The following is a 71,744-nucleotide window of genomic DNA, read 5'->3' as shown; positions in this document are numbered from 1 at the left end:
CAAACGGTCCCCACTGAACATTCTAATTCTAATGGTAACGCCGTCTCTAGCGTTGAACATTCAGAACATAATTGTAATACCAGTCCCGATAATATGACTGTTCAAAATAAAGAAAAGATAGATAATCCACCTCGCTCTTCAAGTTCTGATGAAGAAACGCAGAACATCACTGAAAATAACGATGATTTTTCAAATACGAAAGACACATTAAAAGAAGATAATCAAATTGACAATACTTTAGAGCAGCACACAGAACCAAATGTGCAAATAGAAGAACTTGAAAAAATTTATGAAGCTTGGGAATCAAACGAAAAGTGGGAAGACGACCCGGCTGGAGATCAAAAAACTGGTAATAGAAAGGAAGTTATGTGTGAGAATGAGGTTTTGGAAAATTCAAAGCCACCACGAAGTAAATTGAACAAATTTAAGAGAAGCTTAGAAGATACCAAACCAGACACAGATAATTTGTTAGCCAAATGCCATGATTGGAGTAAAATCGACATGTTTATGCAACCATGGGATGATAACAGTAAGGTAGACGAAGAAATACCCTTAATTGTAGTCGAAAAAGTTAGTAGCGGCACTTCCACAGACCTTGGTGGTATGAATGTTTCTGATGTAAACAAAGCTTCTAAAGTTTTAAGCGCAGTACCGAGAAATATAAATCTTTATTACATGCCTCTCGATAAAGAAAAAATTCCCGAAAAGAGAATGTTAGATATGAGTACCATGACTGATGAAGAAACACTAGCAGAAGTGTTTGAGGATCGCGAAAAAAAAATGAAATTTGCAATATTCAGGGATACATTTAAGAATATTCGCAAAAAAGATTTGAAGAATGTATTAGACATTTGCCAAGGTAATGTTCAATGGGCTTCGGAACTTATGCTTGATAACGTGGCTAATAGTGTATTTCCACAAGTAAAAAGTGATGATTCGTCTGATAGTGAGGACTCGTCTGATAGTGACGAAGAAAACTCTTGCGCTGTTAAGATAACTTCAAAACATGGTGATGCTGATGTTGATTCTAAAAGTAGCCAATGCGCTGAAGCTGATCAGATCTCAGACAAAACAATAAATAAGATTCCATGTGATAATTCGCAACCGAGCACAAGCATGAACACAGATCAATTATTAGTAAACTCGACCGATGTTACTTTAACATCTAGAAAAGGTAAAAAGGCAAACACATCTGAATATCATGTTAATTTAAAGAGACAAATAGAGAAAAACGTTGTTATATCTGAAAACCACTATTCGAAACATTGCTTAAAGATAAGAAATCAGCGTCAAGGAATTCGGCCGGATGTTACAGTAAATCAAGAAGATATTAAGGTGGATAACGCAGAAGTTCCTAGCAGTACACAAAGTCCTGACTATGCAGTACCAAGTACTTCCAATGCGCTCATGGAAATTCAAACAAATGAAATTGCTTTGGTAAATGGAAGCAATAGTGACGAAAGCGAAAACAATTTCCCTAAATCTGAAAATACTGTAAATGTCAATTTGAGTTGGGATTTTATTTCGAAATTAGATGAGCATTTTGGGAGAGATGATATGAATTATCCTGAATATGTATCACCTATAGTTAACATGCCGGAGTCCTTGCTAAATGAAATTAATGCTTTTTGGATGGAATCCTATATTAACCAATCAGAGGCGAAATATAAGGAAACTGAATTAATGATACAACAAGATGAAGAAATAGCTAGGTTAGTATTCAGATTACAAGTTTTTTTATTGATTCATTAATTAATTAATATAAGAAATAAACTAGCTGGCATGTGTTTATTTATACTAGTTTTGGTATATTTTAGTAATGACTACTGGTATTGGTGAAAATCATTAATATTGTTTCAGGGAGTTAGAGAGGCAGGAATTCGAATTAAACACGCCAACGGAGCCGACAACATCTGATTTAGAAGATTTAATGGACACTGAATTATCACTATCTTGGCAAAACAAAGTCATCTCTGATTGGAATAAGGATAAGACATTGGATTTGGCGGCTAGAATTACACGAGAAAATTTGAACAACTTATTTCCAGATATGCATCCACAATATTTGTCCGAAGTACTAATTGCTCATGATAACAATTTTAATAATACTGTAGAGGTGTGTTATTTGATGAATTTTCTTCGTACTAATATTATAAATGCGAATGTTTAAATGGATGGATGGATGGATGTTTGTTTGAAGGTGTCTTCAGAACGATTGAACGGATCACGCAAAAATTTTCCATACAACACAGGCTACTCATTTAGGTTTTTTTAAATGCGCGTATGTAGTCGCGGGCGACAACTAGTTTTTCATATTATTAACATCATCTACATTGTGTTAAATTTTCTAGGGACTTTTATTATCGACTGGAAAATCGGAGATACTGGAAAGGGAAAACGGATTAAGAGATTTCATAATGGCTAGAGGAACGGAACACCGGGAGAAACTACGCAATGAATGTAAAAAAGTGAGTTCGATTGTAGAAGTCAGTAGCTGTTAGGCGTATTTTTCAGTGCAGGCCTCTTTTAGAATGAAAATTACTCAAACAATTCAATATTAACTGCTGTCCCTATGTTTCCAAAGCAGTTATAATTATAATTCGCAAAGGTTTGTCATACGAGATTTTTTTATGGACTTCTTGATTTGTAACAATAGTCTCATAATGGAAAGTTATTAGTAATTTTTTTTTACAATTAAAGTCATGAAAACACCGTGTTTTATATATTATATTTTTTTTATTAACAGCAATTATCACAGACTGAACCGCCGTTTATAGCAAGCGGAAAAAAAGTTGATATGAAATTGTTCGAACGTTTTCGCAATCAAGCTGAGATGCATTTAACAAGAAGGAATCAGTAAGTAATTTTACTTCATTTTTAATCTAGCGCAGAAATTAGATAAACTACGCCAAATTTTGCATATTAATTTTGACAAATTACTAAATAAAATATTTATTAGCTGTGATTACTTCCTTAAGGTGCATTTTCTCTGGGCATTAACTCGGTCGTTCAGTATAGGGGGAGTCCCCGAAATAATACAAACGTCATGAAAATGAAACTCAGTCTTAGTACTTAATACTTTAGTACTGAATACTTTACCTTCATAATGTACCATATTTGTTTCTCTTTTTTCTTTAGAATTTTGATTTTCATCGTATATTTCAGGGTATACCAGAAAATTCGTGAGAATATGTCAAACGGTAACATGCAAGTCGCCAGATACTATTCAGACATCGCGGCGATGCATACACAGGGATATGATCATGCAAACTCTTTGGCTGTAGCAGCTCTCATACAGGTAAATATATAACTACAACTAGCTATTGCCAGCGACTCCGTTCGCAGGTTTAAAATTAATAAGTAGCCTATTTGTTCTTTTAGACTACGTTTTACAATGTTTTATACCTATGCCAATTTTTATCGAGATTTGTTGAGCCAGAGTTGCCTATTAACATACATCTATCCATCTTTCCCATTTATTATATTAATGAGATTAAGGTTTTCTTTTTATTTATTTTGATAAAAATATCTTTCACTTCTTTACCACATAACCTGTGTCAAATTTCACATTCATCCGTTTGTGCAATTTCCTTCAAAACATGTACAAATTTGTTGCTTCACGTATTAATATGTTTAGCAGGAAAAGAGGTAACGAGGTAGAAATTAATTAAGTAATTGATATTTAAATGTTATATTCAAGGTTATATACAAAACTATGTACATTAAAACAGCATTGATAAATAAATGTTTTTACATTCTTCGTTGTCTTTTAAAGAATCTTGTTTAAACGTAACGAATAGATAAACATATAACAAGTTTTGAGATGTCATTGTGTTATGTCATTTTTTTTTTCTTTTAAAATGAAATATAGTAAATAAAATCTGAAATCCAGCCAAGTTTCGACGCGTTGGATGACACAACTAAAAATTATAAAACATGTTAAATTTATATACTATTATATATTTAAAAGAATTCATCTATGCGAAATATGATCGATAAATTTTGTGTTATATAAAAGTAGAAATGATAAGATTAAAAATATTTTATATTTCTTATCTATTATCTGATTAACCTCTTCGGCGCAGAATAAAAAGTAGTATTATAATATTATATTTCCGCATACGCAACAGCTACATTACAGTTAAAGTCCCGTCAAAAACCGGAACAAACGCGGTTTCGCGGACACACACTTCCATTATTGCCTCAAATTTATCTATGTACACACAATAAATAAAATTGCAAAGTGTGTATGTATTATAAAAAAAGTATTTATATTTTATTTGCGATACTTATTACAAAAAAAAAATTTGGCTGTGTTCGGGTTCTTCGCTGACCTTTTTACGCAAAGTGACTGGCAACCGCTACTTTTACAATAAACTCCTTCATTGATAAGCTTTTGGGTATTAAATTGTTTAAACTTTCGTAATAAAAAAGTAACGGTTTTCGAATACCTAATCTGTAAATGAATACCTATTTTGTGTAATATTTTAGGTGGGAACGTCAGAAAATGATTACACGGCGACAATGGATTTGCACCATTTACGGGTTAGAGAAGCAATGGAAGGCCTCGATCTGTTCCTTGACTCTAATATACATAGACTACGGGAGATAAAAGGAAAAAAGAGTGTCAAATATATGACATTGTATTTCATAACGGGCCGTGGTTTGCACAGCCCTGGTCTGCCAAGAATAAAACCCGCCGTACAGAAAAGGCTTGCACAAAGGGGTATAGTGTAAGTATTTTAGCTTGCTGCTTTTAAATTCTTATTAATTTATCGATTTAAACTTTCATTTTATTAATTCATAAAACAAATAATTAAACAATTATAATATTTAAATAGATAATAGAGAGCTAAATCACATATTTGCTTGCTAATATTAAACTAATGCTTATTTATGTAGCGCGTTTTATTTCAGCTTTAAAGAGCGAAATCCTGGCTTGCTGATGGCTAAAGTTTATGCCGGTCATAGAATGACCTATGAAGTAGCCTAGCATCAGGCGATGGTACAAAGATTTAGAGCACAACCCCATCCACTAGCATATCAAGTTACCAACTTTTCTTGGTATACTTCTGTTGGGATGGTGCAACCGGTTGTACACCCTTTTATGCAACCTCAACCTATTATAGTGCCCGCTAATGCATACTATTATCATTACCAATATTATCAATATTACCAACAGCACCAATATTACCAAAATTACCAATATTACCAACATTATCAATATTACCAGTACTATCCGTATGTACAACATAGTGGTTTCTTCAAATAAACTATGTAAACTTCATACATTTATAACATGATATAAAAAATCACAATTTTACCGAATGAATTGATTTAAACCTATGCAGTTGTCTAAGATGTTTGGAAAAGACTGTGGTGTGTGTTACCTGATCGGCTTTAAATTCATTTTATATAAAAAAATATGAAAAAATAAATAAAAAAGTGGTGTGATACTTGTCGAATTTACGCGCGATCGCGCTATTTTTTGTTATTTTCTTTTAATAACGAAGACTTGGTCTTCTTTCACACGGCAGAGTGATATATCAGAATTCTTTTGTAACAAATTATCAATCGTTTAAACATAATGTCAATTTCTGTTCAATTTTTAATGGTATAGTCGTTACGGAAACTAACCATAGACTTACCAAAGTAGTAGAAAAACCAAAGATCTTAAACGATGATAAATTTTTGAAATTATATCCAAAACTAACTTTGTAGATATTTTGGTATAAAAGCATTCTGATAGTAAAGTGTATGTGAGACTGACTGGCATAGGTGATAACATATACATACATTGTAATGTATACTTGATAAAATATACCAAAACAGTAAACTTACCAGATTGGTAAATAAGTTGGAGGGAAATATCAAATATTGTTTAGTATTATACTCGCTATGAATTTACAAGCAAGCACTTAAAGTGAATTTCTGGTATGAATTAGACTCATTTGACGCTTTGTTTAGTTTGAGCGCAAGCTATTAGCGATTCGTGATTTTTGTATACATTTACTAGAATATGCTGGTCCAATCACGCTTAGCTGCTGCGCTTTGTGATTCACTCTATAGACAATGCAAACCCACATGCCAACTTCACATATTAGAGCTAGTTGTGAGCTTCTAAACATTTACAAAAATCACGAATCGCTAACGACTTTGGCTAGAACTAAATAAATGTTAATGGGCATTTAGCTACAGTGTGAACTTACTACTAGAAAAAAAATTAGAATTATTAAAACTATATTCACGATGGTTAGAACAAACTTCTCTGTTCCATTAAATCAGTAATTTATAATATTATATTATATTATAATTTAATATATAGCGAGTATTATACTGAAGAAGTTTTATACTGTAATTTGGCGGGATGTTTTTAAAAAATAACCTGGCAACTTTTGCTCAAATTTGATAAGACGTTTGTTTTTCTCAAAACTTTGTTTATATTATTTAGATTTATTTATTATGTAGGTTGTTTTAGTTAAGATTGACTACATATTCACTAGGTAACTCTGACAATAACCTTTTATGTAAATAGTTTGATTTTTAATATTTTCCTACTTATATGTAAAGATAACAGGGTGCCGTGTTTTTAAACGCGAACAATTAGTACGCACACTTTTAGACATATGTTACATTAACTTATTTTTTTTATTTTGTTTAAATAGTGAAACTTGGATTGAATAAAAAACCTTATAATCGCACAAAGGAGACATTTTTTGTATGGGAATTAAGCCCACAGATACCAGTGATAAACAGAAGCACATAAATTCTAGATTAAAAAAGGGTTTAAAGAGGACAACACTGAAATGACTAAATTATCATTTATTTTGAGGTTATCAACCATATCTAAATATATTGCACCGCAATGTTAATAAAAAAAATCATGATTGAATTTAGACTTTACAAAAAATAAATTATATTTTTTTTTCAATTACAAGTATTATTTGAAAATTATACGTTACAATATTGTGTGGGCACAAAAAAGCTATCTCCTTTGTCTGTTTAACCTTTCCAACAATATCTCGATTTAACTTTGAGGTTGCTGCTGTGCTTGCCATAATATTTAAATAATTAATCAAAAAAACTTCGGAGTATTATATGTCACCAGGTTTCACTATTTAAAATATTGTTTTAGTTTAAAGATTTTGTTAAGACATTTATAAATTTTTGTGTTGATAAAACCCTATTGGTTATTATATTTGTTATTATTTCTGTTACATATTAGGTTACCGTGTAAATAATTCTACCTAAGGATAACGTTTGTATGCAATACAACGTGTGAATAACAGTTCCGTCTTTTTGTTATAATTAATTATTTTAATTATTAGGATTCAGAACCGAGTGAATATGTTTTAAAAAATATATTTTTGTACTAAACTCTGGATAACCTATTTTTTTTTTACTTTAAGAATGTTTATAAAAATATATTAAAAATGCCTATTTTATAGATTTGACAGTTCTAAAACTTGTGTCAGCTGTAGTGCATGAAATAAATGGAATAATAATAGCGAACTGCATGAATATTCTAACGTAGACAAAAGTACCTACCAGAAATACAGAAAGCAACAAGTATTAGAAAATATCGATAATTCTTCAAATACGTATGCGCAAAGCATGCGTAGTGTTGTTGATTTGACTTTTTATAGAGTTGCCAGTCATTGGAATAAAAAAAGACAACTGCACGCTTCATATGCTAACTTAAAGACATAATTTATGTGCAGCATATGTATTTGACACCTTATACTTGTGGTAAAAAAAAAAACTAGCAAATTATCTCAATTTCTCACATCGAATGAGATTATAACACTGAGAAGGAATCAAGATTAGAAATGTCTTTACGTAATTTGTGCCGGTAATTGAGCCAGGCTATTGGTATTCCAAGAATTGAATCGAGTGCTATGTACGAGACACTGTTCGTGTCTTACGTAGGTTTTACTTCAAGTTAAAACTCATTGGCACTTGATATTTGTAGTAGTAGCTGTAGTGGTTTTTAATGTTATATCGTTGTGTAGAAAAGTAGATTGATGTGCCATAGAATTAGAATTAAATACATTCATCCTTTTTTTGGTTCTTTCTGATAAGTTTTGGTTATGGTTAAAATATATTTTTAATAATTTTTCTTATCGTAGTTATATGTTAAGATACAATTTTTGTAAATATATCAGAACACGAGCACGATCCATTTCAAAGGGTACAGTACAAATAGTAATTGAAATTTAGCTGAATTTATATTAAAAATAAAACAATCAACTCTATATCTCTGACAGTTCTCTATACTTTAGGAAAAATGTTCAAAACGTATACAGAAGTACATTTAAAATTTACACTTTTTAGATAAATATTATTTTATTTTACAGTGAACGAAAATATTAAGTACAATTATTTTGTTACATTTATTTTAAACAAGTAGAATAGGAAAAAATATTAATACGTCGTAGGATAGGATACTGCTTAAATATATGTCGTATTATCGGTGTTAAATATCCTCTTTGTTAGAAACATTTAAATGTTATCCTGAACAAAATATCTACGGGATTTAAAGTCATTGTGTATTCACACTAACTTGTATGACATTTATATCCCACTCATTGTCGTCGAAAAGACAAGGATAACGATAAAATCCAGTGCTGCCGTTAGGGTAGGTAGTGACTTGGTAACCGCCCAGGGCGCTGGTTCTGTGAATTACACAGGCATGGTGATCTTGCCTAGGCCTCTAGTAGACCGATAATGAATGCGTCAATAGAAGTCTTACTGCACTCTGAAATTTCACGCAAATACGACAGCTGTGACTGCGCAAACGCATGTCCCATTTATGTAGTATTTATAAGATATTCTTGATGTTTTGATGTTAGTAGGAAACTCGTATTAATGTTACTGTAGCGTTAGAACAAACTTGGTGTTGTGTAACTTTTTTCGCTAATATACACATATTTCTTCTTAGGTTAAACTCAATTCCATATAAGCCCTCCGCTGTTATTTAATCCCAAACGTGATTTCAAAGCCCCGGAAAGCCAAGGATGGTTTATGGGTCCAGTAGATTTGAAATTAGTATAAAAACTGATACTATAAATTCATTTGTGTTTTATATACTTTGAACTAAACTTGACTCGCGATTTTGTTGCATTTCAATGATTTAGAAGTGAGTATAGTGAAAAACGCATGTTCCTTTTTAATTCTCTCTTACCTTCTCACACTTATTTATGTAAGCCAATATAATGTATGTCTTGGACACCTAATCTTAGTTACATTTTTCGACTTTAAGTCAACTTCTAAAGTTAAATTCAATATATGTTCTTTTGATACAAAAGTACGTTGTAACTAAATTATAATATATTATTTTACGCTGCAATTTCCTTTCTGCTTTCTCCGTCCGACAATGCATAGCATTACGATACAACGCCGTCAATGAAGCATATTCTATTTTACTGTTTTTCTGTAATATTGACATTGGTATTTCATATTTAGGCCTAATTTATAATCATACTTAATCTTTGACCATGTTTTCCATTTTGAAAGCGGGAAAAAAAGACCGCAGAAGACTGAAAAAGGCTTTTGTTATTTTTGAAAATTCTCAAATTGAGACAGTTCGGAATTAACCTTCCTTCATCCTTACTGTAAGGATGATTTTTTTTTTGATAAATATAAAAACAAAAACCGCCTCTGTAAATAATTACTTCTAATGTTTAACAATTCACTAAATAAGGTTCTTTGAATATTATTATGCATAAATTATATTCGAGAATATTAATATTTTTGAAAGTTTTAATTCATATTTTAGAACGATGCTCATGGATTAAAGAAACTTTCCCCTTTTTTTTTCTTAAAATATTGTCCGCCTAAAATTAACTTAAACTAAAATTAACTAGCTCCTGTCACTTTGTATAAAATTTTTGACCAATTTTTAAATCGACATAAATCTTTCATAAGATTTTGGGAGCTTTAAACACAAGGTAAATTCGTAATAATTATGAATAGAATAAAAAAAAAACCGTCATATTTTTTATGATTACTTGAAATGAAACGGATTTTTGAAATTATATTGGAATATGAAATTTTGGTCTATCTTTTTTATGTCATTCAAATTAATACTTAATTATAAAATGATCAATTATGTTTCTACCTCTTATATTATCCTAAATCTATGTAATAAGTCAATTAAATAATTCCATAATTTATTCATTGCATTTTTTAATCAAAAATTATTACTTCAGATTATTTACATTTTACAATGCTGAACTAAGTAACCTATTTATTCTAAACTATAATTAAAATTAATTGGCCAGTTATATCTTCGCTTGCGTCAAGTAATTTTGTTTTAAAATATCATTGTTTCTTTTTTATATAAAAGAAGAACAAAAAATATAGTAGATGTAGATTTTTTTCATTCCCCATTAATTAATATGAAGCCTAATCTGAAGTTTTTAGATGATACGTACGCTTTAAATGTGTAGTTTACTGTTAAATGATTCCGCTTCTGATACAACATGAAATGGTCTTTTTCAATTAAAGACGCATTTAGAGTGGCACTCTTTCATCGTCTTTCCACTGCCTTTATGGCATTTTCTTAAAAGAAATAGTTGGTGTATCACGATCTTCATATATAGATGTTCTTGCACCGTTAGTTCGTAAGATTGGATGTGAATGGCTTAAGTAGTTAGTGCTTTCTGTGTCAACGCTTCAATAATAATTATAAATTCGACAAGACGTCACTTGGTAGCTTCTAGTCTTAAACTACTCAGAATATGTATTGATAATTATTTTACCATTTAAATTTTCTTGTGTACCTGTACGGTTTTCTTTTGTTAAACTTTTTGTCGTTATTTTAAGAAATTAGTCGTTTAAGTTGTATGGATTTCAAAGCTTATATTAGGATCTGTAGGTTCTATATGTTTAATTGGTTCTTACTTTATTGAATTGTCTACATATTATTTTACAGGTTATATTTGCAATCAGTTGACAGGCATAAAATAAAAGGAGGTTTTAATTTTGTTATTAACCTCAGTATTATGTTGTTACGGGTATTTTGTAACTTTCGTTTTCTATGAATTTTATTCCATGCAGTTTATGTTTACCTTACACAGGGTCTTTGTTTAAAACCTATCAATCTTTACGTATACACTTTTTCTAATAAACAATATTGATGTTTAGAGTTAGCAGTAGAGTCAATTTAAAGACAAATAAAGTATAGACGTGATATGTATATTTTTCTCCAACAATCCCCATCTCTTCGATAAAGTGACAGCTTCGCTGCATCGTAAGTATCTATTTCTTAATTATTTTTTGTACCTTTATTTACAGTTTAATTTTTAAATTTGGAAATTATATGCCTAAATTAAAAAAAAATACTTATGGGGAAAAATAATTTTAAATTAGATTAATATAAAGAAATTAACAGAAAAGCAAAGGCAACCTTGTCATTTTGGTCAGTTATCTTGAACCTAATTAGCGATAATTTTTAGTAAATGCTCTTCAAATTACTGAAAAGAAAGAAGCGCTGTGAAAGTTCTACAAAACGTCATTGATTTTCGTGATTGACAATTTTTACATTAGAACCTCATTAGAGATTTACTGCGGCGCCTATTTTTTGTTATTAGCAAAATTTTGTTTAGTAATTATTGCATTTCGACAATCAGAAAGCTGTTGGAAAATTACTACTGCAGCTGCTAAAGGAAGGTTGTTAAGTGACCGTGTTAGCCAATTACAATTTAAGCTTTTAAAGTCTGTTGCTTTTGATAATTCAGCGACGAATCGTGTTACTTATTACCTATCTAATATTCACTTAAATTTAGGTGATCTACCAATCTTTTCAATACTATTTAACATACGTCTATAGCGATCTGTAAAAAAAATAAAGCTTCTTTATTTTTTATTATAACCTCTAAATTTATTTAACTCAAGGACGGTATGGAAGAAACGAGGGCTGCAAAAGAATCATCTATGAAAATAGGTATCAAAGGGTTTGCAGGTTGTTGAAATCATCGCCAGACTATCGATATCAAGATTGTCATCATGAATTTACACCATTATCTACTTTGAAAGTGCAATCCGATTTTGATCTATCGATATAATTATATAACACGATACTTAAGTAACTATACACTATGCAATTGCAATATAAGTATGCAATGGTACGAGCTTTTCTGTATTATTGCTTTTGTATAATTTTATTTTAATTGCAAGAATATAGTTTATCGCAGCCACGGAGCGTTTCTCCAAGTTTGCTTTTGAGGAGGTGAATCTACGTCACTACCCCTAAATAAAGAACTCACGAGGACGTATGACATATTTTTTTTAATTTCTTCTTTGACAAATGCAATTGCACTCTTGCAAATCAACTGCTGTCGACGTCTGTTATCGAAACCTAATTACTGTAAAAGTTCGACATAAAATATATTACAGTACCAACTTACATCATAATTCTCGGTTACTTTGTAAAGGAAAGTTGTTGGTCGAAGGTAAGTGAGTACTTAGTACTTTTATTTGTAATTTAAAGCTAAGATTGTTTTTGTTTCAGATTCGACAGCTGTTATTTTAAACTGACCGGTTCCAGTATCTTTGAAATATTATCTCCGTTTGTTACAAACGGGGTCCGTATTATACTTAAAGATGTTATGTTTGAATTCGCATATCATATACTTACTTCTTTATTTCAATAGTAATACTTAATAAAAATGTTTTAAATGAAAATCCTATATTCATAGAGATGATTTTTTTACAAGTATCTACTTATAATAATAGGTTAGGTAATACCAACATGGATATATTATGTTGATAGGAATTTAATATCCATTGACTTGAATGTGTTTCAGACACTGTTTTTAAAAAAAAATGATTAATTTTCCTTTTCACCATTTTTTATGTGGCGGAGTAAGATATAGGCTGAAGAATGTAACCTGCGACTTCTTACGCTATGGAGCTGTGTATATTATATTTCTATTATACTAACATGAAAATTTATAGTATTTGTTATTTGATATAACCACAAGTTAAAATATGTTTGTTTTTTTTTTAAAGTATGACTACCACAATGAATAACTGTCTGAGAATTCAAATTGCCTATTTAATGGTATGATTTTAGTTTAAACTGAAGTCAGGATCATAATAAAAGTACGAACGTATTACACAATTGGGTTTTGTATCAGAAATAATATAATTGGAACCCAAAAAACAAGTTTGCATTAAACGTTCAAACACTTAAAACCTGTTTTAAATTCGTTATTTGTTATGATTTGTGCTTACACGAATAAACGATTTATTATATTTTTATATTTATTAACTATATTTTAAATAAATTTCCGGTAAATCATAACCTTTCCAAACATTACCAAGGTTAATTACAGTTGACATTACACATTTTAACATCAAATATGAAATGGCTAATTCTTGGCTAAGTTCTATCTTCTTTCTATACCTATTTTGTAATAAACTCACATCATTTGACTGTCAAGGCTAAAGTCTTATCGACTATAAATGTCCTTTTATTAATTAGATAATGTACCTGTTCGTCATTTCATCTTTTCCTGCCTTGCCTGCCCTGCGTTTCATGCGTCCTGTACGACTCCACTATACTCGAAACTAGGTTAGTTGAAACATTGTTGGCCAATTTGATGATAGACAATAGTTTTACTAACTTGACCTAAACTAAAATAGAGAAGTAGCCTTTGAAATCACAAGCCATCTTACTTATCACCCATTGAGGAGCCTGGAGCGTGGCGGGGTTCGAACCTGGACGTGTAGATTACAGTCTGCGATGGTCGAGAGCTTGACAACTGCGCCGCCGACGCTTCGTGTCCGATAATAAATCTACGAAAACCTTGTGTGCTAGCAAAAATATTTCTGTTCCTTCGTATATCATTTCTAATCATATTTGTCTTCGTAAATTGCGTCTTTTTATTTACTCGTATGACCTTTCTTTTAGATTACATGAAGTAGATTATTTAGTGTAACAAAGTATTCTGACCTGGAATTTAGTTTTGAAATTCAAACGTCACGCTCTACAACACATCATATATTTTAAAACAGTTTAAATTATTTTTCTAACACAAAATAGACTAATTAACTAATCTGGTTATTAATTAGGTGTTGAAAGATACGAATTAATTTTTTGACGGCTGAACTCAACAATTGATCTCTGAGTATATTCAATATCCTAAAGATATTTTTTTAAATTCAATTTCTTTAAATTTAACCGATCTGAGGATTGTGTAATATTAATCGTATCAGTTGCTTGGTCGATTGATCTATTTGTTCCTGGCAAACTCATTTTAGGTAATTGTCCAAGGTGCAAATATTCTGTAGAATTATCTAAAATTTGTTGTTTTTCATTAAAAAGACATTCTTTGAATTAATGTACATTGTATAGCATCCTTTTCCTTCAAGAAATTATCTCATTAACCGTGGGTTTCTGATACCAAAAAACCCAGTTTAAAACAACTTGTTACCTTAGTTTTGTCAAAGATAACAAGGATGACGATATGTTTTATACAGAGATTTTGATTTCAGGAACCAATGGTAAGAAATGTAAAGGCCATGTTGCGTTTCAGTTAGGTATTTTTGTTTTTGCAGGTTGAATGCTACTTCCTTAAAGGGTATAAGAGATAAGATATAGTTCACGTGCATTGTATTCTGTGCATTTCTTGTACTATAGTCTTTGTTGTTCATATTTGAGTATATGATGAACTTGACATGGTTATGAAGATTTTGTGTAGAAATATTGTATGGAAGTCACGATTTTAAAAGTTTCTATGTATGTTCAAATATGTCATGGTGATCGTTTTTGCCACACAAAAGCATACTGTTTTTGGTGACTATGTCATCACTGTTGCAAGGTCCATTACGTGAAAGTAATAAAAATAAACAAGTTCAGATATTTTATCATTTGAATTATATAATTCGTCAATTGTCTTTAATGATTTGAAGTTGGTGGCAAGATTATTTATGTAAAAGTGAATCTTTATCATGTACTAGCTGACGCCCGCGACTCCGTCCGCGCGAAATAAAAATAAAAATTGTAGCCTATGTGTTATGGATTATTTTCTATGTGCATGCCAAATTTCATCAAGATCCGTTTGGCAGTTCTGGAGATACATTCAAACAAACATCCATCCATCCATCCATCTAAACATTCGCATTTATGATATTAGATAATAAATAAGATTATGGCAATTTCTTTTTTAGCCGACTTCAAAAAGAAGGAGGTTATGTATTATTACTTTCTCGCTATTTGACGTTGACCAGGAATTATATTGAAACGTAGGCGTGAAATATTCAATTTGGGAACATTATTCTAAACCCAACCTTGCGAAACTGCGCGGCCTTATGTAGTGAGTAATTTTGCACGGTCTAGTCTACACAATTATTTATCTGTTATACGAAATTTCACATTTTCATACTTGATAAATTAATTTAAACACATTTAATAATGAAATCGTGAATGTTTTGGTGTTTGCGTTTGCTAGTTGTCTTGCGTTCTTTAGTTGTTATTAATGTCGCTGGTGTTTGTCGGGTCGTCCAAATTTCTGACATAGTTGCGTAGGACAGGAGCCAAACAGTAATAATTAAAAGGAAACATTATAAGTAACAACTTCTAGTGTCCTTGATATGACCAGTTATATTTTGTGACATTAATCGTTGTTATTACACACTTATGTGAATTAACAGGATATATTACATCAAAATATAACATTTTTAAAATGTAATAATTATATTTAAATACTAGCTGTTGACCGCGATTACTAGTATTTCGTCTGCGTGGAATTAGAATTAAAGCTTAAATAGTACCATATATGTTCTTCCAGACTATGCTCTACATCTGTGCCAAATTTCAACGAGATCCATCCAGCTGTTCTGGAGATATCTTCCAACATCTAAACATTCTCATTTATAATATTAGTAAGATATAGTTGTGTACATTGAGTGACAATAAACTAAATTATTATTGGCTTGTTCTATGTTTACTTCAGTATCCGAATTTCTGTGAATTTAACTTCTAACTAAGAGTATGTATGCGAGTCTGGATGGATAGATATTTGTTACTACGTATCTCTAGAACAGATCTATTATGATAAATGTAAACTTTATTTGCATATATCTTATCTCTCAACTGAGTCATATTCATGGTTACACTGAGTTATTTATGAATGGACCCTACTACGAAAATGCTAAGGTAATGGACCGACAGCCAAATGTCGTGTAATTCTGTTAGTACGGAAGTTCAATGCTTAAAGCTATAAACATGAGTACTCGTTTTTAAAGACATTTCCTTTTTAATAATATGACGGACGTATGTCAAACCGGTACAGTCTCGGGTCGAATTATAGGCAAAATCACAGTTAAAATAATTTATACCAGTTTGACCTTTAACATTTTAAATGATATTTATTTAAACCTATACGGGAAAGAATTAATTAAACTTCTTGTTGCCTAATTTTAAGGGATGTTCGGACATCAACAGCCTCCCTATCACATCCTGTTCATCAAAGTACATATTGCCTAGAAATAGTGTACGTACTTAAATGTATATTGTATTATTTTATTATGTTTCCATTATTTACATTTTATTTTGATAATTTACCAATACACTACGAAGTTACATCATATTATTTCATATCAAATAAAAAGCAGAGTGTAATAATCGTCGTGTTTTATTACCTAGACTATATTAAGCACTCCACTTTTACTTGTTGAATAACAGCACTGACATTTTAACCACCCTGTTGACTTTAATGGCAAAGAAATAAGTCTTTAACCGGACAATCTCAAGGTCCGTGCGCTCGACACTAACTCTTCGTACTAACAAACGGAACAATATGAAATCGAAAGGCTATCACTGACTCACGAACGTATGCTTTGTGGGCAAAGCTCGCTCGCCTTGGCAATGAAAGTGAAGCGGACTCCGTGGTCTGCAGACGTATAAAAACCGGAGCACACGTTTTCAAATTATTCAGTTGCCACCATCAAACACCACCAACATGTTCGCTAAGGTGTGAATTATTTTTATTACAACCAATCAACAACATGCGTTAAACTGATTAGTCAAAGTTATATTTGAATGAATTATAATAAATCTGTAATTGTAGGTGAAATTATTAAAAAAAATCTTTATTCCCAGGTTATCGTCGCTCTGTGCGCTATAAGCGCGGTTCGCGCTAGCGGACTGTTGGGAGTCGCCCCCGTGGCGTATAGCAGCCACTCGATTGCTGCTCCCGCCATCTCTTCTGTGTCTTCGTACTCCACCCAGACAGCACACGCCGCGCCCATCGCCACCTACGCCGCCGCTCCGGCAATCGCCACCTCATACGCGGCTCCCGTCGTGAGCAGGACCATCACTCCTGCTGTCTCCTCCGTCTCTTCCTACTCTACTCAGACCTCGCACGGCGGTCCCATCGCCACCTACGCCGCTGCCCCAGCCATCGCTGCTGCGCCCGCCATCGCCACCTCCTACGCGGCTGCGCCCGCCATCGCCACCTCCTACGCGGCTGCTCCCGCTATCGCCACCTCTTACGCGGCTCCCGTCGTTAGCAGGACCATCACTCCTGCCGTCTCTTCCGTGTCTTCGTACTCCACTCAGACCTCGCACGGAGCCCCCATCGCCACCTACGCCGCTGCCCCCGCCGTAGCGACCTACGCCGCCCGCACCATCGCCGCTCCAGCTGTGGCCGCCTACACCACCCGCACCATCGCCGCCCCAGCTGTCGCCGCGTACGCCGCCCGCGCGTACGCCGCTCCCGCCGTCGCCGCTTACGCCGCGCCAGCCGTGGCGGCTTATGCCACCCGCACCATCGCCGCGCCCGCTGCCACCTCCTACTCCTCCTACAGCACCCAGACCGCGCACGGATCTCCCGTCGTCGCTAGGGCCTACGCTCCCGCTATCTCTGCGTACGCGTCTCCCGCGTACTCCACCTACGCCGCCGGCCCTGCCTACTCCTCCTACGCCGCCGGCCCTGCCTACTCTACCTACGCCGCGGCCGCCCCGGTGCTCCGCTCCTCCATCGCGTACTCTGCCGCTCCCGCCCTCTCCCACGTCTCCTACGGCGCTCACGGTGCTAACTATGGTTGGTAAACTGAATCCAATGCTCTAATCTGTAAATAGCAAAAAAAAACAAAATATATGAAATGCCATATTAAATATATTATTTTCATTACATCCTTTTTTCATTAATATCCTACTGATCGGATTACAACACAAAAACTTCTTGTTTCTATTTAATTCTTGATAAGAAATTGCACAAAAATATTTAATTGCATTATAACTACATAAATACAGAAAGCAATAAAACATATAAACTAAAGTACTTACACGAAATGACCTATGCATCTACTCATAAAAATCGCATGAATCAATTCATCTAAAATCATTGAGTACAGGTGCCGTAATAAATGAAAAGAAAATATAGTAATCGACTGCTTTGTTCTGTATGTCACAAATATCTCTTTTTTAAAACATATTAGTACGTATTCATATGACTTCGTGTTAGAGTGTATAACTAGTCGCTAAGACATTAAAAGCTAGTGTGTCATTGATTTACCAAGTGTGCAGCAAGATTATTGACTTAACAAAGGCCTTTTTCAATATCTTCAAAAGACACCCTGCCTTTTGATGGAAAGTCAGGGTTATGTAAAATTCCTAATCACTAAAACCCACTGCTTTTTCATCCTTAATTGCGACTGCGAGGGTCCCTCATTTTGAGTCTAGTATAATTACCAAATAAGCTGATTTAATTTCTAATCATAAAATTAAAATTAACATGCAATTTGGTTTGACTGAGTATTCAATTGTATTCCACTTATATACGAGCAAAGGAGTATGTAGACTAATAAATAAGCCCGACTGGCCACTAAAAATGTTGCACATAAAATTTGGAAAAAAAAATTAAACAAAATGTTGTAAATCGCGGAAGACAATAAATACATTGTCACAAAACGGATTGTAAAAGAAGTCGTACATTAAAAGTAATAGAAGGAATGTAAAAATTATAAAACTTATTTAATTTTAACAATCATGACATCTTTAAATGCCGAGTTGTTTATAACATAATCATTTACTTATATACGAGATGGACCTACAATGCCGCCAATTTTTTCGAGAGTATGTTAGAAGAGGGAGGATTAAGCGATTTGAAGCGGCATTAAATTAACAAAAGAACTTTGGTAAAGAGATTATGGCTATGAAGAAATATGTCTGTTATTGGCAGCCTGATTTTTTTGTTCGGATTTTAAAACATAATCAGCAATTGTGAGATTTGGGCTTTGCAAGCCCAGATACTCTGCTACCATGCGATGATGGATAAAGATTGAAGCAGCAAAAGATACCGCTTCAGAGCCTCCGTGTACCTGGACCTGCAACATCTGCAAACAATTGACTGGCAGGAGACAGTGCAGGGCAGGCGATGTTGACGTTCTCTGCTGCCAAGATCCACTATAGGTCGCTGTACCAACAGATTAGTAGCAGTGTAGAATGATGAACTTTATTTTGAGAATTACAGAAATGTAACTTTGTGTTTTGTATTAGGTGAGGATGATGTAGACTTTCAAGTAAATATGTCTGTAGGTTTCGATGCTCGAAGCACGCGTGTAAATTAACATTTTCATCCCTCTCATTCTCTACAAAAAAATTGAGACAACAATAAATCTTACTATTATTATTAATGCGAATGTTTAGATGGATAGATGGATGCATGGATGTTTGTTTGAAGGTATCTCCAAGACGGCTAAACGGATCTCAATGAAATTTGGCATACATATAGAACATAGTCTGGAAGAACAAATAGGCTACTACTTATTATTATTATTTTTAATTTCGCGCGACCGGAGTTGCTTGCGATCGCTCGTATCAATGTCACGGCAGTGGAATTTCATTACAAAATAAAAAAGAGTAAAAATGTTTTCATCTCATTATAATGTTCAATAGGTGTGGGGAGAAGCATAGAAGTAAGAAGGAGGTCTTTTTTTAATAAGTATGGGGAATATGATACATATTATCGTGACAATTACAATAAAAAGGAATTCAGCATACAATTATTTTGACTGACGACTATTTTTATATTAAGTTCATTATATTCTATTGTATACATTTTCGGTTCTATAGATAAAAATAGAATTTATTTAAATAACCGTTATTTTAATAAACCTATAATCTTTTTAGATGATCCCCCCAACGCCTTGTACTATAAAAATAAAATAATAAAACATTTAAATGTTATCTAGAAGTAATTGATATTAAACATTTTAATGTCGTCGAATTGGCACGAAGTGAGCGTATGATATTTTGCGCAATTCCTTAATAATAATTAATCAAGGTAAACCTTTTATTGACTAAAACTATGCACATGCACTGACGTGTAGAGAAACAATTTATCATCCCGGATAAATGTTTAAAAGAATTGTTACTACTATACATTACCTTTGATAGAGAAACTATTCATATTTAGCTAATGTGTTCAAATATTACTTACCATCGAATAGTTGAATCGAATTGACATGGGATAGCGTCAACAAAGGTTGCTTATGATTGTCGACTTGTGGTTTAAATCACAAGGTCATCATTTCTTTGTCCTCATACCCTATAGTAGTGTTTAATAATAAAATAAAAAAAATAGTTATAGTCATTATTTATTGTAAAGTCTAAATGCAAATGAAATTATAAACTTTGCACATATTTAGATATGGCTTGTCCAATTTTTAGAAAACATTAATTTAGATTATCAACGTAATCTAGAGATTCTAAGGAGCACATCGATGTTTATTTTTTGCCTGGTTATCCTATGTACATTCCATAGAAAAAATTGTCCCTTTTTTAATTTAAACTATTTAATTTTTTTTTTTATAAAAGAAAAGTAATTTTTAATTATTTCATAATAAAGAACCTTTTCGATCTTGTTTTGACCCTCTTTGTAAAATGTAAGTTCGTTGACAATGAAAGTGAAATGAACATATTGGAGCAGTATAAAAACCGGAGCACGCCTTGCTAAATTATTCAGTTGCCACCATCAAACAGCATCAACATGTTCGCTAAGGTGCGTTCATTTAAGAGATTTGTTAAGTTTAATATATGAAGTGCATTAATTGTTAACTGAAATACCGTGGATTATTACAAATATACAAAGTTAAAAAAATGTCCTAAAAAAATAATTTTCTTGAAAATGTTACCGTTATACATGTAGAATTCTGACAAACTTGTTTTAAATAAACATTTTTCATATTTTTAGATTGTCGTCGCTCTGTGCGCTATAAGTGCGGTTCGCGCTAGCGGACTTTTGGGAGTCGCCCCCGTGGCGTATAGCAGCCACTCGATTGCTGCTCCCGCCATCTCTTCTGTGTCTTCGTACTCCACCCAGACCGCACACGCCGCGCCCATCGCCACCTACGCCGCCGCTCCAGCCATCGCCACCTCGTACGCAGCTCCTGTCGTGAGCAGGACCATCACTCCTGCTGTCTCCGCCGTCTCCTCCTACTCTACTCAAACCTCGCACGGCGCTCCCATCGCCACATATGCCGCCGCCCCGGCCATCGCTACCTCCTATGCGGCTGCTCCCGCCATCGCCACCTCGTATGCTGCTCCCGTCGTGAGCAGGACCATCACTCCTGCTGTCTCCTCTGTTTCTTCTTACTCTACTCAGACCTCGCACGGCGCTCCCATAGCCACCTATGCCGCCGCCCCGGCCATCGCAACCTCCTACGCGGCTGCTCCCGCTATCGCCACATCCTACGCGGCTCCCGTCGTTAGCAGGACCATCACTCCTGCCGTCGCCTCCGTGTCATCGTACTCCACTCAGACGTCGCACGGAGCTCCCATCGCGAGCTACGCCGCTGCCCCCGCCGTAGCGACTTACGCCACCCGCACCATCGCCGCTCCAGCTGTGGCCACCTACGCCACCCGCACCATCGCCGCTCCAGCTGTGGCCACCTACGCCGCGCGCACCATTGCCGCCCCAGCTGTGGCCGCATACGCCGCCCGCGCCTACACTGCTCCCGCAGTGGCCGCTTACGCCGCGCCAGCTGTGGCGGCTTATGCCACCCGCACCATCGCCGCACCCGCCGCCACCTCCTACTCCTCCTACAGCACCCAGACCGCGCACGGCACCCCCGTCGTCGCTAGGGCCTACGCTCCCGCTATCTCTGCGTACGCGTCTCCCGCGTACTCCACCTACGCCGCAGGCCCTGCCTACTCCTCCTACGCCGCCGGCCCTGCCTACTCCACCTACGCCGCGGCCGCCCCGGTGCTCCGCTCCTCCATCGCGTACTCTGCCGCTCCCGCCCTCTCCCACGTCTCCTACAGCGCTCACGGTGCTAACTATGGTTGGTAAACTGAATCCATTCCTCTAATCTGTAAATAGACTGATTGTATTAAATGAAAATAGACAATGAGAAATAAACCAAAATAATGATACCTCAACTCTTTTATTTGTATCTTTTTACCTGTTTCTTTAGTATATTACACATTTGATAACATGATCCTTCTAGGCAATAAAGTCTCGTAAGTTCAAATAATTAGGTATAGATTTGCAACCAATTAAAACAAAATTGAAGGAGCAAGGAAGTTGCAAAAATGATACACAATAAAATACGCGTGATAAACATTAAAGTGCCGCGATAAAGAAAAACAAGAATGTGTAATAGTATTATAATTTATATATGAAACTGTATATATGAAATTAAATATATTCATAATTAGCTGATAGTCAGTTACCAGGTTTTTATATTATACCAGGTTTCATTATGCTTAATAAATAGCAACTAAAAAAAGGTTGCTATTATTAAAGAGCACAACTACTATATTTAGAAATTGGCAAAAGCCAACTGTTGTAAAAGTCACCTCAACACGTACAAGCAGTAAATAGTAGAAGCCATAATAATTTAGAAAGAATATGCTGTCAGAAACCGCCAATAGCCAAATATGTTGCCGTTAAAGCGGGAATTGGTCACAATTTTCAGATGCGCGAATTTGAAAACTGCTTGTAATGGAATGCCAAATAAGGACACTTCACTGTACAGTGTACATACTTCACTGTATATATAATAACATATTTTTAACTTTCATGTCAGCATGGGTATCAAATGAAAGGGTTTGACTAGCAGAATATTACTATCATCAAATTCTAACAGAAATTAAATAGGAAATAATTAATAAGGAAGGAATTGATTTAAAAAGATTTATTTTATATATTTATATATGTCCTTAAAAAATCTAAACCTATTAAGGATACAAACAATGCAACTCCTAAATTTTGCGTGATTTTAATGTTGGTAACATTTTTTTATTACTCATCTATTAAAGATACGAGTCATTGATAAATTGTTTTTCGCGTCGGTTTTCTTTTGTTCTACTACTACTGTATTGTGCCTGTTCAACTATATTTCCATATTCGTGGGCGTAAAGGGACGATCAATAGAGAAATATAATGCCAATTTCCGCACTAGAATAGCTTTAATTGGCTCAGTCATTTGCTTTATGAATTGAGCAATTATTTGACATGGGTAGCATCTGTCGCGGCCCGATTCCGTCGCTTCGGGCCTACGCCTTTTGCTCTCTACAATCGTGCCTTTGTTGTAGATCAAGAAGGAAGTGCAATTACACAAATGATCTTAAAATTGCTTTCAATATTATAACTTCAGAATTTATGAAACCAGATCATGAATTCTAAACAAGACACAATAATATTGGTCCTTCATTCTACTTTATCAAATAAGAAGTTGGCTTTTACATGAAAAAAAATATACTAGTGTAAATGAATAAAAGAATGTAAATAATCTTAATAACATTATAAATGCGAATGTTTAGTTGGATGGATGGGTGGATCTATTGTTTGAAGGAATCTTTAGAACGGCTGAACGGATCTCGATGAAATTTGATAAAATATTCTGGAAAAACACATGGGCTACCCAATCATGTTTTTATTAGTTCCGCGCGGTTTCGCAGTCATCTACTAGTACGTTATAAATGTTCATTTTGATATAATTATTATATATATGATATAATTAACCTAAGGAGCATTTTTTTAATAATCATCATCAATCATTGTAATATGTGTTTATTGTAATATTAAATCAATATTTTTCGTCAAAGAACTCTATGTCGGTGTATAAATCGTGCTCTACTTAATAGCAATTTTATACGAAACATTGTTAGTGTTATTCTTAATACTTCATTCGTCCAGGTCTCGAATGTGTCTGAGACAGTTTTAAACTAAGAAATTTACACATGTGGCCTCATATATATGCGTTCAGTTCATGAGTTGTTTTTAAACGATTCAGTTGCAATATATTTACGGGCTGCGGTTGCAGTCGGCGCCCTTTCATAAAGGTATTTAGTTCGCAATGCTATGATGCAATTATGTAACAAACGTAGTAATTCCAAAAAGATGGAAATAAAACAGTAAGAAATGTATAAATTGTCTTCAAGTAAATCAAATCACTCCAGTCACTCTTAACTTAGGGTAGGCTCCGAGCCCCTCGGTGGGGACCTATAGTGAGCTGATGATGATGATGAAATCAAATCAATTTGTTAAAGGACGGTCATACACTATGTATTGAAGATGCAATTAGAATGATGGTCTGTTTTGATGGTATTATAGTATTTCCGTAGCGTTCTAACACTTCAATATCGTTCAAAAAAGAGTAGTAAGCCGTTAGGGAATTTAGCCTTAGTTGTATTCTCAAATATAGTTTGTAGTCAAAACAATTGGCTGATTATGACTTTGACTGTGTATAGCCCATCGCTTATTTATAATAATTTGATATAGTCTACCTGGCCTGGCCTATAAATCTAAAAATATGTATGCTTTGCTGCTAGTTCGATTAATTATTATCATAATGTATGATACTATACGGCTACACAGTCCATGTATAGAAGTGGACTATTGCCGCTTGACATTTATTAATTCGGGCGCATAAACTGGGTGGAGTGCCACCATGACATTGTTACAGTTGCAAATGCAGGAGCTGCTGAATAGAAACGACGGATTAGATAAAATAATCTCTCAATTAATATCATAAACACCATTTTGCAATGAACCAATCTGTTGCAGTATATTGCGTCAGGTAACTTTGAGGATTCGATACCAGTTTTCTGGCGTTGTATAAAAGTGAATGCAATTGCTCTAGTAGGCATTCTGTTATCAAAACACAGTCTAAACATGTACACTACGGTACGGATTTCATCATGTGTGAATTGTGGTTTCAAATAAGTGATCAATTTTTTAATTGGTTAAATATCTCTTTCAGGTAGCGTTGCTTCTGTGCGTAGCGGGCATCGCATCCGCCGGGAACCTCCTGCATGGAGGCGCCCCCCTTTCGGTAGCTGCGTACAGCGCCGGGCCCGCGCTGGCATCGTACGCCGCACCAGCTGTCGCTACCTACGCCGCAGCTCCCGTGGTCACAAAGACGATCGCTGCCGCTCCAGCTTACGCGACATACGCAGCCGCGCCTTCGGTCTCTTACCAAACACTATCCGCTCCTGTTGCCACTTACGCCGCGGCTGCCCCCGTCGTTTCCAGCACTTACGCGGCTGCCGCACCTATAGTCACTAAGGCGTACGCTGCACCCGCATACTCCACCTATACCGGAGGCTCGGCGGTGTCCTACCAAACCGTCACTAGACAGTCATCCCCGGTGGCGTACGCCGCCTCCACATACGCCGCCGCAGCGCCAGTTGTTGCTCGCACGTACGCCGCCCCAGCTGTTTCATATGCAGCCCCAGCTATCTCTGCGTACCACGCCGCTCCCGTGGCCTCTTATGCTGCCGCTCCTCTGGTCACTAAAGCGGTCGCGGCTCCCGCCCTCGCTGCCTATGCTGCACCGGCTCCCGCCGTTTCTTACACGTCTATCGCGTCACACGCCGCTCCCGTAGCGTATGCTTCCGCTCCATTAGTAACTAAGGCATACGCTTCCCCGGTTGCCACATACGCTAGTGCACCATTGATTTCCAAGACTATCGCACCAGCTGTAACCTATTCGTCGATTGCCGCTCCCGTGGCCTATAGTGCTGCGCCTGCGTATACCGCCGTCAAGTCATACTACACCGCTGCCGCACCGGTTGCCTACAACCACGGATGGTAAACAACCAAAGCGATCGTTAATTTTTTAATTAACATATGAAAAATTGTTTTTGTTATTTTAAATTATTATTAAGGAAAAATTAAATCAATTGACTTATCAGAAATATAACATGTGTTTTTTTATTCATATAAAGGTTGCCTTTGAAGCTGTTTGTAAAGGGATTTAATGTTCATACATATGTTGCAACCCAGTTCGCCAAACAGAAACTATAACTATGAATTTTAATATCTAACATATTGATTTTTGTTGCGACAAATTGGATTAATGCTACTGAAAATACAATATTGATATTCGAAAAGGATTGAAAAGTATGAATGGAATGACATATTTAATCATTTCACCTTTAGAATAAACACAAATGCAGTTTGAATTTATTAACAAAGTTACATCAGTAAAAATTGCTATATTTTTGGACAGGGGCAAATTTTTTTTATCAGTAACACTCGTAGTAACTTCTTTCACAAAGTTTTACTTGTGTGAAAGTGTCAATTATTAGGCAGGTTAATGAGTTATATCTTAAATGAATAACTGTTATGTTTTACTTTTATGTAGGTACAGCAAGACATTTTTAAAAAACTTTTAAAAATACGTAAATATCAAATTTAATTTAATATCACTTAGTTCCATATTATAAATAAAATAAAAAAACTGTACTTCTTTCACATGAAGGCTAATCTAAAAACTGTAAAGCTTTTCTGATCTAGTTTTAAAGCTTCCTTACAAACTGAAAAGCTTTGCGCCGCGTAAATCGTTTCTAGGAAATGTAGTTCAAAAGTTTCTTTTTGACATTCATTAAGATACCTCCAAAATGTACGGCTAGAATTGTCTACGAATCTCTTTAAACATGAGTATTTTAGAGTGTTCACAATGATCGAGGACTGTAAGGAAAAGATGTGGGACTGAACAAAGAGCTTTTTTAGAAATATGCCGAAAAGACTACTAAAAAATGATATATTTTAAATGAACAGTTATATATATTGAAATAAAAGTAAATACCTATGCTTAAAATGCAAAAATCAAAAGGAATGTGAAACGTTATATGCATATATTCTTTAGTACACATATGAATGTTTGAAAGAACAGTGAAGTGACGACAGAGGGCGCTGGGATCATTATAAATATTGTCATACGTTGTTAATGATATATCGGGATGAGTCATTAGTGGATATTGCGTGATAATGCAAGTTTTTGATTAATGGCAAAATAATGTTTCTAAAATATATTTAATGCAAAAAGTGTAATAATTTTAAAGTGTAAAACAAATGTTTTAAGTAATCTGAACAAAAGTGGATATTAAAATGTAAATGTTTTTAATTTTAATGTTTACGTATACTGGTTAGTTATGTATTTATAAAGTTATTATCACAATCTTGAAGTATAATATACTATGATTTAATATGAAAATACTTTTGCAAAAACATTTACTCCTTTAATTCCAAAAAACGTTATAAAGCATAGCTCTCATGATTGCTACTCGTATAAAAGCGTATGAAAACTTTTAGTTGTGGCACAGGGCATTTAAGTTAAAGTTATATGAACAAGAAGTTGTCGGAATTTAATCTATGACCAGAATGAATTAGGAACAATGAATTTACCGTAGGTTTTCACTGCTGAAGTACTGAAGTACTGGGAAGTTTATAGAAGAGCGATGATAAAATTTGTTTACAGTAGTTTAAAAACATGACAGGCAACAAACCACTCTGTGTAATAATGTCGAGCCAAAACTAAATAACAAGTATCAAGCCTCAAGGCATATTGTTTTTAGGATAAAGATTTTGTCAATTGACATTTATTAATTGTTGTGATATGTGTAGCATTTAATGTCGAAATGAAAACAGATACAAGCGTAAACAATCCTTAACACAAGTGAATACAGTCGAATTTCCAATGTTTAGTAAAATTATTGCTCAAAAGAAGTTCAATGTGCCGCCAGTTTGTCTGAGACGAGATCTCTTGCATATTGTGTATAATCATTAATGTCACTAATTTATTAGGATTAAGGCTATTTAAGTTGAAAGGTTGTCTAACAGTGATGGGATTAGTTTATAAATTAGGTAACTTTTAAGTATTATATCACAATAATACACAAATGAATCAATTATATTTTCTGTACAATAAAATCCAATCTTTTGACTGAGTAAAAATTAGAAATAAGAATTCTCCAGAATTAACTATAACGTACAATTATACGGTTACTATGGTACTCCGGTACATACTTCAATTTTGATACACATTAAAATAAAAATTGTTATTATATTAATGTATTATTTTTATTATATTAAGATACGACATATTTATGGGTTAATTAAGAAAATATTTTTCCACAACCAAACTGATGAAAGGACGTTTGTATGACAGCTTGTTTTAGCAATGCGTAAACAAAATTTTAAGAAACAGTTCATGCCTTCTGGCAATAATTAGCATTGCAGTTGGGTGTAGTCTCACCATGACATTGTTACATTTGGCCCGACCTGTATGACTAACACAAATTGGTACGGCATAATAGCTCTTATGTCTTTGCAATAATTATCTTTTTGCAAAAACTGTTCTACGTAGGATGTATTGCACAAATTCGCTTCGAAGATTCGGTACCAGTTTGTACATGATGGTATAAAAGTGGATGCGAGAACTTTTGTAGTCATACTGTCATCATAACACGAACAAACATGTATACCAAGGTATTATTATCCTCAAAAATATTTTAGACGATATCTTAAAAATTTCGTTAGTTAATTTTGTAGGCAAAGATACCGATCTTGTGAAAAATTCTATTATTAGTTTACTTACATCAGTGTTTCGTTTCAATATTATGTGAAAAAATAATTGTGCCCGCGCATAAAAAACATAAGAATTTTGGTTTTCAATCTTCAATTCAAACATCTGATAAAACATGTTTACTAGAATTTAAATTAAGTTTTTCTTTGTTTTACAGGTAGTAGTACTTATGTGCGCTGCGGGCATCGCCTCCGCCGGCAACTTACTTCACGCTGCTGCTCCCGTGGCGTACAGCGCAGCACCCGCCGTGTCTCACGTGTCGTACTCGACAAGCCCGGTTGCCACCTACGCTGCCCCCGGATTGACGACCTACAGCGCACCCGTGGTTACCAAGACGCTCGCTCCATCCGTCTCTTACCAATCTTACTCCACCCACTCTTCTCCGATCGCTACCTACGCCGCACCAGTTGTAACTAAATCTATTTCTCCGATTTACTCTTCAGGCCCAGCGGTTTATCAGACGGTGTCACACGCCTCCCCTCTGTCTTACGCTTCTCCTGCATACTCAACTTACGCGTCGCCGGCGATCTCAACTTACCATTCTCCTATTGTAGCTAAAACTCTATCTCCTGCTCTATCATACTCTTCAGTAGCTAGTCACTCTGCTCCTTTGAGCTATGCTGCTGGACCCGCCTACTCCACATATTCTGCTGTTCCTGCCATCAAGGGTGCTGTTACATACTCTGCTGCGCCTGCTGTATCTCACGTCTCTTACTCTGGTTTGGGCGCCACCTATGGTTGGTAAAAATGTAGTGCTTAAGTTTTGTACATTGAAAAAATTGTTTTTATTTTTGTATATAATGTTAAGAAACAAAATTGAAAATAAACAATTTAAACAATATATTGAATTTTTTATTGTAAGCATAATATATACATAAAAAGATCTTTGGGGAGTTTTAATATTCCTTAAGAAAAATACAAAACATAAATATCGAAGTTTTTACACTTCGAATCCTGGTGTTGTGTAATTTCCATATCTTAGCTTAGCACTTTTAAAATTTATAGACACAGAGAGTAGCAGCAAATTTGAGACTTTAAAATTGTGAACTGTAAAAGCGACTTGGCCGGAACTTTAGTCGTATACAATTTGGTCCGAAATCTTTGAATCTGTAGACGACATCTGAGTTTATGAACTAGTGTATACAGGGAAGGACATGGCAAAGGCGTTTCTTAAAAATACATTTTATAAAACTTATTTTTAGCAACGCCTATATTATATTTTAAAAAAAAATTCTAGTTTTCACACATATGTTGATTTCATTATAATCAGCCTTAAGGATTCATTATCAGCAAAAGAAATTTACAAAAGCGAACATACAAATTCTTCTTTCACTACTAAGGATTTCCATTTTATAAGATTGTAAAAATCTTAATTCTAAAATACCAACAGTACCAACCCTTACTTTCATCAAATCATTAATCTGACGATAAAATAATAACTAAACTAATTTAAATGTAGATTTTAGTGCCAAAGTAGATGTATGCCAAAAATATGTCATGATCTCCCTGGCCTTATCCCACACTCACGAGGTTCTGCGCATAGTTTCAAAATGTTGGTGACGTTTTCGCCACTCAACAACAGATGGCGCTGTTGATTAATTAGATCACGATATTGATATGTTTTTCTTGCTACACATATACTCCTTGCATGTTGTGATTTTTTCGGTTTCTTTTTCGGAGATTATGTGCGCTTTTGAGGTTGTTCGTTTCGTTTCGGTTGTGTGATTGGGTCGTCTAAATACCGGACAAAGTTTCGTAGGAGTGTAAATAAGAAATATTGAAATTTATGGCTTGATTTTTACGGCCGCCTGACAATTGTTGTCAACCCCCTCGGGAATTATACAAATTAAGAAAATACTTTTTATACACAAAATAATTATATCTAAGTACTTAGTCAAATGTATGACGTATTAATTAATAAATATTAGATGTATAAGGTATCGGTGGAAATGTATGAGTATGTATATCAAATATAAATTTCTTGTTCTTATCCCTTGGGGTGTGAATGATTTATTTATATTGTTATCGCTTGATTGACTCATAGAATAATTATATTTGCACTTTGTTCAGGATTGGTCAAACTACAGGCATGAAAATTCAATAGATAGGATACAATTAAAATGTACAGAAAATGTAAGATTTATTGACATTTTTCAATAGTTTTCCCTACTATAACTTCAAGATCACTACTTTCGTGCGTGTCTTTTTTCAGTTTCTACTATTAGCTTGCTACTCGACTATTTTTGTTTATTTGAAAAGATTTGACTAACGTGCTAAAATCCAATTGAAATCACCAAAAAGTTGAATTGCTTAAAGAAAGAATTAACTTTAAAATACTTTTAACTTTATAGTGTTAAAATGTTCAACGAAATGTTATTTACATCATCACTCAATATGAAAAAAAGTTTTTTTCTTTCCTGTATATTTGCAAAAAAAAAAGAAAGATAATTGCTATATGGACATTCATGGCTTTAATGTATAAGCGCACTTTCAGGGAGGTTGACGCATCCCACGAGATGGGTCTCTATCAAACCCTAGGCGGCACCAGCGGGGGAGGGCGGTGAATCCCGAACCTGCATTGCACGGTGTCGTCTTTGAGGAGCGGCTACGGGTGCAGCGCCCCATTGGGGGAGCACTGAGGAGCCCTATGCCCTCGCTGGTCAGTGGGGCGTTACGGTGGCAAGTTAACACGATCCAGTGCCGTCCCACATTATGGCTATGAGGGAACAGGGGGGTTTAGTGGGTATGCTCCCATACGGGGAGAGAATCCCACATAACTACCGTGCCTTCCCCGAGGCACTGAGTATGCCTAAAGCATTCCCCTACGAAAGAAAAAACAAGGTTGACGCATTGCTTTAACTCATTCGAGGTCCTAGTACGTTACTTGTTTCCTATTAAATATTTCATTATTTTGACATTGAGTTATCAGTATGAAAAATTAATGGCGATATGTTCTGACATTTAATAATTGTGTTACACGGAGTAGGGGGTCGCCGTGACATTGTTACATTTGGACAGACGACAGTTGATGTGAGAAATGAGATAATTATCTCACCCATGTAGTCTTATGTCATCGGAATACGGACCATTTTGCAACTTCACTCACCAATGGAAAAATGCTATTCGATGATTTGATACCAGTTTGGGTATGGAGTATAAAAGTGCTTGTCAGTTTATTTGTATACATTCAAACATTGAAACACACAGCATCAACATGTACACCAAGGTATAGTAATATGTTAATCGACAATAAGACAAAAAAATCATAATATGATAGTACGTTCTCCGCCCTTCTCGCTGATTGTAATATCCAAGGGCTATTTCTTTATTATCAACATTTCTTTTCGGCTATACCATTTACAAAAGACAGTTATTTAAAGCAGGTTATTGTTGGAAAGAAACTTCTCATTGACGGATGGTGTTAAATTCATTTTACATTTTGGAATCAGTTTCACTTTCTTTTGTTTAGGATGTAATATGATACGTAACAAGCAAATGGTGATTGAGTAAGGAATACTTTGTATCTTCAAGAAATCTGTGACTTAATTTAGTTTTTGTTTCTAGGTTTTACTTTTCCTGTGCGCCGCTGGCATCGCGTCTGCTGGAAACCTTCTGCATGCCGCACCTGTGGCTTACAGCGCGGCGCCATCCGTATCCCACGTGTCTTACACATCACACGCGGCTCCGGTTGCATACGCCAGCCCAGCTGTCGCATACTCTGCGCCAATCGCAAAGACGGTAGCATACTCTGCTCCATCAGTCTCCTACCAGTCTATCGCTTCCCATTCCACTCCTCTTACATACTCTTACGCATCTCCGGCTATCTCCACTTACAACGCTCCTATTGTAAGTAAGACAAACTCTCCTGTCTCCTATTCTTCTGTGGCTGCACACTCCGCTCCCTTGTCCTATGCTGCTGCACCAGCATACTCTGCATATTCTTCCGTTCCGGTCAAGACAGCAGTGACTTATTCTGCTGCGCCCGCGGTCTCCCACGTCACTTACTCGGGTCTTGGTGTAAACTACGGTTGGTGAAAACGAAATTCCACGGCAAATTATTTTTTATGTGGGGAATTTTAATATGATGAAAATGTAAATAATGTTTGTAATTTATTATTGAAATAAAATATTTGCTCATATATATTTTTTTTATTTCCTACGGTTTACTGTGTAACAATTAACTTACATTTTAAATTATTAAAAGTTATAAAAAAATTCAATAAAAGCAAAAATTTCCAGGGAAAAAGGGGTAGTGGAAGCAATTCCGCGTTTCGTCTGAAGAGTGTGCGTCCCGGAGGCCTAATTTAGTCCTCTTTCCCTTCCCATCCTTTTTCTTATAAAGAAAGGATGGGAAGTGGAAGTGGACTTTCTGGGTGAGAGGATGCATGGGAAAGGAAAATACATTCTTTCTGTGCATACCCTTTTCAGTCGATTAAATGTAGGCAACGCATATGCAATTGTGTATATCTGTGGGCAACGGTCACTTCGCTATTTCAGCGATTTCAGGTGGCCGCTGGCTCGTTTGCCACTATATGATATTAAAAAAAAAATCCATGGTAGCTACTTTCTTCCAGACCTATTTACATCTTCTATTGACATTCAGTAATAAAGCTTTTGGTAGATTACATTTAGGTTCAATTTCTATATTATATAATAGCATCTTATTAAAGATAAGAGTTGATGGTTATCGGATGTCTATGGCAAGGTCACTTCACTACTTGGCTACATTAGCAAGTTCAAATTACTGCTTGCTCATTTCCCTGCTTAAATTATCAAAATAGTTAAAAGCTCGTTACCTAAAAGGAAGAAAGTCAATATTGTAGAGGAATAATTGTAATATTCTTATTAAGCATTTTATCATTTATTTAATATTTTTATTTTATTTTGTTTTTTTTTTGACGGCGATATTTAAAAAAAAATATAAAATTAGTCTTACGTACTACTATTCAACAGTAGCGTTATCAAATACAAAACCATTGAATCAAGTGAAAAATAGCTTTAGGATGCATTTGCCAAACGATGAAATATTAATTTAAAACAAAAAACGTTATATCATAGAATTAGTTTTAAAAATAAATGAAATAAGCCATATTAAAATATTTTTAAACAATACCACTAAGAATGACACAGTAGAACTAACCAGTAAGAATGTCATGTCGATGGGGGAGGCCTACGTTCAGCAGTGTGCGAATCCAGGCTGACAATGATGATGGAGACCATGTCATTGTATAGCAGTAAAATTTTGAACCGATTCATGCATTGTCCATTTACATGTATACACATTTTATTGGAAATCATTTTTTCTTAGAAAATTTAAGTTATGAATTTAATTGTAAATTCCATCAACTATTTTATTTGTAACTGAATTGTTTAAACTTTTGTGAAGTAATTAACCGTTTTTAATTAGTTTGTTTTAGTAACTTGTAACATTAAACATCTCATCGCTCATGTGCTATAGTATATACACAAAGAGCAAATTACCTCGTATATGACACTGCATTCACAATCGATGTCTTCATATCAAATATTTTAATCGCACCCGGAGGCGAACAAAACAGTATGCATTACGAAACATAAATATGTATAAGATATTGAGTCTTTAACAATAGGCCAACTTGTTTTCACCACTCTTTAAGAACGAGTACCAGACATGAAGTGCTCTATGTTTCTGTTTACGAGTCTGTTCTTGTAACAACAATATCTATAATGTGTATGTTATTTAATCGTAGTGTTTTATACAATTGATTGGAAAAAAGGGATAAGAGATAAATGGGGTTTCCCGTTGGGCCTTTTAAGTTTATAGACTAATAAACTTATTGGTCCAATAGATTTAGATTCTATGCATTCAATGAGCCAAGTGGTCAAAAATCCCATCAGCCCAACCGGAAAGACACGGTATAAAAAGGTAAAAACTAAATTGATTTTAATACTTTTATTGCAGTACATAAAAACAATATTCGCTATAAAACATCATTTTCGGATTTGTTCAATAAATAAGTAACATATTTTTTGGTAGTTTACCAGCCGTAGCTAGCGCCGAGACCTGTGTAGGTGACGTGCGAGACGGCGGGCGCAGCAGAGTAAGTGACGGCGGTCTTCAGAGCGGGAACCGTAGAGTATGCAGAGTAGGCAGGGGCGGCAGCGTAAGTTGCAACAGCTGGGGCCGCAATCGTCTTGGTCAACAAAGGAGCGGAGTACGCGACTGGAGAAGAGTGAGAGGACACCGAGGAGTAAGATACGGCAGGCGAGTAGGATTTAGCGATAACAGGTGCAGCGTAAGTTTTGGCAACCAATGGGCTGGTAGCGTACACAGGGCTGTGTGCCACTGATGAGTAGGATACCGCTGGAGAGATGGTCTTTGAAAGGACAGGAGCGGCGTAAGTGGCAACGGCGGGAGTTGCGATTGTTTTAGCGTAGAGAGCCGGGGATGAGTGGGTTGAAATAGATTGGTAGGAGACGGATGGGGCTAAGGTCTTAGCGATGACTGGGGAGGCGGCGTATGTGGTTACAGCGGGTGCGGCGGCGTAGGTGATCGGTGCAGCGTGGGTCGAGTATGAGACCGAGGACACGGCCGGAGCGGCGCTGTAAGCGATGGGAGCATGGAGCAAGTTGCCAGCGGAGGCAATGCCCGCCGCGCACATGAAGATGACGACCTGAAATAATATTAAGTCAATATCACATGGATCGGAAGTATAGCACAGATAAAAACTTTACAACTTGATCAAAAAATAGATAGTAATATTGTTTTCTTTAGTATTTTCTGACTATTATTAGATACATAGATGAATAAAAAAGTCACAATTTCATTTCGTACCTTGGTGTACATGTTTGAGTAGTGAGTTGCTCTGATGGATTAATTTTCGAAGCACATGCGTATGCTTTTATATCACCGTTGACAAACAGGTATCAGCATCGAAATAACTGAGTCCGATTCATGAACTGCCGCGGGCGATCTCATTTCAATGTCAAGGAGATCCACCGCCCAAAACATCGTACCGAACAGAATGCGGCTCATTAATCCAAAAGGTTTATGGAAGTTACACAAAGTACAAGGAAATCCTGGTAGAAATCGGAAAATGATCTTCCGATAGTGTAATATTGCTTAATTTACTTTTTATCCTTATCTGATTAAAGATAACTGTTATTTATGCATGATGTTTTCTTTGCTATTATATGCGTGATTAAGTTAACTTTACCTGCTCGAGCTCGATATGTAACAGCTGCTATCCGCCACTATTATTTTTTTTATTTTACAAAAAATTGAAGTGTGCTTTTAAATGCGATTTTAAGAAATGCTCGATTGTTCCCGATACCAGCATATTTTGAAGACGCCTGGGCTGGGTTATACATATATATGTATAATAATAATAACATTAGTAGGTCATAGTTAGTCGCACGGTAAATATTCGGAGCGTATTTAAATTTCGCCCTTCATCAGACATTATTTCCGCTATTAATGGTGAGTAATATAACCAATGTATCCTTTGATGTTGATTATTAATTTTAATCTTGTTGAAAAGTACTTATTAGAATTGATGTAACTATTAAGTTTAAATTGTGTTTACATATGCGAAGATCGATAATATGGTTTTGAAGTTTACTAAATGAAAGTTTGTGTTTGTTTTTACAACGACTTAATTTCTGACATTTCGAATAGTTACAACACAGATATTATTAGTGGAAAGTAGTTCTTGCATGTGACGACTTTTGTGGGAGCTTAAGCAATCCCTTTTATTTTTGTGGTTTACTATTCGCAGTGTGCCTTATAAACTAGATGCAGGTCACTGCTTTCTCATTAACCTTTACCTTCTAAAAGCATTAGCGTAAAACATTGATTAGGGTAAGTTAAATTACCTTAATTTCTAAAGATTTATTTTTCTACAAAGGTATCTTTAGAAATAAAAATAAGTGGTAGTTGGTTACAAATTAAATAATTTATTTCAAATTAGTATAAATCGATCTTAGGCTTTCGTACTTTACCACTTGTTTCCATAACCGCGAGCAGCATATCCAGAACTGCCGTATCCTTGTCCAAGCGCGTCGTAGGCTCCGTGTCTACCAAATCCTGAGGAGTAGGGTACATCAGGCCCTAAATATTTCTTGATGGATACAGAAGAAACAGCAGCTCCGGCCAAACCAGTGTTTCCGTAACCTGCAATACCGCCGTAACCACCATAACTACCAAGACCACCATAACCGTATCCGTTGGAACCCGAGCCATATCCTCCGTATCCTCCAAATCCTGTAGAATAGGGCACTGCAGGTCCTGAGTATTTCTTGATGGATACAGTAGAAGTAGCGGGTCTAGATAAACCGGCAGAACCATATCCATAACCTCCGTACCCATATGATCCGGACCCATAATCTTGCCATCCATTTCCATATCCCAAGTTATTTGTTCCGTATCCCAGTTTGGATCCAATGCCAAGGTTTGAGCCATAGCCAATACCTAATCCTTGTCCTAAGCTCGTACCGTATCCGAGACCTGATCTAAGACCTAGATTAGATCCATATCCTAAGCCATGTTGACCTAGACCTAGTCCACCGGAAAGGTTCCCACCGCGCGCCAGACCAAATAGGCACAGGATGACAGCGATCTATAGGAAAAAGAAATCAAAGTTATTAAAAGAAAATTTGTAATAAGTAAAACTTTAACCAATAATTATTCATTAAGGCACATCTTTTTCTATCAATGGTTTTGGATATTTTACTGCTTTTTGTTAAGATTTTCTCGTTTTAAGATTTCTTTAACTACCAAATGAAATAAATCATTGCATAAAAACACGAAAAATCTTATCATGCCCATATACAGTATTGAACTTTTTTGTATGTTAACTTATTGTAATTGAACTTTTTATTTATTATATTAATATTACAAAATTTTATCTCATTTAGCCGTATTCTAATTAATGAGATCTCACCTTAACGGCCATTGTTGTGGGCTGTTTAACTTTGTATTGTTGTATGTTTAGATTTGCGAATATTTTTGTTTATATACTCTTATTTTTGTAATGCAATAACCTTGTTTTTGATGAGGTTCATAATTTTTTACTGCACAAGATAACAGATGTAGCAACAACTGTAATTCTAAATGTATTCAATAGGTTCTTTAATTGCTGTTACTATCCTAATGATTTAGTAATTCAACTTTACATGCTATTTATCGTCATATAGAGTATTAAATGATGTAGATATATTTAAACTCTATATGAAACCATATAATTGTAGGAATTAGTGTGTATTTTTAAGTAACTAGCAGATCCAAGCAGAACCCAGAATGCGTCGCAAAGTAATAGTAAAAATAATGTCAAAATGTATAATGGAATTCAATGGATATGAGACATTTTATTTACGCATTTCGATTGTTGACAATATCATTAATCGTCTATGGATTTTTTTTTTTTAGTTTTTAATACCATGTACAAATGTGTATGTCTCTAATAAGTTTGATATTACAGCTATTATAACTATTATAATTATTATAAAGTTATATTTAATAAAGTTAATAGTCCATTTGTAAATATGTATGAATATCTTTGCTTAGAAAAGACAATAAACCGTAAAGATAAGTAAAGATTATGTTTACTCTAGAATTTCCCAAGACACCTTAGAAGTTTTGACGCAAATAGCGTAAAATGAAACCGTAACATATTGATATAGTAAAATAAGCTAAACTTGTCACATTCAAAGTTTAAAACATATTTCGTAGTAATTAATTACGTTTACAAATTCTATGTTGTGAAGCTTATGACTAAATAGCGGTTACCCGCGACTCCGTCTGCGCGGAATTAAAAAAAAAACATAATACGTAGCCTAAGTGTTCTTCCAGACTATGTTCTATATGTATACTAAATTTCATCGAGATCTGTTTAGCTGTTTTGATGATACATTCAAACAAACATCCATCCATTCATCTAAACATTCTCATTTATAATATTAGTAAGATTTCAATCAGTAAAAAATGTCTAGGTTTTGTGGTGTAGTTTTAAAAAAAACATTACAGGGGGTCGACTGCAGTGACATTTGTATAGCCACATCATATTGTCATCTCTTAGATTCTTTTTGAAAAAGTAGAGACAAAATTATGTACCAATATATGTGTGACTTTAATAAGGTCTGTTATTAAATTGTTACTAAAGTAAATATCGCGTATGAACGCGAACTAAAAAAATAGTAAAGTACAGATTATCAAGTTATCTTGCAAGACATACCAGAAATATCGATCAACATTTTATGTTGCAATATTCGTTCTAAATATATATATACAGCATTCATGTAAAAGTGTTTACATAAAAGAAATTCGAATATATTCGAATACGAAGATAAGTGCCCCGTAAAACAATTTTTGTTTTAAATCTTTTCACCAATAATTGACAAAATGACTGAAGAAGAAGAAAAGATGCATAAGATAATGTCTGATTAAAATTTGTTTTTGAAAATATTTTGGGATAAATTTAGCGTAAAAAGTTGAAACTCTTTATTGAACTCTCTGTTTACATGCGTTTAGTTTACAGTAGATAAAATTAATATAAACTTTTTCCAATATTAGTGTTCTCATATTGTATTTTTAATCGAAGAAGAAAAATATAAGAATAAATCGTTTCTTTTTTTAATTTGCACTGATTTTAAATACTGGTATTTTACTAGGCAACTGTGGAAAACATTAGAATTTCATAGTATTGACTCGCAGCTGAGTAATGTTGAAAGATGATCAGAATTAGACCAATATGTAGCAGGCTAAATTATTCAATTACTTCTTTAGAAAGATGCGGAAGGTTAAAGAAAGACATTTTTATTAGTTCACTGATTTATTTTTACTCATTTTAGAACACACATAATGTTATTTCTTCACCAATTATTTCCATAGCCACCGAAACCCTGTCGGTACCCTCCATATCCGTAACCACCATAGCCCTGGTTGCCGTAAGATCCAAGACCATAGGCACCATAACTGCCGTATCCTCCGGAGACGGGTGAAACTGGTGAGGGTGGATGTACTGTACTGTATTGGGTCACTGAAGCTGGTAAACTAGAATAGACTGAATTAGCTCCGTAACCTCCATAGCTTCCGTAATTGCCTCTATAACCGTTGGATCCATAACCTTGCCAGCCACTGTATCCTTGACCAGCTCCGTATCCTAGACCTGTACCGTATCCGAAGCTTGAACCGTGACCCAGATTAGCGCCGTAACCTAAGCCAGATAAATGTCCACCATATCCATGACCTAGTCCCTGCTGAGCTAGAGCTGGTGAGCCGAGAGCGGAACTACCGTAGAGGTTACTGGCACGTGCCAAACCGAAAAGGCATAAGACAACAGCGATCTGTAAAAAGTAAATTTATAGCCGTGTTAAATAAAAATAAATTGTCCGTTTATTTAATTACACTCTAATAAATTATTGAAACTTTCATGAGACATTGTCATAAACTTACATTAAACCGCCTAAAACACTCACGTATGTTCGTCTGGTGTAGGCACCGAGTAGTTTCGAACCCATCAGTCATCGTCTTAGGTGCTTCCACCGGACGAACATACTGGTTTTAGGCGTTTTTACATAAGTTTTCACTCTAATCATCATCAACTAACAAAATAGAAACTGCTAGATGAAGATCTTTGGATATATCGACACTTGTTGCTAATATTTTCTTAAAGTCTTACCTTCATGTTCATTGTTGTTGATGTCTTAGCTTTGTAGAGAGGAATGTGGTCTTGTACAAAATCTTCTGCTTATATATGCAAATGTTGAAAATATATTAACCTTGTTAAAGCAACTATAGGCATCAGTAAAAAATATGTCGAAAAGTGTAACAAAAGATTTTTTACATCAATCAGGTGATTGTCGGAATTACCCATATTCATAAAGCAGGTTATAAAGCTCTCTGTAACTACGTTGATGGTTTTACATGTCGATGTTACTTTACGTAATACAGCATAATATTGTTACATTTTTAAACATTGTGATTTGCCTTGTTGGCTATAAGATACCAAAGCTGTAAAACTTCACGTACTTTTCATATTTATGATCCTATTTCTTTAGATTAGTGTTTGACTTAGCTTATGCTATGTGATTTGTGATAATTCTGGCACCATTGGATGTACTTGTGGTGTTTATGTCTTATAATTTGTGATAAATTAAAAAATATGCTATAAAATATTTTAAGCTAAATAAAACTGCGAAAATCACAGTAAAAAATCATTAAATCTAAAAATGTATTAAGCGATTATACACTATTTCGTTTTTATCCATCTTAAATGATCCGAGTTTTTTATTTTGTAAAACGCTACAGAATTTTTTTATTTTATCGTCTAATCGGACAAGCGACCTGTACGTTGTAGATCCGGAAAATAACGAAGAAAAAGATATTTTTAAAATACTTATTTTATGAAACTCATAGATTTATATTTCTACTTATATGTATTTACTTTAATTTTTTTAATATCTCATCTCATAAATTAACTCTATTACCGAAATAAACAGCACTATTTTTCTTAATCCACTCTCATAAATAGGAACGTGATAGTTTACCAAAACAAGGTGAAAAAAGGAATTTTAAATTTTAATATACTTAAATGCTTAGATCGTTGCAGCATCAGGTAAAATTTAACATCCTTTCTATTATCATAGTGTTTTTATTTTCATATAAAGTTAGGTTTCAAGAACTTATTTTATTCCCTATAGGACATTTTTAGTGCCAAGCAGTGGTTGGTATTTATGATATAATTTTATAGAATTTATAAAAAGTTATGTGTGACTACAGTCAATCGTTGTGAACAATATTTAGCACAACCTTTAAGTTTATTAATTTACCCACTATTTATTACTAGCGGAGTCGTGTAGAACAATATGCGACTTCGCCTTCACGGCATTAAAAAAAACTTTATGCGTTCTTACAGACTATGTTCTAGATCTCTGCCAAATTTCATCGAGATCCGTTCAGTGTCAAAAGTATCCATGGCAAATTAGTCTTATCGATAATTGTAAATGTATGTGTGTTCTTGGACCCAGAACTGTTGTGTGGATTGCAATATCATAGGTGTGTGAAGATAATACTTTATCAAAATGTTAATGTAAACTTTTTGTTTAAAATAGAATACATTTTATTCTTAAAGTATCTGACCCCTGCAAGATTTATTGATTTAAACTCTTTACTAAGATAAGTAGCTTAAATAATTAATATATACCTCGGACAAAGAATTAGTTTAGCTATTCAAATAGGGAACGCTGCCAGTATCTTCGGCACCTTGCCTGAAGGGACTCCTTTCAATAATATATTTTAGGTAATTATTCGTTTTTGATATTTTATTTAATATCATAGATTTAAGACTTTTCATGTAAAATACTAGCAAATCTAACGTCATCTTAATATTTTATTAGTGTAAAGGATTAATTATATTTATATCTGTACGTGATACTTCAGTTTCATATGTTATCATTATAAAAAAGTGGGATCTCTAAAATGAACTTCAGAATAAATTAAAAGAGTAACTGGTACTTTGTCATTAATGATTTATTTATTAAAATCAACATTTACATTGTTCCACACATTCACCATTTGTTGGCATAATTTTGATATCCGTGTCCATATCCACCGTATCCATAACCACCATATCCTTGGTGGCCGTAAGCGCTAGCCGGAGAATAAGCACTGTGACCACTGAATCCTGCAGAATAAGCTGCACTAGGGGCAGCTGTGTGTACTGTCGTGTACTGAACAATAGAAGCCTTCTCTGGTCCGGCATAGGCGGAGTTTGCACCATAACCACCATAGTTTCCATAACCGCTTCCATAACCTCCATGACCATATGAACCAGATCTATACGATCCGGATCCATACCCCTGCCAACCGTTGTATCCTTGACTACCTCCGTATCCTAGACTTGCACCGTGTCCGAAACTAGAACTGTATCCAAGACCTGAGCTATGTCCCAGACCGCCGTATCCGAGGCCGCCGTATCCGAGGCCGCCGAAACCATGTCCTAAATTAGCACCTACTGATGGATATCCAAGGTTAGTCCCGAGACTTGCCCCGTGGTGCGCTAGGGCAGATGAACCGAGCGCTGATCCACCGTGAAGATTTCCGGCATTAGCAACTCCTAATAGGCACAAGACTACGGCAATCTGCAATGAAGGAAAACAATTTTAAGAATCTTATTAAATGTTTATTTTAGTAATTATGATTCACAAATAGTGAAACTAAAAATCATTCATCGCTCCTACGACTAGTCTTAATATGTTTAGTTGTAGACCTGTTATTTAGAGATGGATTGAATGAAAGCCTTTCAAATGAACTAAGACACAGTCGATTTTTATAAACAAAGAAAAAACCAAGAAGCAAATAAAACAAAAACCGCTCAAATAGACCTATGTTTAGCTTACCTTCATGGTCATTGTTGTTGTTGCTTTACTTTTTAAGAGAGGAATGTGTTATTGTACAGAAAAATCTGCTTATATATGCAAGTATTTGAACATTTATTAACCTTGTTGAAGCAACTGCAAAAGATTAAAAAGATGAAGAAATAGGTAATAAAAGATTTGTTGCACCGTACAAGTTATCATCAAGATTACCCTTCGTCCATAAAATATGTAACAATTTTTCATATTGTTTACTTCGTTCGCAACAATATTACGTAACTTTGCATCAAGTGTCATGCGATGCGGATATAGCTTTTAATATCTTACAGTTCTGTATCGCAAACTATACTATAATTTAAAAAAAAACAAGGTAACCGAAAATTATTTTTCAATAAACGGGCCAGACATATTTTTTCAAACAGATTCTTAATAGTTAATTTGACCATTCCATCTAGTGGTTTATGTAACATGTAGAGTATCCTTTTTATAAATAACTAATAGTTAATTAAAACGTTAAGCAAGTTACAGGGTTTTGGTTAAATTGTTGCGAAGTTTGCAAAACTCTGGAATAAGCTATTCGGTAAGTTGTAACGTAGCCAAAAGTTTAAACTATAAGGGATTAATTTGGTAGATGTGTATTTGTTTTAAGACCACAAATAATACAATACACAATAACAAGCGTATCTGGTGTAAATCAAAATGTTTATCCTTTGTAGTTAAAAGGAATAAATATGTTGTAATACAAACATACACTTAAACATCCTTTTTGGAGTAACGATGAAACTTATTAAGCCATCATTAAACCAGGGCATTGCTTAAAGTTAAACATAATTTATTGAAAGAATTAACAATCAGAATAATCGTTACAGAACTTTCCTGATTCTAACTCCCTCCACGATCGCTTTCGGTGTTTTATTAGCCTGTGATCTTCTTGGCCAACGCATTCATCACCTGAAATATTTGTTTTTGTGACTTGAAGGTAGTCCGTATAGAATTAGACTATGAGCCTGGGAACTGCTACCACAGCGTGATGTGTGCTTTCATACAGTTGCAGCATCCTTGCTGTTCTACGCACGATGATGATGGATGATTATATGAGCCCTTGTGCTTCGTGGAACGTTAAGAGTCGCGATCCATCACCGGAACCATAACCTTTGTTATTTAAGGTCTCCTTTTACTCTTGTGTGAAAACTAGGTAAATGGTGCGGTCCTAATTTTTGTATGTTCTGTGAAACATTCGATCTTGAATGAGCCTTGGGTTTAACAAATTGGAATAAAATGATCTTACTCAAAATTATTAACGTTTACTATTAATGTCGGTATACTTTCAAATGCGTTGTGTTTTATTGTTAGTCTTGGTTATATTATTCATATTTGTGATATTATTTAAATATATGAATATATAAGATAAATAATAAACCCAGTGGAGCTTGCAGCGCTGAGAAGTGATTACGTATTACCATATTGTACGGTCCGTGCACGCCTTTGTTGCGTTCTAAAGGCTCTATTACTCTAACAGTTATTGAAATAACGACAATTATTATAAAAACAATACATAATTGTAACTTTCTCTTTATCCTTTGAACGTTCAATCGAAATATCGAAGCATAAAGAGCAAGTTACTGGTATTGGATAGAAGACATGTATATTTGTATTTTTTTATGTTAAAGTAATAAGCAGATCTTCCTTAATAACATTCGTAAGAAACTTGGTTCTTACCACGATTGAGCTGTTGAGCTCCCCATATTTCGGCACACTTGCATGCGCCATGATCACGGGTTGACTGATTGAATGTTATTATTGTAAAAACCACGAAAGTTTGAAGTTTCAGGTCTATTCTAATGCATAAGTATGAAATAGCTTTGATTTCTTCTTTTATGATATTATCTGGTCGATTAAATCATATTCTGATAGAGTTTTCTATATTTTAAATGTAAATAAATAGTAATAATTTTTTAACGTAGCTGGATTCAGAATTAAGTAAAAATCATTAAGCAAATGTCTAAGACGTAAAAGGCTTGCGAAAAGATGTAGACTTACTTTGAATTATTAACATAAAGTTACAAAACAATTCATGAATTATTTACAATGCGATTACATCAATAATACAGTTTTATTGAAACACTTTTTTTGTGAAATTATTTTCTTTAATTACCAGTTATTTTCATAGCCATATCCGTTTCCACCGTAACCATAACCTCCATAATTTGGGCTCCCTAAAGGTCCTGCTGAGGCATATGCCCCATTGCCAATGAATCCTGGATTATAGGGTGGGTTTGGTGTAACTGTATTTACAATAGGAGGTAACCCTTGACTGGGGTAGGCTGAATTTGCACCAAATCCACCAAGGCCGATATATCCCCCAGAGTATCCGGGTGCATAACCTTGCCAGCCGTAACGATGGCGCCGTTTTACCAAATTTGTGCCGTAATTAATGCCCAGATTGCCACTATAGCCAAGTCCTGCTGCTTGTCCTAGGTTTGTTCCAAGATTAGATGCACCGAATGCGAATATACCTCGATGTCTAGCGTGTGCAAACGCAAACAAACAAAAGAAAATCGCAATCTGTAAAAAAACAAATGCTTTATCAATAATATTTTACAAATTGAATACTACTTTTCTACAGACCTAAGTTATTATAATAATATATTTTAAACATAATAATAACAACTGTAACATAAAGTGTGTTATGACGTTAGAAAGGACGTTGCTAAAAACCGATACCGGAAGGGAAATGCTATTTCTGAATAAAATTCCAGAAAAGACGAAACTAAAGTTCAAAACTTATAGTAAGAAGGAATGGACGTTTGCCAAATATATGTTTCCTGTTGCCATAAGGTTTTCGTCTTAGAAAACTATAGTAAAATAGAAAAATTAAAAATAAAATTACCTTCATAGTAACTGACATAGCTGACTTTAGTTTGAAAAAGAGAAGACTAGTTGCCATACAAAAAATACTTCTTATATATGCGACAATGTCGAAAACGTAAGCCTTATTAAAACAATTGATTCGGCTCAGTACATTTAGAAATAGGCAATGAAAGATTCTTTACATCGATCAAGTCATTTTTTAGATTACACTAACGTAACAAAATTCTTTGTATGTGTATACAGTGTAGTCAACAGAATATTACGTAAGCATGGTCTGAATTACAAATATATTATTCCATATAAAGAATGTTTATAAGATTATATTATTTTAAAAACTCAAAAACACGATTTTTTGGATTCTCTACGCACCGATCGGGAACGAATACTGATCTTTTACTGATCTTTAATTACTGATATCTACACAAGATGTAGACGGCTACAGAACTATTCTCTACTCCTATTTTTATACTTTGCCTATAAAATATCAAAGTCTTAAAAGTAATTAAAGACGTTACACTTAAGGAAGTTTAACGACTTCAGAAAGGGTGAGTGGGATTTGTTGTGTTAAGGGTAAGTATTGGGATCAAAGAGGGCGAGACTAACATTCATTGGTATTCCATTTGCAATATATAAATTAAGAAGAATAATTGAAATATGAAGTCCTCGTCTGTTCAGTACTAAGTAGCAAGCAGTACTAAGAGGCTTAAGTCAGATGCGTGACGAGAGATATTTATTTTCGAATGATCTAGGAACCTTCAAACTAGAAGTAAAACAACAAGGCCCATTAATGCATTTTATTTATTAACTAATATCAACGCAGAATATTTTAATTAGAATATTTGAATAAAATAAACGAATTAAATAATGTACATATTTTTTCTTGACTTAGATTCCATAAATCTTTAATTGAATTATTACCACTTTTTACCATAACCTCCATAGCCGTGACCGTATTCGTTTCCATAAATGACACTTGGAGGATAGACACCGTGTACGCCGTATTGTGACGAGAATGGAACTGGTTTGGCTGAATGTACGCTGTACTGGGGAAAAGTAATCGGTTGCCTGGATTAGGCTGAATTTGTCCCAAAGGCAGTAAGTCCATTACCGTTATAACCATTAAAGGCATTGAATCTGGATCCATAACCTTGCCAGCCGTTGATTCCTTGTCCAGCTTGATATCCCAGAGTTGCACGATGTCCGAATCTGGTCCCATATCCGAGAGTTGACGTATGAGGCAAATTAGCACCGTATCCGAGGTTAGGTAAATATCCTATATTTGTACCATATCCGGGATCTAATCCATCTTGACTTAGATACGACGAACCGAATGCAGTTCTACCGTGTAGGTTTTCAGACAACGCCAAACCGAACAGGCATAAAACAATTGCAAACTGTAAAATAGAAAAAAAAATTGATGATTAAAAATGTAAAGTACAATAATAATCAGTACAAGTCTGTCCTTGTCAAAACTAGGATTTATAGCTTCACCAAAAGTAACGAAAATGAGAAAATGTGTAATAGAAATCTATATTATACTACAATTAGTGTTCTACTTAGAAAATATGTAAGAGAAATGATCTTTATTTCAAAAAATTTTTGGAATAACTACTAGGACTATTATCTGAAAACTAACAAGGACTGGACATTTGCCAACTGTTTTTGTTGTCTTTTTTTTAAATGCCTTCAGAATTCAATCAATAGCCAGCAACCAAAAAACACGGTTTATTTAAAACCTCACCTTCATGGTTTTTGTTGTGAATGCTTTAGATTTGATCCGAGGAATGATTTTTTGTTCGAAAATATCTGCTTATATATAAAAGTCAAACACGTATTAACCTTATTTTTTTACCAGAATTATGATTTCAGATGCAACTGGTATGAAATATGTATTAAAAGATATTTTACATCGATCAAGTAATTTGGATACGATTTTATTTATGACGTAACTATATTGTGTAAGAACAAATAAGCTAGCTTTCCCCGATTCATGTTTCGCTTTGAGTATTTATTTCTTTTTTATCGTGGTCGTGCCTAATCATCATTGACATAATTCATTTTAACTACTGCTTCATATTCAAGTTAAAGATACTATGACCACAGTCCACGTGTTCGTGAAAAAAAACATAACAATTTAAATGTTAGTCTGATTCATAAAACTTAGTCTGCGTACTATGACGTCAGCGAGAGAGAGATAAATTTATTATTTTGCATAATTTACACAGACAAGCCGATCGAAATCATAATGCTCGTATTTTATGCCTTTCATGTTGTTATTTCATGATCAATCTTAATTTTCTGCGGATTTATTTTACATTAGCTACTTAAATATTATTTGTTGTATTAAAAATAAAACCAAATATTGATATTGATATTGATTTATTTCGTTTTTACAATTTAATTATTCACCACTTGCCGTATCCACCGTAAGCCTGTCCGTATCCACCGTATCCGTGGCCGCCATAACCCACAGCCGGGGCGTATGCACCATGAGCGCCGTATCCGGTAGAGTATGCCACGACGGGGGTTGAATATCTCTTGACTGACACAGTGGATATAGCGGGCGCAGCATATCCGCTGTATCCACCGTATCCACCATAACCGAGGGAGCCGTATCCGCTACCGTATCCGAGACCACCGTAACCTAAACCAGCACCGTGTCCGTATCCGGCGTATCCGATACCCGCTCCATGATCGAGTCCCGATGTGTAACCAAGACCAGATCCGTAGCCCAGACCTCCACCGTAGCCGAGGCCAGTACTGTATCCAAGACCGGTCGAGTATCCAAGTGCAGATCCTCCGGCTAGATGGCCTGCGCGCGCCAGACCAAAGAGGCACAATACTACTGCGATCTGAAAAAAAAATGACTGTTTCATATATGTTTTTAATAAAGTGTAGCTAACTGAAGCTATTTATAGTATGCATTGGTAAAAATGACTTAGTATACTATAAGTATTAACTATTCCAGATAGCGTATTTGAGTGCCAGGAATAATTGGCTATGAGCCAGTCACAGGGTTTCTGAGTTAAGTAGTTAATATAAGCAAAGCTCATCTGTTAGTTAACCTTTCCTCGTGCCTCTCTGGAAGTTACCAATAAAACTTTTGGAACAGTTAATGGAGCTAATGGAGCTAGCCACCATAACTCTATATATTTGTACTTATTATTTTGAAGATTCGTTAGTACGTTATGTATTTTAAATAAGCTGTTTTTTAATAATACCATAAATATTTATATTTTTAAAGATCAATTAATAAATAATAAAAAGTAACTGTAGCTATAAAGTGCAAGAAATAAGACCCAAAGCGTACATAAAATTTTCGGTGTAGCGAATCTAGAGTACTGATATAAATCCTTTCTTTATGTTAGGACTTATTGTTAGAGCAGTCTTGGACGTTTGCCAAGTCCGTTTATTTTATAACTCCAAATCTAAGAACACAGCAACGTAATACAACTCAAAATATAGAGAATACTTGAGAAAAAATGATCAAAAGAAAATTACTTTACTTCTTAACCAGTGTTAGGTAAATATTACTAACACCTTTGTTTACCAAACATTTTTCATACTACTTAAAAAAATCACAACATTTTGATTCCACATATTTTGAGTAGGAATTAATTTATGCAATTAAATAAAAACAAAACACTAATGACTAAGGGAATCCTAGACAAAATACCACCGTCCATAAAACACCAAGTTCACATTTAAATGAAACCCAAAACTGGTTTACTTCAAACTACTATTTTACTTAATGCTAAGGATATAAAATATTATGATGGACTTACTTTAATTGCCATTGTTGTTACTTTAGGTTTGAGGAGTAGAATGATATTTGGAGCGCAAAATTTAACTTTATATACTCAAATGTCGGAAACGTAATCTAACCTTGTTCTGGCAAGGCTCATGACTTCAGCAGCCATTGTACAAAGATAATAGCCACAGCAGTAGGCATAAGTACTGCGTATAATTTAAATTGCACCTCTCGAGCGGATCGACGGCGAAGGTTCTGTGAAAAAAGTTCTAATCACAATGCCAACAAATGAATACCGAATGTTTATAGTTCCACTCCGCGGATCATTCATAATGTTTAACAGATAACTTAATAACATGATAAAATATGTGCTCCCACGTCTTTTAACTTCACAGCAAGTTTAATCAGATTTACCGAGATGATCATAAATAAAAGGGACGAAGCTTTGATTTTGTTATCTTTAAGCGCTTCGTCGTAATTATGAATCTTCATATAGGCCTAGTAATCTCTAATTTTGGATAGACTCCGAGCTCCTCAGTGGAGCCGTATAGTGAGCTGATGATGATGTTGATCCAGCCCTGGTTGATTCTAGGAAGAAGAATCGTACGTCTAGCATGAGCTTGGCTAAAGTATTTATCAAATTTTAGGAACAAAATATTCAAATTTTACTTTCTCCTGAAATCAAACAAAATTGGAACAATACAAATAAGTCAAGTAGTAAATAAAAAATAGAGTATTTTATTAATGTACGATGAAGTTGATTCTATGTAAATAGATTTCTGAGAAAGAATCTGATATTTGAATTTTAATACGTCTCTGAGGGATCCAATGTATATTTAATTTTTAAGCGTACTTCGCTTTAAATAAATTTATTCAAATGACAACTCAATAGGGAATTTCCTTTACGTTCAGCCAATATTTCTTGATATTTTATATCCGTAGCAAAAAAAGAGAACATCAGTGATAAATTAAAAAGAAGAGAACGAAGACCTAAGAGAAGATATGATTGCTGATAATATGAATAAGTTTAACATATAACTAATAGCTGACTTCCTCACCAGATACAGGATTCTACATAGATTTAATTTACATTCTCAAGATTTATTTATTGTGTTTACAAAATTAATTAATTTTAATATCATTCAGCTGTTTGTTCCGTAGATCAAAAACTTTAATTAAACCTACACGTTCCCCATCCTCTTAATAAATAGGAAAGTCATCGTGGCGCGTAATCTGTGCTCTCGAACAATGCGTTATTAAATCAACGAGGGCGGCAATTACTTCGGCAATTTATCAACACAACGACACTCGCCTTCAAGCGATGTAATAAACAAGAGTGACGAAAAGGCTACTGTGAGGGGAACGTACTATGATCGCATTTGTCACGACAAAAATAGATCACGCAATAAGATATTAGAACGAAATATGACGCGTCAACACGCCCGTAAACAATCATCATGTTTTTGTTTATTTCCATTGTATAAATCATGAGTACACTGTACCAGTTCTGACAGCTAAGACAAACTTAATATTGATCAAGGACTATGCTCTGTAACTTATTTACTGTAGGTTTCTGAGACCAAAATCTTTGTATTAAAATATATCGTCATCCATGTCCCACTTTGACAAAATTGAAAGAACAGTATGTTTTAAACAGAGATTTTGGTCTGAGAACCATATGGTTAGTGTATAAAATTATGACGATGAAGAAAAATCTATCTTACTTTCTTAAATTAAAGATCATAAAGTCTATGTGTCCTGAGTATAAAACCTAGTACAACGATACTTGAACCATTCGGTACATTTATCTAACAACCGTGAAAAGCGCAGACCTTTCCAAACAGTATCAACCTTGAGACGTGCTGTTTAAAGTCGGTACACACAGATGACTATCGCTCGGTTAAAGCAGCTATTATAATGAGTAATGACCACCAAGTGTAGCAAACAGTTTATATTACAATAAAAAACGTTTAAAAATCATATAATTTGATACTATACTTTACGTTTTTTGTCAATATGTAATTAACAATGTACTTAAAAATGTAACGTTCGTAACATGAGTATTAAATGAATTAGCCCTAATTTTAATTTGATGAGATTTTATTTATTGTTATACAGTGTTTTATTTTAAATTGCTTCTCATTTTTTTTGGATCAAATCTAGTAAATATAATTAAACACTTTCCGTTGAAAGATTCGTCTGAAATTTGGTCCATACCTTAATTTTGATGACGGTACTACTATATTAAATGATAAAAACTCATTTGATTCAACGAGATAATTGTTTTTTTTTAAATCTTTTGTGAGGAGTGACCTACACTTGTTTTACTCTTTCCAATCAAATGTTTGAAAGTCCTTTCTTGCATCTAAAACCACACGATTTTTTTTATTCTTTATCTAATAGTTCAACGGTAAATTGAACTCCTCATTATAGTAATAATTTTTAATTTACCTCTTAATTCGTGTATAAAATGTAAAAACAGCTTTCGTGGCATTTTTATCTGAGTCAATCTGGACAAAATCACTTTTTTCACATATGCTCAGATTTATACAAATTTACTAATAGTGGCTTTAGTAATCATCAGGCTCGCGACCTCATTATAGACTGTCATACGTTACGTGACTATTTCATGGTGTGAATAATAGAAAAAAAAATAGTTTGGCATTTAAAATTTTATTCGCGTTGTATCACAATAAATATATAGAAAACATAACATAACTAGATTTTCACTTTCATGTTAAGATGATCACCAACCGTGGCCAGCTAGACTGCCGTAGGAAAGACCGTGTCCCGCTGATATCAAAGCGGACTTGTAGATGGGGCCAGCGGAATACGCACCCCAAGGAGCGGCAGCAGCGTATGAAGCGATCGGGGCAGAGTATGTGGTGATAGGCGCGGCGTGGGCAGCGTAGGTGACTGCAGGAGCGGCAGCTGCATAGGTGGCTACTGGAGCGGCGGCAGCGTACGTAGCGACGGGAGCAATGGCTTTAGCCAGCACTGGTGTACCGTGAGAAGTCTGCGTTGAGTAGGATGACACTGTAGATACAGCTGGCGCAACAGCTTTCACGACAGGCGCAGCTGCGTATGACACTGCTGGTGCGGCATATGACACTGCGGGTGCGGCTGCGTATGACACTGCGGGAGCAGCTGCGTATGACACTGCGGGAGCAGCATATGACACTGCAGGCGCAGAGTATGACAATGCAGGTGCAGAGTATGATACTGCAGGTGCAGCGTATGAGAGAGCAGGAGCGGCGTAGCTCTTTAGGGCGATTGGGGCAGCGGCATATGAAGCGTAAGTCGCTACCGGCGCGGCGTACGATCCTCCGTATAAGTTGCCCGCCTTCACCGCGGCGACCGCGCACAAAAGAACGATGAACTGAAAAATAAAATACGTAAACATTAAACTGTGATTTATCTACGTTTCATACTCTTGTTTGTTATTTATTTGATGTTACATCCGTTCAAATGTCAAAAGTAAATAATAAGTTTGACAGTTGTTGAATAATAGTTCATACGATATTTATAACTGCCATAAATATTCAATCGTTAATAAATCTTATTTTTCTATTAAAAATTGGATTTATGTTTTAAAAAATTAAATTTAAAAATTAAGTCATTTTCAAATTCAGATAAACTGCTTTAGCTACAGGTAACTAAAATGGAAAGCTCATAAAAATTCTACATTGTAGGATATTCCAACATATTATTTCCACAAATATTTCGTTTTCGTACCTTAGCTGCCATTTTGCTTTAGGTATTAGATCCACGGCAAGTGATACGGATTAAGTAAATGTCTGCACTTATATACCCATTGCGTTCTTACCCCCGCACGAGCGCACATACCTTCTATGTAATATTTTATATATTAACCACTTTAGGACCCCGCTACGGATGTCAAGTGGAACATAGGCATTAAATTTTAACACTGTGTCCAGGTGTGTCTAATTTACTTACGACATTGTATTAGTTGTTTCAACGTCTAGTTGATTTCTATATTTAATATGTTTTAATGCTTAGCCCTAATATTTTATTTACATTTGTTAAATTTATATTGATGAATAAGAGAAAAATTTATAAGAAGATTTTGCTTAGCTTCAAAATTTGGAGTGACAACTATGTGTATGTTTAAATTAGCTTAAAAAATTGGATATTATTTGGCTAATTTGGTTTAGAAATTAATTATACCAAAGCAAGCGTTTAATATTACGTTAAGCATCACCTTTTAAAAACTACGCTGCTAGTATAAATCGTATAACACGAAAGTAAACCTTATGTGCAAAATATATTCAATTACATGTTATTTTCTAAGCCACTGAGCTGAACAATATAGAAAAATAATTCCAAAATATGTTAATGGATTCTTAAAGCATTGTTTTACGATAATGTAATAGGTCCCCAGCCAATGTTGACTTCAGTGAAGCGACGTTATTGCTCAAACTTACTGTATACTTAAAACTTTGGAATAATTTCAACTTTTCAAATCATTTTCATATTGCTTCGATCTTTGAACGTATTATGTTTCTTTTGAATTACTTCTAATTATTATGATATCTTTACCCTGAATTATAAAACACGTGGACGTCTCTTTCATTCTCTTTGAAATGAAAAAAAGAGATAACTGTATGGTTTTGTATATTTAATTTGCCAAAATAACGTACTTGTTTAATGGTAAATTCTACTATATCCTGTTATACTTTATGTTTGTTCGAAAAATTGTAATCGCTATCTCGTACTTTATTTTTTATTAAATACGCCTCTTTTTCATTTCGGTGCGTAGTAGCGGACACTAAACGTCAAGTGAAGAATGCTTCACCTGAAAAGAAGTGTTTTTGTCTGCTGGATAAAGTACCTTACGTGTTGCAATTATATTAATTTGTTAACAACATGCTCCCCTCTGTATTAAGTATACTATAAGGCATTAGTACCGCATGCTTTAAAAGTTGCTTGATGCTCTTCTTAAGTACACAAAAAGGTTCTCCATTTGAGACCACCACGGTATCAGTTAGTGTCTTAAAATAAATAGTTCTAATAAATCAATTAAAGCCGATGTTATATTAACTTAAACAATACAGTAGATGTTGTAAGTTGATGTAATCTGAACGGAAAATTCCAATTTATCTTTATAAGGCAGTAGATTGGTTAAAATACGCCCGGTTACAGTTCACTTTCTATTAGACACAGGAACTAGTCTGTTGTAAATGTATTTAGTCTTATAACGAATAACATATGTTTAAATCTAGGCCGAATCTTGTGTCAGCCTATTTATGTTTACGTATTATTTGGGGAAGCGCTTACAGCTTATATTTGTCATTTGTTAGTATTTCCTGAATGTACAGTTTTACTTTAGGAGTCTCTTGATTTCTTTTCAGTTATAATATGTTTCAAATACAGTCTCGATGGTCTGGCCTAATTCATGGAAGGCCCGAGCATGCCATGAATTAGGGATGACTAGAATTTACTTTAGTGATTTAATAATCTCAAAATTATTATGTTTAATTCTAATAACATTACGGTTTTTTATTATATGTCCTACTGCAAAGCAAATGACTATATTTTGAATTTGAATCCCCGACTAACAATGTAATTCTTTAATTCAGTCGTAAGTTTTTCTATTAAAAACAAAGCTAAAATTCCTTGTGACTAGTAATTATTTCAACCTTCGTTATTTCTATATTTGATAGCAAATAGTTTTAACGAGCATTTTAATTGGGCGATGTTTTACCAATAAAAAATATGAAATTGCAAATCTAGTTTATGTGGCAATGAAGAAACACGAGTTATAAATTTGTTAACTCTGTCTATTAATTAGTGTATGAAACAAAAGCAACAATTTGTTGTAGCATGTACACGTGAATGTAAATTGTTTAAAAATAAATCCTGGTATATGATTTTGTACAACAGGATTATTAAATACTCACTTAACAGAAGCTTTTTCAAAGTATCAAGTTACTGACAGTAATATTTAGGATCATGATTACTAAATATTTAGAACATTGAAATTATTACAAACTACTTTTTGTCCGCGATTTCGTCTGTACAGAATAAAACATGTATTTCATGTGATATTCGACACTATGTGTAAAACTGTTGCTGAAATCTAATGTTAATATGTTAATTAAACGTATCCCACGGAAACCGTACACATTTTAGGGGTTATAGGTAGACTATGTGTTCTTCCAGAACTACATCTAGTATGTACTACATCTACGTCAAATTTCATCGAGTTTGGTTAAGCTATTGTGGAGATACCTAGTAACAAACGTCTATTCAAACATGAGTAAGATATTAGTTCCAATAGGTAGACGGTTATTGCGTAAACCTGGAGATTAAAATAAAATTTTGCGTAACAAAAAACGAGAGCGAAACACAGGATGTATATAACACATAGAGACACATGCATGTAGAAATGTTTAGTGTCGTTCATTATAGAATTTCGTAATTTAGCTCCATTTCATTATTGTTCTATTAGGGCCAGATAAAGGTCCGGCCACGGATCAACAATTCAACTTTTGCGACACACGTGGACAGGTCAGTCGTGCTCAAACGTGATCTCCAGGGCTGTCGACTAACAATTTTGCAATAAAGTTGAATTATAAAATGTAGCCGTAAAGTTGGTACTCACAGAAACGTGTAAATTTTATTTACGTCGTACAAAATCGATTTAGAACCTAGACAGTAATTCTAAAGTCAGTCAGACAAGTTATTAATATCCAAATGCCTTTAAATGTAGTCTTATACCTTATTTTTTTGCAACTAATGACATACTTGATGTAATTAAATGGATCAAAAAAATTGTGAGAAAATACTATTACAACAATTTATGTTTCCCAACCCTATCTATACGAGCCTAATTTATTTAAGCTTGAGATGCATGTATTGTACGAGTATTATGTATATCACGCGTTGTAGTGACAACATAGAAAGTTTTTGAGTGATAAAAGATCTGCTGACACAAAGAACTTCTAGAAACGAAGTCAAAACGTTTTTTTTATTTTATTGTATAGTTTTTTAGGGCACGAACATTATTATCTGACTGCTCTTTGGCGTCTATGGAACATCCTACCTTTCCTAAAAATTGTCCAGTGGTTTAAGATCGCGTATGGGACAGTTCCTTATTTCCTATTTTACTTCTTGCAAAACGCAACAATTTACTTTGTTTACGTTAATTTATATTCTATACTTTAATTATATTTGAGATTAAATTTAAATTAAAAAAATCTTGCCTACGGCTTTTATTTCACGATTTCTTTGCCGAATTCACGAATCCTCTGAAGTTAATTGTGTTGTTTTAAATTCAAAGAGTGTTTGTTGGTTTTACCCTAATGAATGCTTCGCTGGAAGTAAATAGCATTTGTAAAGAGTTTAAGATAGATTTTTATCAAAGTTGGGGTTTTCTCACATACATAGATAATTGATATCTTGATACTTTTACATTCTTCAAAATTATATTTTTTTATATTGCAATTTTGTTTTTGTAAGTAAATTAGCATACTAGTAGTTGGAACAAATTAAAGAGCGATGGCGCACTAAGGTTTACGTCACTTCTTCCACTTGAAATTATATTTTATTATATTATATTTTCATAATTTTACATAACAAATTCTAATTACGTTCATATTAAATTATTCAAACTTTCGTGAGACGTTATACTAAACTGATATATAAACACGGCTAAACACTCACGTATATACGTCCGATGGCGGCACCGACTAGTTTCGAGCCCATCGAGGGCCCTTCATCAGGATGAGTGGTACTGGTATTATTTCGCGGACGCGGCCCGTCGCTCAGTGATGAAGGGCCCCCGATGGGCTCGAAACTAGTCGGTGCCGCCACCGGACGTTTATACGTGAGTGTTTAGCCGTGTTTATATATCAGTTACGTTCATATTATTATGTATGCTGTATATTTTCTTCTTTATTTAGGCATAGCAATATATCTTTTTAATTAAGCGCTATCTCTAGCTAATAAACATTATGCCTTACTCTAATTTCGTCCACATAAAGGCGCTAGACGTTTAAGTGCCTAATAAGTTTCTGAACCTAGCTTAAGTCAAGATTAAATGACACGTTAAATTAATTGCAAACGCATGTCAAAATAAGATTACTTTCATTGCTGGGATTATGTAATTTGAACGAATTTAAAACATATGCAAATAGTGCGTTTAACGTCAAATGGCTAATTTACTTTAGTTTACTGATAAATTAAATAGATTGTCGTAAATACCTTAAATCAAACCTTAAGTCAGAGAATTCAATGAACTCGGACTTATACTTTAAAAGTATCAAACTCTTCATAAAATAATCAATGACAGCATTCGGTAATTACAAATCACTGGAGACTCTGACTGGTCTAATTAAGTAGGTTATCTAAAAACTAACAGATTTTTCAGCTTAAAATAGGATAGTAGTCATTGTAATGTATATTTGAACGTCTATTTTAAACATGATAAATCAGTTTGTACGTGAAACCTATATTATGCAATTAAAATAATTTGACCACATGTAATTAATGTCTACATCCATTGAACGTCACATGCGATTGCAGTGAGTCAGCTTACAACACGATTGCGGTTAGCGTTGTTTAGTATTTTAACATTTTAGGAAATAACATGACGTCCTTTATCTAAGTCGATTTAAATATTTTTTTAATAAAATTCCTTATGTTAATTTTATTTAAAGACGACTAACGGGATACTTAAAGAAAATTTTATTTATGTTTTTCAAAGCTTTTGTATTAAAAATAAAGTGTTATTTCATATTGTGAATGATATATCAAATTATTGAAATTCAAAAAAAGATATTGTATGTAAATTATAAATAAGATAAAAATGATAAAATATTTTCCCTTTCCATGCATCCTATCATCCGGAAAGTCCACTTCCCATACTTACCTTACAAGAATAAGGGTGGGAAGGAAAAGAGGACTAAATGAGGCCTCCAGGACGGACACTTATCAGACGAAACGCGGAATTGCTTCCACTTCACGCCTGTCTTCTGTGTGGTCGTGGTATTTCACCAGGCGAGCCGGGTCAATTCGTGCGAAGATGTTAAAGCGGGCTCTACCACTGTTAAATGTAACATATTGATTCAACAGTGTACATTATTCAGACAACATGAAAATGGGAAAATTGCCGTAACTTATTCGCATCTCGCCCACAAGTTAATTAGTCTCCGTTAAAGGAGTGACCTTAACTTCATTTTCAACTCTGACATATAATTGTTGAACAAAGAACAGTTATTACGTGATGCATAATTTTCTTTTTAAAAAACAATCCAATTACGATAAAATTACTTTGTTGTTTTCCGTTAAATGTATCTCCCTAGTGTTCTTAGTAAAAGTAGATTCAACAAATTCTCTGTTCATTTCCTTATTATACCTTATTTCATTTAACAATAACTGTTGCCCGCAACTTTGCTCGCGTGGAATAAAAAAACGGAACAGAGTATATAATTCGCTGAAAATTAATCGGGTAAACATGTGAAAAAAAAAACATATCCTAACAGTAAAGTTTACAGAGATGTAATTTAACCTGTAAGCTATTTAAAATTGTAATAACTAAATCCGATAGAGCGAAATTTCATCCAGATCTGCTCAGTCATAAAGGAGTTACCTGCTAACAAACATCCATCCAAACATTCATCTTTATCACACTAAAATTCTAAAATTAATTTCCATACTTTACTTAAATGATTCTTGATAAATTAATCTTGTACATACAAGCTGTCGATTTAAATCCTCATTAAGTTATGTCAGTCGTTTAGCACGTAGACATACTGTCAAGTTGGAATGAATCATAGTCCTTAGATTTGTATAATCAATAGATAGATCCAGACCGATTGCGCATACTCTGTTATTACAACACTACGCACGTGCAATTCATACTGGTTACTGTAGCAATTCAATTAACATCTCCTTGGCATGTTGTGTAGGTTGAACGTATTGTTCATTGTGAGATGGATTCATTTTTAAATATTTTATTATAATATATAACAGCTTTCTGCGAGTACATTAATTCTAAGTCAGTAAAAATAAAGACGAGCTAGGTGTTCTAATATTTATTTTACCTGCGGAAAGTTTTATATTAAACCTTACCTTCTTTAAAGCTTTGCTTTGTGTTGTGATTAGAAATGTACGTATAGGTAATTTGTAGGTGATGAGTCAATGAAAGTTTAATGCGACACGCCTCCAATGCATCAATAATACATGGGCCGTTAAGCGGCAAGACGTGTTCAACCACTACACGCAAACTCACTCCTTGATTTTTTGAGTGATATTTTATGCCTCCTAATACATACAAATAACTGTTATACTGAAAGCAGTTTCTTCCGTCTTTTATTTTTAATTGATAATAAGTTACTTACGCTTTAAATTGTTTTTTTTATGCAGCGGCAAACAAACTAACTAATCATTTGTTCTAAGGTGACGAAGAAAATAAGATTATTTGGTCGCAAATGAGACTGACACCTAATTGTTATGGTAAGACTCTAGAATCTAATCTCTCAATATGAACTCTTGTTGTCAAGAAAAATAGGGATTGCATAAATTTTAAAGTATACAAAATATATCGAGTTTTAATTCCCACATTATGTCAACACTTATTCTATACCAAATTAAGTAGCAAACTAAATCAATCTGATTTGGATTTTACCTCTACTTTTTCTCAAAGCTTCTCTTTATGGGATTAACCATGAATATACAATAAACTTTAAAGGTAAAACTACTTAATAACTTATAACTGCAAAATATGAAATAATAATAAATGGGTACGCCTAAAGGTGACACGTGAGATAAATATAAAATTTCTTTAACATTTTTTATATCATAAAGTGGCAAACGAGCGAGCGGCCACCTGAAATCGCTGAAATAGCGAAGTGACCGTTGCCCATGACATACGCAATTGCATATGCGTTGCCTACCTTTAATCGACGGAGGAGAGGGTGCACAGAAAGAAAATATTTCCCCTTTCCATGCAGCCTCTCATCCGGAAAGTCCATTTGTACTTCCCATCCTTCCCTTATAAGCAAAAGGGTGGGAAGGGAAAGAGGACTAAATTAGGCCTCCGGGACACACACTCATCAGACGAAACGCGGAATTGCTTCCACTTCACGTCTGTCTTCTGTGTGGTCGTGGTATTTCACCGGGCGAGCCGGGCCATTTCGTGCGAAGATGTTAAAGCGGGCTTTACCACTGTTAAATAAATAAACGTGTTCAAATAATTTATCTACGTTATTTGATTTTATAATTTGTGTTAAAAGTTTTATTGATAAATGATTTGTAATAAAAGTTTTGTTCTCACAAAAATTAAACAAGTGAAATACATTATTCAGTGCCTAGTTATTTGTTTCATTGGTTTACGCTCAGAGCAATATCATGAATATTCATTGAATTAACATGATTAACAAGCCGTGAACAATCTTCGTCTTGTATAAACTTGAATAGGAGAAAGATTGTAAAGACTTTTGCATAAATTTGTTAATTAAATGAACAGTTCAAGGTTAAAAAGTGTAAGGACCTATTGTCCTGAAACAATCCTAACATGAATCTAAAACTTTAACTGGTTACAAGAAATAACATATGTTTTATTGAAATAAATTCAGTACTTGTAACACTTTAACTCTGAGTTTTTGTTCGAGCAAAAAAATAAAGTTCAATTTAAATTGGTACTACTTAACTAACTTTTTCATACTTAGTGAATATAAAAAAATGTAAGACGCTTAAAAATTATAAGAACCTGTTATTGCCTATTTAAGGATAGTATATTTCTAGGATATCTTTTAGCGTAGTAACACAGTTCATGTTTTACAGTGGGCATAGCAAGAGTCGCAAATATTCGTGCTAAAATATCTCTATTATGATTTACTTACAACGACAAGAAAAGTTAAGATTAAAGGGTGTTGTCATCTCTCTTGTTTTCATAGGTATTGATAAAGATGGCAATATGTTTTTGTAAAATAAGCCAGTAGAAGACCGTGATTACAAAACACATGTTAAAAGTGTTGTTAATGACAATTAACGTTATTATTTGACTGATAAACATTGGTCGCGCTAAATGTTGGCGTAGGTTTGGCTGCGTGCCTAACGTTTGTCACGTAGCTGCCAATATCTAGCCATTGTGTTGCCGATTAAGTGAACTAATTGCACGTCTCAGGGACTCTGGACGTCCGCCAAAAAGATCTTCGTACTTGATAATGTTGCCTTAGTAAGGACCAGCGGTGAGACACCTTTTTAATGATCCCATTTAGCATCACGTCAGACAAAATCAGTCCAAGGTCAAACCGTAGTTTATTCATTGTTTAATAAAATATGATTCAAAACCTAAATTAAGTAACACAGAGGCGAATCAATTTACCACAAACATTTAGAAATTTACAAGTTGGTATTGAAATCCGGCATAGCTATAGCGCGAGCGGAACTAACTTAGCGCGCGTTTCTACTGTCAGGACACTCTGTACACTATTGTACCAAAACCTCCATCCTTCTCATTGTCCTTGTAAAAACTGAAACAACAATAAGTTTTTGTACGGTTGTATTGATAGTGAAAATCCACGGTCACAGAGTACCGAAGTCAGTGATGCCGCAATACGATTATTGCGTAATGCGTGCTATGTGTGCCAAGTTTATAATCTCGCCAATGTGAATACATTGCTCTGATTCTCATCGCTAATATCCTGCTGATGTTGTTTCGACCTCACTTTTCTGTGTGTCTCAATAAAAGAGATTCAACATGATACTAGTTATACAGTGGACATTTGACGACTTTTCTTTGAATATAATCTGAACTGAAGTATAATCGTACATCATCATACGTTTCGTGCGGAGTGTCCCGTCTATATGTTTACCATCTTTGGTCCTAATGTTGAAGACGTTTGATAACTGTTTTGTGTAACTGTTAAAAAAGGCTTTAGATGTTTGAATAATTGCAAGTAACATGTTAATGTTATAATCGGATATTGCTTAATTATTTATAATGACTAATGATGTATTAATTTTTATGACTTATTTACAAGTGTTCCTACTTAATTATTAGGTAATAGTAACTATATTAATATTATATATATTAAAGAGTTTTATTATTGTACAAATCATTAAAGAATCGTATACAGGTTATTTTATTTTTATTTTTATAGTCTGTGGAGACAATAATACACTAGTGTGTATCTTACAATTTCTAATGTTTCCTGTCCGCTTTGGAATAATAGAAGTAAATCCTTAACGCATCAAACACTTTGCATACTTAAACGCAGAGTAGAGTTTGAATTCCTGTGAGTGGAGACGCCTTGGCTAATGGCCCGCCAAAACCAGACGTCATTGATTTACAAGTTTGATGTCAAGACCTATGTAAGATTATATACTGAATTCTCAGCTGTAACATCTAATCATAAATAGGTTTATTTGAACTTAATTTTAGATTTAACTTAACTTATCTAAAATATGGACTTCCATATAATAATGACGTAAGTTTATTTCTATGTTTCTTACGTCTAGATTTTAAAATAAATTATTATCCCGTAACATCTTTTAAAAACATGTACTTTTTTCTCCGACAAACCAAAATCTATATATTATATAATACATCTATTGTTTATCAAATACAGGATTTGTTTTAGAAGAATGGTTGGCCTAAAAAAATCAACAAACACACGACCTTAAAAATATCAAACAGCTGTATCACACCGAGTAATCAGGTTCTACAAAAACAACGTTTAAAATTGTTTGTACGAAGGTTAAAAGAAACCAATATTGGAAATCGCATTGGCTTCTTACATTTAAGCGATTCGTACCCACAATGAAGATAAGGTTATCAAAAACATTTTAGAAGTTTCAGAGCAATCTACTTTTAGAAATAAAATTCCAAAATCGAACATCGGTTTCAACGACATAACGATTTCGTAAACATTCTAATGTTCGATAAGTAAAGATAGAAATTCTTCCGTAAAAAATATCTACATACTTTTAATATTAAAGTATTTAGTAACCTAAAAAATCCCTAATTAGTACTTAATATTCTTTGCTATGTTTTAACCTATAAGAAACCAAACCAAAGTGTTAAGTCCATTATTTTCACTTCTTAATTCAACATTTTTTTCTTCATTAATTGATTCATCCCTTGAATCTTAAGTTATAATTAAGTTACGTCAGTTATCGTCTTAACATTTAATAAAGAGATTGCGTTTTTAAATAGTGAAAAAGTAAAAAAAAATGCTTTATGTACTTTAGAACTTCATGAGATCTTGAGACGTGTATAATAAAATAGTGTTGTAAATAAAAAAAAACATCTATATATAATATATAAAAGAAAGCCGTGTTAATTACACAATTTATGTATAACTCAAGAACGGCTTTACCGATATGGCTGAAAATTATTAGTGAGGAGGTAGCTTAGAGCCAGGAGACGGACATAGGATAATATTTATTCATTTTTTTTTATATATCCACGCGGACGGAGTCGCGTGCGACAGCTAGTTTAATATATAGGAAGTTTCGATTTAACAGACATAAATAAATCCTATTAAATTGGGAAAATATTAACAAATGAGAATTATTGACAAATGATACAGAAGTTTACTTTTACATTTTAACCTCAGTCTGATTTAACATCAAAGTGAAAAATATAAAAACAAAAATATTATACGTTTACAGAAATATTTTGGAAAATGAATCATTAAAACCGTATTGAGATAAAACTGTTAAGCTCACGTTAAAATGTTACGTAAAAAGCGTTTATGTTACCTTATACTTTTTACTGTTTCATATCGTATTCAAGATTTTTTTTCATGTTTCTTTCCAAAGTTGCAAAAAACATATAACCTCTCAGTTTTTTGATAGACAAATATAAAGTTAGGTTATGACTTTACTTATTATTTTGGAATTCTGTGAAAATGAAATACACTAAGATTTAATTTGTGAGTAAGAGATTAATACGCAGAAAATATTTTATACCAAACAACATATTCAAGACCCACACAATGGGAAAATTTATACTTATAAAGGTAAGTATAAATTTTCCCATTAACAACAATTACAATAACCTTTAATCAGTAATAATCAGTTCTCAAAACTATCTCATGAATAAATTAATTAAAATTTCTAAAATGAAGAAAATCTTTTACCATTTCATACTTTTATTGTAGACGAAAATGTTCAAGATACATTAATTACTTTGAAGTATCGTTGTAAAGCTTTCAAAGCAGTTTATTTTAAACTCATTAAGCGTTTCACATCGTCTCTCTTGATACAATAAGATTTCCAGTGAGCGTTCTGCCGTGTTACAAAGCAGTGAATATATATAAAATTCTCTCTTACATGCCTCTTTGGTGTAACATGAACAATTTAACGTTGTATCAAGCATGTTTCTAAAAGCGCGTTCTAAATATTAACAGTACTTATAAAATTGAAACAGATTCCACATTGCGTTTATTCGGGAAAGATACGCGAAATCCAAAGAAAAAATTTGGAGCTCTATTCAGTGGAATGATTACGAAATTCTGCGGCAGAAATTGTTCCAAACAGTGCGTTTATTCGTGTGTAATGTTAATAAGGCATCTCTGTAAACGTATTCTGGCGGACACAGAGCTGAGTGTATCGCCTTGAACTGAATTCGAGTTTAATAGCACGCTACTTATACCAGCATTTGTCTACAGCGTATGAGTAATATTTATACGAATTAAAAAAAAAAACAGAACATATTCGTGGGAGAAGAGTGTTTGTTGTGACTATACATTTTCACTGTATCTTTGATAAGTGCTATAGGACAAATAACATGTTTAAAGATATTATTTTTCTAATGTCTGAAGCCAGGTTCTGTTCTGAGGATATGATAAAATAAAAACATGTTAAAAACGTTTTATGAAATGTAAGAATGTAAAATAAACGCGGAAAAAACCTACACGTTTTGTTGACCCGACACCGGGTGAGTTATAAATTTATTAATCAAAGCACGGGTACGGCCGCTTCTAACCCTTGGAAAGATTAAAAGCAATTTTGCAGAATTGTTTCATTCTGAAGCTGCAAACAAAAATTAGCACTCATTAATTATAGCGATACATACAAAAGAGGCCACGAGCCCGCTCTCTTTGTCGAGAACTTCGACAGAAAAGGGAAAACGCGAATTTCGCTTTTTTCCACACGAATTACGATTTGAATAAACTTTTCGTTGCATGAATGTTTCATTTCCTTTCATTTTCAATTATAAGTTAAGAGAAAGATAAAGTTTTTGGGTACTTAAGTATAATATAATTTCTCAAATGTTGAGAATCGATTTGGAACTTTCGTTCAGACTTTTGAATATGTATTATATTTTACTATGCGTATAAAATTATATCAAACAAAAACAGAGGCACGCTATTCTATCTTGCGAATGTTTAGATGGATGGATATTTGCTTGGAGATATATCTGAAACGGTTACATTGTTCTTACTTAAATTTGGCTTAGATGTAGAACATAATCTGGAGGAACACGTAGGCTACTTAAGAAGTTTTTTTTTAATTCAGCGCGGACTGTCGCGAGTGAATGCTAGTCTATAATAAATATAACAAAGGGTAAACATTATTACTTGATATCCTATGATATATAAATGTTAACGTGTATTTACTGTCTTACTTTTATGAAGAAGATGTATTGGCATTATTAACCGCACGGTAAATATTGAAATGGCTCAGTGCCAAAGCCCTTCTTCTGAAATGATCATGTATAAGAAAAGAAAACTTGTAAATAAACAATTGATATTATTAAACTCATAAAGCAAATTATCAGAAAAATCTAATCTAATCTGTTGAAAATACTTATCATATTGAAATGAAAAATAAGCAAATCAAAATGGAAAAATTATCCTACAAAAAATGTAATTATTTGTAAAAAGTATTAGGTCCGTGTTTGTATAGGATTTTATAATTTATCATCGTTGAGTCGTCAAAATCATGTCTTTACATTCATACTTTTAATTGTACAATTGTTAGACAAATGTTACAATAGTGAATACTCACCGTCAGACACGACAGACATACACAGAAACAAAATTATCCCGACGTACAATACTCTGTGAAATTAAAAAGAAACATAATAAATTGTCAACAATCTCTTCGTGGAAACTTAACTACGCAATACAAAATCAATTAACTCGTTTCGTGCATTAATATCGTCGACAGCTGGGAATTCAATAAGAATCCAGGTTTTGCAACTTGTTTTTCTTTAGTGGTCGATTTGATATCAAATATTGTGAAGTGTGTGTTCATTCGAACATTATTTATGTACTTTTAAATGCAGATTAACTACTTATTATTAATCACACAAGAAGAGTAAAAGAGTAACCTGACCGCGGTAAATTTAAATCCATAATCTCTAAATCTTCTTGTCAGCGTCGTGAGTCGCCCACTGCTGGGCATAGGTCTCCCCCAAGATCGCCATGATGACCGGTACTATGCTAACTGCATCCAAGATGCTTACGCGACCTTGATCGGGTCATCGGTCCATCTTGCGGGAGGCCTGCCTACGCTACGTCGACCTGTCCGTGGAATGAATCTCTGAATACACCTCTGGAATACAGGCGTTAGTTAAGTTGTTTTTTTTAATGTTAAGCTTTGAACGAGATGGTACTGGTATCTTTTTGGGAATTTTCTTAGTATCAATTTTTTAATGATACATGTAATTGTGTGTCAAAACATACAAAGATTATCTAAAATGATCATGGTTAAAAGTATTATATGTTTGAGTACAGTATAAAAAAATTAATTGCAATCCTCGGGGCCGTGCTGTTGGCGCGATGCGGACTCTACTCGCAAACAAGCGAATGAGTTTCCTGCAGTGGCCCTGATTGCGGCATTTATTTTCGTAATAGAAAAAGGTTTGCAATCCCGCAATGATTTATTGAGCTGCGATTTTCATTGGCTCGTTCAATAATTTAATTCAACTCTATTCGATGTTAATAAAGTTAAAGTAAGAAGAGATATGATTCACTTTTTAAACAACTTGTTAATTCCGCATTTTTTTGTCAACGAGGTCCCAAAGTGATCAGGAACTTTATCATGATTTGAAAATACTTTTTACCTGTCTTTTCTGTGGGTTTATTCATGGGTTGTAATTACACCTAAATGTATATTGGATGTTAAACCACATAGCTTTTATCATGACCCCAAAAATAACGAAGAAAATACTCATCTGTTTTTGATAGGCAGTTTTTCTCGGTGGTAACAAGATCTCCGTGACCTCGTGCGTTTGGTAAATGTCCTTAGCCTGGTAAAGTAAAAACACGGACGTGTCAATGGCCTTCTCTTTACGCTTCCTCAGCGATCGATCGTGATTCCCACACGCTCAGTGCCATACGCAATTACCGGATAATCTCAGCTCATATATGTTGAAAGCTTGTAACAATCAAGGTTGTAATCCATACAGCTGGTTAATTAATTATGGCTCTTTTAGATCGCTTTTGAGGGGATAGACTCTAATCTTTTTTTAATTTTTTATAACAAAATAAGTATCTCAGTCATTATTGTAAACTTTAGTCATAAAATTCACTTGTTTTTTATATTTTTAAATATTTATCACTTACTTTTAATTCAGAAAGAGTAAGGTTTAATCAAAGAAGAGCACCTTATACAAAATAATATAGTAGCACATTTGAAGCAATTTATAGCAAAACATCATCTGCGTAAAATACTTACGCAAATATTTAAAAAAAGCTTTAAAAGTAATAAAATGATTACACAAATAAGAAACTAACTTTTGGTACTTTATTACTTCATAATCAATCAGTTTTTTTAATAGCATTAAAGTCATTATTGTTCTTTATTGCTTTAAGAGATTTACGATTATTTTTCATAACTATTACATATAAATACTATTTAGCTTTTTCTAACCATACCAACTATATCATACAAAAAGGAATGTAGTTACAAGGATGGTAATGTCTATTTGTAAGGCATTTAGTTTTTAGAGGCAACAAAAAAGGAAAATAGCAAGCTATATGTGGCCAGGTCCCACATCTGGAATTTGTAACGTTGCGTAGTGAATACAAATAATTAACATTTAGCTTACGAAAATTATGACATTAAAATAGTGAACATAGCTTGTTAAGTGACTGTACGCATTTGGGTAAATTGCTTTAAACTTGTTGACATTTTGTTTTAAATAAACACAAACCAGTGTTTTGAATTACTTGAATTTTAATTTTTTAAAATAAAGAATAAAATCCATATTATAAAAAAACTAGCTTTTAATACCCTTAAATAAATATTTAATGACATAAAAAAGTAGAGAAAATCATGTAAGGTGCAGTAACACTTGTCTGGTTAGGTACTTGTGTAAGAAATCAAATTATTAATTAACTCCAAAAGAATCAAAGTGTTTGAAATAATCAGTACACTCCCATTCAAATATAGATAAGTAAGTTTTCTGTACGACAACTAGTATTGATCTGGCCAATTTAAACTTTCAAAACTGACTATTGCAAGTACATAAAATACATTAATGCATGTCTGTTTCACTAGTAAAGGGTTATTTCGTAACCGTTCAATAAGTTCAATATTCGATATGTAATTTTACTTATATCTTGTCTTGACTGTGCCTTAGATATATGTTAGACCTATATTTGTCTTCATGATTTATTATGCGTTCGTCGGAACGTTCGTAAATGACTGGCACCGAGATAGTTTCACAATACTAGATGTATGTGAATTGATTCGAAGATATGACACGTATTGAAATGCTATTAAGTGCTTACTCACGGTCGGGCAACAAACTTAATGTTTTCCGTTTTAGTAATAATACTTTCTCTTCTTTCATATAATCTTAGAAGCTTCAAAGAAGTTCTCTGTTAGATAATATATTCACAGTCCGATTCCTGAACTATTCTGTTACATATATATTTTAATAGTAATATGATTATTAAAACACGTGTATAAATTATCACGTGTAATGAAATTGTATTACACTAAAATATCAAATGGAGTAAACATCAAACGGTTGCCATGAGGATAGCGGGCAGGTAAGAGCAAAACAGACGGGCACATGTCAGACCACACGTGTGGCTTGTGGCTGTGAAAATGACGCAACGCTTCACATGATATGAGGCTGCTGGCATAAATGGATATTAAGCGTTAATATCAGAAAATAATGGTTTTATTAACAACCTACTGAACCTCCTTGGTAGAACCGAAGAGTTCACACGCTGCAATAAATATAAAACTGGCCACATGCACGCGATTCTTTATAAAAAATTAAACAAGACACTATCGAGAAAAACAAAAGTTGGTTTTGTGGTTTTAAATAATGCTTACGTCATGAGGTAGGAAGGCCTAATTTTGGCACTCACATTACGCGTATTTTTTCAGAGCTAGTAAAAGATAGGGTTACATTTACAGCTATCTAAATTGTTCTATCTTTTATTACTTCACGCCAACAAAGTACGACGCACTTCCATTTAGATTTCGTAAGGCTTGGGCATGGCCGTTCGGGCCCAGACACATGCTTTATCTATTTAATCTAGATCGCCACGACTAGTCTGTGAAAGGTCAGACAAACCCGTCTGTGTGTTGGCCAAGCGACCACTATACAATCATGGGGATAGCGAATCGAAATGTAACATTATGAAACATTTCAGTTGTACAACGCGTTCTAATGAAGCGTGAGGGATTCTTTGGTTCCTACATCTCGATATGTTAATTACCACAAACATTCAATAACAAAGAGTTGAACGAATTGTTTGTTCAAAGCAGTTAAAGTTCTTAACGCAACGCTGAATGAATATTCCAACTAAGATCTTTTTAAAAAATTATTTATAATCTACAGCCCTAAGAAAGAGTAGTAGTAAATGTCCATGTTACCATCATCTATCTATCAAAGCTTAAAATAACACTGATGGTTTCTATTTAATTAAAGATCTCAGGTCAATTTAATTTAAAAATACTAGCCACACATTACGTGTACACCCCATATAAATTTATTACTAAGCGTGCTTTTCGACTGTTATACATACATTAATCCATAAACTATACCTTATTGAACTTTACAACGTTATGTAACAAACATAAATGAATGACATTCTATGTCCAATGAACATTATACGTTTGTGATCGGTAAAATAAATGTTAGTTCATTCACAAACGGTAATGTAATTCAACTAAAAGATGTGAGCCACCTGACCTCTCAGCTTTTAGGGTCATTGACTCGATGTTAATATCAAGACGAGATCTACTCATCTCCTTTCGGTTTTATGTCTGCAATATAATGTTGACAGAGATGTAAGAAAAGGAATGAGTACGGTTTTAATAATATTGCCGATTTTTCAGACTACAATGGAAAGGATTTATGGCGAATAAATGAACAACAATGATAGTTATTTCTTATAATTTATAACCCAAATCTTTATAAGAGGCTAGACTAGAACTAAGAAAATATACATAAAAAAATAAAACTTTTTGAACGTGGCAGTGTCCTAATTAAATTGTATGGTTCTTTTCTACCAATGGTGCATATTAAAGTCAACAATTTAAGCCTTGTCATAATGAAGCTCTCTGTCTAATAAAGGATGAATTCACATGAACAATATTCCAAGATTTATGGTAATTTTATGAAAAAAAGTGTAGGAATTCTATCCTTTTATATCACTATAATATACTAAAATGCCGCATCAATTTTTAAATACATCCGTGCAAATGCATCAAGAGATGAGGCTATTAACCGACTCCTTTGTCCGCGTGGGTTTGTCGAGCAGGTCATTAGAGCATTAGTTCAAGGTGAGTTTTACTCATCTTGATTATATAATCACGTTTATTGAATACCGGTCATCGACCGTTACACGAATTATAATAAAAAACTGGTTTTTATTTTTACTTTTAATTTTACCTTTTTGAAGTAACTTGTTATAAAATTATGAAAGTATGTTCAAGAAGGTGAGTTTAAAAAGTGTGACCTAACAGTAATCATTAATTAATTATTTAAAAT

General features: G+C 34.0%; 13 protein-coding genes across 14 annotated transcripts in view; 5 read left to right on the top strand and 8 right to left on the bottom strand.

Moving 5' to 3' along the window:
* The window catches only part of LOC106122094 (uncharacterized), an 8,622-nt gene extending 2,286 nt beyond the window's left edge, over positions 1-6,336 (top strand). For both annotated transcript variants that reach the window (XM_013317954.1, XM_013317955.1), the window contains exons 2-8: positions 1-1,712; positions 1,861-2,116; positions 2,352-2,468; positions 2,747-2,856; positions 3,166-3,298; positions 4,492-4,733; positions 4,918-6,336. The exon at positions 1-1,712 is cut by the window's left edge and continues 932 nt beyond it. In XM_013317954.1, coding sequence (XP_013173408.1) covers positions 1-1,712; positions 1,861-2,116; positions 2,352-2,468; positions 2,747-2,856; positions 3,166-3,298; positions 4,492-4,733; positions 4,918-4,993 — 2,646 coding nt within the window. In that variant the 3' untranslated portion in view covers positions 4,994-6,336. The remainder of the gene's footprint in view (positions 1,713-1,860; positions 2,117-2,351; positions 2,469-2,746; positions 2,857-3,165; positions 3,299-4,491; positions 4,734-4,917) is intronic.
* A 10,551-nt stretch (positions 6,337-16,887) lies between these two features.
* Positions 16,888-18,143, top strand: LOC106122192 (pupal cuticle protein G1A-like). Its single transcript, XM_013318101.1, has 2 exons — positions 16,888-16,982; positions 17,111-18,143. The coding sequence occupies exons 1-2, from the start codon at positions 16,971-16,973 to the stop codon at positions 18,059-18,061; spliced, it is 963 nt and encodes a 320-aa protein (XP_013173555.1). The 5' UTR covers positions 16,888-16,970; the 3' UTR covers positions 18,062-18,143.
* Positions 18,144-20,974: 2,831 nt separating this feature from the next.
* LOC106122191 (pupal cuticle protein G1A-like) lies at positions 20,975-22,387 on the top strand. The gene is made up of 2 exons (XM_013318100.1): positions 20,975-21,014; positions 21,207-22,387. Exons 1-2 carry the CDS (start codon positions 21,003-21,005, stop codon positions 22,302-22,304), a joined length of 1,110 nt encoding a protein of 369 aa, XP_013173554.1. The 5' UTR covers positions 20,975-21,002; the 3' UTR covers positions 22,305-22,387.
* Positions 22,388-24,544: 2,157 nt separating this feature from the next.
* LOC106121862 (calphotin) lies at positions 24,545-29,665 on the top strand. The gene is made up of 4 exons (XM_013317690.1): positions 24,545-24,550; positions 25,222-26,051; positions 28,694-28,733; positions 28,988-29,665. The coding sequence occupies exons 1-4, from the start codon at positions 24,545-24,547 to the stop codon at positions 29,573-29,575; spliced, it is 1,464 nt and encodes a 487-aa protein (XP_013173144.1). The 3' UTR covers positions 29,576-29,665.
* Positions 29,666-32,029: 2,364 nt separating this feature from the next.
* Positions 32,030-32,897, top strand: LOC106122193 (pupal cuticle protein C1B-like). The gene is made up of 2 exons (XM_013318102.1): positions 32,030-32,056; positions 32,395-32,897. The coding sequence occupies exons 1-2, from the start codon at positions 32,045-32,047 to the stop codon at positions 32,863-32,865; spliced, it is 483 nt and encodes a 160-aa protein (XP_013173556.1). The 5' UTR covers positions 32,030-32,044; the 3' UTR covers positions 32,866-32,897.
* Positions 32,898-34,747: 1,850 nt separating this feature from the next.
* Positions 34,748-35,676, bottom strand: LOC106122162 (pupal cuticle protein C1B-like). Its single transcript, NM_001312506.1, is given in 2 exon segments — positions 34,748-35,483; positions 35,645-35,676. Coding segments are annotated over 2 exon segments (648 nt in total). The 5' UTR covers positions 35,657-35,676; the 3' UTR covers positions 34,748-34,847.
* Positions 35,677-36,750: 1,074 nt separating this feature from the next.
* On the bottom strand, positions 36,751-37,781 carry LOC106122164 (keratin-associated protein 19-2-like). The gene is made up of 2 exons (XM_013318064.1): positions 37,752-37,781; positions 36,751-37,427 (listed from the first exon to the last, which is right to left on the bottom strand). The coding sequence occupies exons 1-2, from the start codon at positions 37,761-37,763 to the stop codon at positions 36,807-36,809; spliced, it is 633 nt and encodes a 210-aa protein (XP_013173518.1). The 5' UTR covers positions 37,764-37,781; the 3' UTR covers positions 36,751-36,806.
* Positions 37,782-39,634: 1,853 nt separating this feature from the next.
* Positions 39,635-40,517, bottom strand: LOC106122166 (glycine-rich protein-like). Its single transcript, XM_013318066.1, has 2 exons — positions 40,488-40,517; positions 39,635-40,152 (listed from the first exon to the last, which is right to left on the bottom strand). Exons 1-2 carry the CDS (start codon positions 40,497-40,499, stop codon positions 39,679-39,681), a joined length of 486 nt encoding a protein of 161 aa, XP_013173520.1. The 5' UTR covers positions 40,500-40,517; the 3' UTR covers positions 39,635-39,678.
* Positions 40,518-42,327: 1,810 nt separating this feature from the next.
* LOC106122165 (keratin-associated protein 19-2-like) lies at positions 42,328-43,239 on the bottom strand. Its single transcript, XM_013318065.1, has 2 exons — positions 43,207-43,239; positions 42,328-42,948 (listed from the first exon to the last, which is right to left on the bottom strand). The coding sequence occupies exons 1-2, from the start codon at positions 43,216-43,218 to the stop codon at positions 42,376-42,378; spliced, it is 585 nt and encodes a 194-aa protein (XP_013173519.1). The 5' UTR covers positions 43,219-43,239; the 3' UTR covers positions 42,328-42,375.
* A 2,094-nt stretch (positions 43,240-45,333) lies between these two features.
* On the bottom strand, positions 45,334-46,141 carry LOC106121861 (keratin-associated protein 19-2-like). Its single transcript, XM_013317689.1, has 2 exons — positions 46,073-46,141; positions 45,334-45,747 (listed from the first exon to the last, which is right to left on the bottom strand). Exons 1-2 carry the CDS (start codon positions 46,127-46,129, stop codon positions 45,334-45,336), a joined length of 471 nt encoding a protein of 156 aa, XP_013173143.1. The 5' UTR covers positions 46,130-46,141.
* A 797-nt stretch (positions 46,142-46,938) lies between these two features.
* LOC106122168 (keratin-associated protein 19-4-like) lies at positions 46,939-47,822 on the bottom strand. Its single transcript, XM_013318068.1, has 2 exons — positions 47,795-47,822; positions 46,939-47,447 (listed from the first exon to the last, which is right to left on the bottom strand). The coding sequence occupies exons 1-2, from the start codon at positions 47,798-47,800 to the stop codon at positions 47,124-47,126; spliced, it is 330 nt and encodes a 109-aa protein (XP_013173522.1). The 5' UTR covers positions 47,801-47,822; the 3' UTR covers positions 46,939-47,123.
* Positions 47,823-48,415: 593 nt separating this feature from the next.
* Positions 48,416-49,865, bottom strand: LOC106122167 (keratin-associated protein 19-2-like). The gene is given in 2 exon segments (NM_001312519.1): positions 48,416-48,905; positions 49,839-49,865. Coding segments are annotated over 2 exon segments (459 nt in total). The 5' UTR covers positions 49,851-49,865; the 3' UTR covers positions 48,416-48,458.
* Positions 49,866-52,465: 2,600 nt separating this feature from the next.
* On the bottom strand, positions 52,466-53,631 carry LOC106122163 (cuticle protein 16.5). Its single transcript, NM_001312509.1, is given in 2 exon segments — positions 52,466-53,183; positions 53,540-53,631. Coding segments are annotated over 2 exon segments (645 nt in total). The 5' UTR covers positions 53,552-53,631; the 3' UTR covers positions 52,466-52,550.
* Between the last annotated feature and the right edge of the window lie 18,113 nt (positions 53,632-71,744).

Source organism: Papilio xuthus, unplaced genomic scaffold, assembly GCF_000836235.2.
Source record: "Papilio xuthus unplaced genomic scaffold, Pxut_1.1 DF826933.1, whole genome shotgun sequence".
In the NCBI taxonomy this organism is placed as follows: Eukaryota; Metazoa; Arthropoda; class Insecta; order Lepidoptera; family Papilionidae; genus Papilio; species Papilio xuthus.
This window is presented reverse-complemented; position numbering and strand designations above follow the sequence as displayed.

Coding starts and splice junctions, on each gene's coding strand:
- LOC106121861 (XM_013317689.1), bottom strand. CDS start 46,129: ATGGCAACTAGTCTTCTCTTTTTCAAACTAAAGTCAGCTATGTCAGTT. Junction 45,748..46,072: donor CTATGTCAGTTACTATGAAG/GTAATTTTATTT, acceptor GTTTTTTTACAG/ATTGCGATTTTCTTTTGTTT.
- LOC106121862 (XM_013317690.1), top strand. Junction 26,052..28,693: donor GTTGCCTACAACCACGGATG/GTAAACAACCAA, acceptor GAACTTTTGTAG/TCATACTGTCATCATAACAC. Junction 28,734..28,987: donor GAACAAACATGTATACCAAG/GTATTATTATCC, acceptor TTTGTTTTACAG/GTAGTAGTACTTATGTGCGC.